This window comes from Helianthus annuus, chromosome 14 (genome assembly GCF_002127325.2).
Source record: "Helianthus annuus cultivar XRQ/B chromosome 14, HanXRQr2.0-SUNRISE, whole genome shotgun sequence".
Classification (NCBI taxonomy): domain Eukaryota; kingdom Viridiplantae; phylum Streptophyta; class Magnoliopsida; order Asterales; family Asteraceae; genus Helianthus; species Helianthus annuus.
Window position 1 is genome coordinate 44,896,060 of NC_035446.2, and position 70,510 is coordinate 44,966,569.

Sequence of the window (70,510 nt, forward strand, 5' to 3'; positions counted from 1 at the left end):
TTTACATGAAGGAATTTAAATAAATTCAATTCAACTATAATTCAAACCTAACCAAACACAACAAAATTGGAATTCATATTCTAAATTCAAAGGTATCCATAAATCAAACATATTAAGAGATGGAATTTAGATTCCAATTGCATGAAATACCCCGAACCAAACGCACCCTTAAATTATGACTTGATATCAACTAATAACACCAAATTTTAAGACTTTATTATTTTTTAAAACATGACATAACCTTGGAGTAAAATATAAAGGTAGACTTTCAAACAAATATATACTAAACTTGTTGACATTTCAAATACAATAGCATGGGTTAAGTTATTCTAGAAATGCTCTTAAAAATAAGAAGTGTACAAAGACACAATGGATCACACAAGATGACACAATACTGAGCAAAATATAACACAATGCCCAAAAATTTAACACAATGTCGAGGAAAAAAGACATAATGAGTCGCAAAAAAGATACAATGACGCGAATATAGAAAAGACACAATGATAATAAGCAAAAATTTTAAAATCTACAACCTATAAATCCAAAAGTGAATCTAAAATCTCACATCGTAGAGTCCGGTGAGACGGTTCCAATTCCGCTTGAATGAGGTCAATCAGAGTCCGTTCGATACCCTTTGTACGACTTCTTATTTTTAAAACCCTTTGTATTTGATCCTAAACCTAAAAAGGGTATAGAGGTATTCCGTCGATCATGTTCCAGTTTTTCTTCCTTGCGGGTTTTTTTTACCATTATCATGTGTTCAAAAAACCTTTGTTCAAAAAACCTCTGAAATTAGGGCTAGCATGTTATTTAAGCGGAGAACTATTCAAAAGTTAACTAAATACACAACTATGTGAATTAAAAATACGCAAGCATGTATTTCCTTAGCTGTTGATGAACTTTGTGTCCGTCACTGTGCGAATAGGCTAGATAGAGCATGTGTTGAATATTGTATAGATTAGATACGAGCACATGACCCAAATACGAACAGAACAGAGTTTATAATGTCACTTCGTACGAAGAGATTTCACCTCGTACGAAGAGATTTCACCTCGTACGAAGTGCTGCCACTTCGTACGAAGTCAATGTCCAGCTCGTACGAGTTGATCAGTATATCTATAAATACCGTCGTGTGTTCATTGTTTTGTAAGTTTTGAAGGTTCCCAGAGGGGAAACGCTGGCGGATTTTCTCTAGAATTCCGCCAGCTTGACAAGATGTATACTCTTTTGGTGTGAATAAACATATGCTTCCGCTGATTTTGTTTCTACTCTTTTCTTAATAACATTCTACCGAATTAGTCATATTATGCCCAAACTTCCGTCTAGAACCGTCGGATCTTGGACTTTCAAATTCATCTTTAAAGTCAAACTCGAAGGAATCTTCGTCAACACCTAACATTTCAGCAATTTCCTCTTTTGTATAGTTGTGCACGAATTCACCTTCCTCAACATCATGTTCCAAGTAAAATACTCTTGGCTTTGGCACGTTAGGAACAGCTGACATAGGAGTCGCTGGGAGGATTCCTGGCTGCTCAGATTCATCAACACTATCCTTCAACTCCCCCTGATCTTGTTCTGTATCATCCTGATTCACACATTCATTCAAATACACATCAAGATCAATATTTTCATTACACATAGAAACATTTACATTCAGACCCGAACCACCCTGACTACTATCATCATCTTTCTTATCATCATCAACTTTTCTATCACTCTTTCCAGCAACATCTGTGTCCTCTTCCTCAGCCTCATCTTCGTTATATGCATCCACTTTATCATCTACCTCAGCGTACATCTTCCTTCGATCAATCACTTTCTGTCTCAGTGTGGGATCAGAAACATCAATAAGCTGTCCAACCAATACAAAGTTCACTGACGGTTCTTCTTCAGTCACAATCTCTGTAGAAAGAGTTAATATCTTTGGCGCAGATTTAACTTCTAGCGCAGATTGTTCTATCAAAGGAGTTTCACCAACTTTTCTCTTTCCTTTACCAGCCTTGGCAGCTTCAGCTTTAGCAATACGTCTACGCTCGGCTGCTTTGGCCTGTATCTCTTCTATCTCAATCTCTGCATACTTTGCTTTGAAGTTGATCCCATATCTTTTGCTTAGAACTTTGAATAGCATATCAAACTTCTTTGCATTATCTGCTTTCTCGGTCTCCAATTCTTTGACAACCAGATGTAATCCCTCGTTTTCAGCAGTTACACTTGTGAGCAGAGTGACCAAATGCGTGTTCTCGGTTTGGAGCTGCTTGATCTGAGCATCATTCTCTTTCATCTTCTTCTCTACATCTTCAACTTTATGGTTGTCATTCACCAATATAGCCAACAGAGCCTCCAAATTCTTCTGATCGTCTTCAAGATACTTTATTCTACTCTCATGCTCTTTGATCTTCTTTCTAACTCACCAATCCTTCCTTCATTGAACAGACCTCCTTCGAAACCTAAAAGATACAACTCTTCTTCATTGGTTGATGGACCGGTAGGATGAGACTGTCATCTTTGCGATGTTTGCGGCGTTGATTGTGTTGAAGGTTGAGAAGGAATGACATTTTGAAGTGATTGCGGTTGTGTGATATGTTGAGGCGAGGAACGTGGTGATGGTTGTTGTAACACCCCAAAAACGTCACAGCGGAAATAAAAACGTAATGGTGACGGAAGTTGGTGCCCATAAATATCTTGGTGGACGACGCTTCATTAAATTTTGGAGATTTGACTTAAATTAAACACATTTTAAAGTTTATAACTTAAACATAAGCCACAACCATAACATAGTTAAGTTGTCTTGATCCTTATGGATCTTAATACAAACATGGTCCCAAATGAGTTTTAAAAGTAGTTCAAAATATTATTTATTAAGACATGCATCACAACCACAAGATACGCCAAAATCCCGAAGCTAAACTCATGTACCTGAAGAACACGTTAAAATCAAGTGTCAACACAAAGGAATGTGAGTTCATGTATATTCATTCGATCCAAGGAAAAATTTCATATTATGTGTTTATTATTAAAACATCCATATAATCTTAAGCAAGTCCATTTAATTTCCTTTACAAAATCCAAGGGTCAGTTAGTATAGTGGTAGGTAATCCAATACTGTCAGTAGAGTGACCCTGTCTCGCTTTTGGTGGCATATTGTCGTTTCTATTATTGCAGTAATAATAACAACATAAGACAATATTAAAATAAATCAATCACTAAATAATAGTGGACTAAACAATACACATGCATCCATATAATAATGAGAATAATTTGACCAAAAACCCATTATATTGATATTTTAGCTTAGAAATTACATAGCTTTTTTATAGTACAAAAACCAACAAAATGGTGTGAATAGGATCAAACACCATTGACAAGTCTTACTAAATTTCCTCCTAAAATATCTCATTTGGCATGCAAGCCAAAATAGGGTTACCAAAAGAGACAAACCAATGAAACAAGCAACAATCACTTAAAACCCAAAAAGTCCAGAAGCTTCCTAACTAGCTCCTCAAGCTCCACTTTCCTCTAATACATCTGATCCATGGCACTGTCATCCAAGTCCTAAAGCTCATCGTACCAATCCATCTGACCCTCGAGATCCTTCACCAAGCCCTTCGTTGTCTCCAGGTCTCCGCGTAGAGTGGCGATCTGATGATCACCATACTCCTTTCTACTTCTTCAAGGCAGACTCAACAGCAGCTCTAGAAGTTGATGCAATATCTCCAACGGGTCGAGTCCTCTTCCTACGGCAAGTATAGACTAGAAGAGGTGTAATAGAGACTCGTGACTCGGGCCGCGGAATGGATGACTCTAATGTGACTGGTGGAGGGATCTCAGGTGTAAGCTCAACAGTGGCAGTGGGCGGGACTGCCAATGGCTCTAAAGGTTGAGCCGTAACGGTAGTGGCATCCAACACTGGTGCTATCCCAAAAGATCCTCCAATAAAAGTGTCACACCCCCAAAATCCACCTGCGGAGTATCACCGCTTGGGAGCGTGACTGACCAGGATCAAGCCACCAATCATATCGAACACAACATTTAATAACAAAAGTAGATAATGTAATTCAACACGACATGATCGATGTTCAAAACCAAACATTGTTTAAGTAGCGGAAACATGTAAATAAACCCAACATAAATAATAATGTATGAAAAGTCGTAAGTGTTTAATTAATCATTCATGATCCATGCTCCACAACGACCTGCTCCTTCCTGTGCAAGCTCCATATATCTAACGACCTGCAAGGCATGTAACAGAGGATCAACAACTAGTTGAGCGAGTTCACAGTTTATAGTTCAGTAATTGTAGTAGTATAGTAAGTCGTGTATTTGTTCGTTATGTCATGTATCGTATTAGTTCGTATCGCGGCCCTCTAGGCATGTATGCGAAGATTAAGTAAAGTTCTCAAGTATTCTAGACTAGGTATATTTGTATCGCGGCCACCCTGGCATGTGTGCGAAGTTTTAGTATATAGTTCGCAGCCTTTCTAGGCATGTGTGCGAAGATCAGTCATAATATCGCGGCCAACCCTGGCGTGTATGCGAAGATCAGTTCAATTAGTATCACTAGTCTAGCAGTATCTTAACCAATCACCTTCCTCACCCGAGGATCATATCACTACGTTCCATTATAGATAAGTACCAGTAAATAATCAAATCCCATTCCCACCCTGGGAACCCCATGCCTTGGCTGTGTGAACTCACCTTGGTTTGCTCGGTATGTTATTGCTTCTAGAGTTAATTAAATGTCTAAGTCCGCTACACACGACCTAGGATGCATTGCACGTGATTCGATGTAAGTGTTACATTCAAGTAGGGTTTACAAGTCACTGATGTCCAAACAGTTGTGATCTGTGTGAGGGTTGTGTACAGAATGATATGATAAGGATTGTTCACACCTATAGGATCATGCAGTACCATTCAATAGCATACAATCATATACATGTAAAGAATCATACAGTAAGCATACGGTGACATGCAATGCCACATCGTGCCATATAGGGTTTTGAATTCAGTATTGTGAACACCATATGTAACTCAGACTATAATAACCTCAACGAAAGTCATATTAAGTATCATTGTAGAGAAATTCGGACTAGTGTATGTATTTCAAGAAGTCAGGCCCATATTGCAAGTTAACACATTCAAACAAAGTTCATCAAAGGAAATCAAACAAGTATATGAAACTCGGACCATGGGGCTCCCCTCTTTAAAATTCGGACAGGGGTATCCCCCCCCCATAAACTCGGACAGGGTTACACCCCTACAAAACTCGGACAGCCTTGATACTTGTCCAAAAAGTCGGACTAGAGCCATACCTTACAAAACTCGGACTAAGAGCTCAAAACTCGGACAAAGAGGGTTTCCATTCACAAAGTCGGACAAAGGGGTCTCAAGCCTAAAACTCGGATGATGTAACATACAGAAGGTCGGACATGTTTATATTAGAAAATCGGACCCTTTGCATTCATTAAAAAGGTCGGACCCCTTCATGTATTTGTAAAAGTCGGACAAGGCTTCCATTAAAGTAATTCGGACTATACATGATGTTAAAACTCGGACTCCATACATTTCCTTCAAAGAATTCGGACTCTCATTTGCATCATTAAAGGTCGGACCTTATGATTTTTTTTTAAAGAGTTCGGACATATACTTTCCATCATCAAAATTCGGATCATATGTTATAGCAATAAAATTCGGACTACATTGGCATTTAACAAGCTCGGACTAACATTATTCACCACACTCGGACATAATTCACTTACATACTTCTGATTCAAAACCCTGGTCGCACAGAATGCAAGATAAGCAATGTAACAGTTACGCTTTCACAGACTACGATCAAAAACCCTATTCTCATGCTTTTGTATTGCAGAAATCAAATCAACATTCAACATTGATCGGACAGTCGCGCTCCGGTCAAAGATAATATTTATATACCCTAATTACCCTTAACAAATAGCTAGTGGTAGCAAGGGGTCGAACCACGAAGAGTATGTGGTTTGTGTGCGGATTTGATTGAATTATGAATAGTTGTCACTTTTATGAAGCTTGCTATATTGTTTTTGTATGTTTTTGTTTGATTGGAAGTTGTGAATTAGAATAACTAAAATGATTAACTAAATTAATTACTCACGATTACTAACGCAAGAAGTGAAAATGATTGTTTGAACAATAATAAGAAAACAAGGTTCACACCCGGTTCGGTAATTGCATTCCTAGGGTTCCTACACGTTTTAAGATTGATTCAATTGCAAAAACGATTAACGAGTTTAGTGTTACACGGCTTAGGTGCCAAGAGCTATCAACGTTATAAAGAACGGACCACAATGCACTTCGTTACCAAGAACATGTAAACTCTAACCTAGACAAGGCATAATTGCACATAAACATTTCATAAAGTCAAGTTTAATCTTCACTCCACGGTTTACGAATTCAATACAAATGCAAGACAATTATCATAAGTTTCAAATCAAGAAGCAATTTGTCACAAAATCAATCCAAGAACAATGTTTTAACCCTAGACTTACAATTAACCTACACCGGGGTGAAACCTCCAAGAAACTAGCCGCTCATGGTGTAAATAGCACGATCAACGGATGTACGAGACTTGAATTGGGTCATCTTGGAGCTTGAAGATGGATGGTTGAATGATTAGGGTTTGGAATGGTTGGTGGTGATAAATGGATTGAAAGTGGAAGGATGATTGTGATGGTGATGAACTAGGGTTTGGATTCGGATGAGAATTCGGGTTGTTGGATCGATAGTCGGTTGATTGGAGATGAGATGATGGGTGAATAATGGCTCCAAGACTAAGTTTCAAACTCAAAAACTTGTGTAACTCCCGAAATCAATCAGTTTCCACCAATCACCATCGAGCTTAAAACCCCAAAACTCAAAATTCGCATTTCCAGATTTGAAAGGCCGTCGCCGACGGCCCTCAACCCGTCGGCGACGGGTCCTGGTTTGGTCTCCTGCGCCGACGCCTTAATTGACTGGTTACGGCCAAATTGTGCCTACGGGCGTTTACCGATGGCGTCGCCGACGGCTTGGGGCCCGTCGGCGACGGGTTCTTGATTCTCCATATCCAGTTTTTCCTTGTTCCGCTTCCGTGTGATCCGTACCGCATTCCGGTGCTCCGGTTCTCGACCCGGTGGCCCGTAAAGCTCCCGAAAAGCTCCTTAAACTCCATCAAACCTGCAAAACACATTCTTGATTAAAAGTAGGCTATTCGAAACTAAAACTTACGTAAAAACGTTAAGTTAAACAATAACAAGCACCGGTTTTCAACCACGTATCACATCCCCACACTTGTCTTTTGCTTGCCCTCAAGCAAATCTGTTTTTCACTTTCACGTGGGTCAAACAATGAATATACATCCCATTCCCGAGACAAAGGTTAAGGTCTAATGTCATACAAAAGTTCAAACTCTTTACAATATTCAATGTATTTAGCGGTAACGTGCTTTAGATACACAAATGGTTACCCAAGATTAACCCGCCCGTAAAACTAACAATTCATGCATATCCCTCACAATGTGCTCTCCACTCGGCTTAAAGTTTGCTAACATGTATAATGTATTAGCTTTTCAACAATTAATCGCTCAAAACCGATTAGAACACGTACCCGCATAGGCTTGCAACTCAATCATCCTCCACTATTGAACACAAATACTAAGCACAAGTCAAAAGGTCTTTGAGGGGTTGTAACGGGGCTAGGCGAAGGGTAGGAATAGGATATTTTTAAAGTGACTAAGGTGATGAAAAATTCGATTTTTATTACAAACCACTAAACTAAACAAGACTACAAATAAACATCAACTATGAGGCAACAACTTCCGCCTTTTATTCAACCAACTACTAGCACATCTTTTTGTGTTTTTCTCAATGCTTTTTCATTCTTTTTCGCAACATTTTCTGAATTTTTTTTTTTATACAAATGAATCACAACTATACAAACTTAAGATCCTATAATCGAATTTTCATCACACGGGTTTAAAAATAAAAGGCTTATGGTTATGGGCTAAGTGGGTTGTCAAATGAAAGGTTTAGGCTCAAATTGGGCGACTAGGGGACTTGTTTGGGTAAGGATAGATAAATGGTTTAAAAGGAAGAGGTTTACCTAATGCCTTAATCATTCTCGTGCTTGTATTCGGTCTATAGTCTCGAATGTATCAAAAGTTGCAAGTTCTACAATACGCGACTAATGGCCCACTCAAACAAAGAAACATGTGAATGTGAATCTATGATGTATAAAGGGCTCAAACCTCACGTATAAGGGTATGATATGTGATATGCATACATTGCTAGTTCCTTAGGCGAATTATTCTCAAATAACCACCCGCTAAATACCCGATATGCTTATTAATTTGAACTTGACCATGACAAAAGACCAAATGGGTTGTGACATCCCTCGTTGACTTGGTTACTTGTGCTTTTGAGATTGCTTTGAAAACAAGACATTTTGAAAAATTTTTGAAATTTTCCCCCATCCCCACACTTGAGGTAAACATTGTCCTCAATGTGTAGTATTTAAATGAACGGGTCAAAATCGAAAATTTTTACTACTCCCCCATCCCCACACTTGAGGTACATATTGTCCTCAATGTGTAAGAACTAGAGTTTTTTAAAGCACAAGGGATGTGACACGGCTAACCTCCCCAAAATTACACCCCGGAAAATAAAATACACTTTACAATCCACTTATTTGCTACTAAAAATCAAAGATAAAAAGAAACGTATGCACCTGGTTTTCGCTAGTTCCTCGTGTGCTCTTCATCTTTTCAACAAAGCGGTCGTCTCACGAACATAATGTACCTACAAATCTCAACCCTTGTGTAGAAGCATGCTTCTCACAACCATTAAAATTTATTAACTACCTAGTTCTACCACTTTTATGAAAATATTACCAAGTCATACGTTAATTCACTTTGATTTATGTGGGAAAATAATTTACAATAACAACAAACCTAACTCACTTTCGTAGGAATCACGGTTGCATTTAGCGTATGCAACAAGCCCTTTTAAACCTCCCGATAGCTCAGGAGGACGAGTAGGTCTCGTGAGGGTTATATAGGGAACACACCCACAACGTTCATTTATCTACTAAAACAAAATAACAAATTATACAACAACAACAATAGTAACTAAACTACGAATAACACTAAAACGAAATGCGAAATAAAATATACAACAACAATTAACTTACCACCTCATGGTGGTCGAATGGCGTGCTTGCCGTCCACGAGCTCCTCAAAATCACCCACCGGTGATTCGTACCATTTGTTGCCAAACGGTCCAAACAAAAAGAATCGGCCGATAGAGCAAAAAGGCATCCGGTTTCCCGGTCACTTCCCGACCTCGATTCCAAGGATCGGATTTCCACTTTAGAGCGGGAAATAGCTCAATTGAAGAAGAAGAAGGAGGTGAACGCGGTTCAATTTGCAGTTTGTGAAGAATGTGGGGATATTGGACATGCGACGGAACAATGTCCAACGGGGACGAATGACTACACCGAAGAAGTTAATCAAGTGTATGGGGACCGAAAGCAATATGACATGAACTCCAACACTTACCATCCGGGTTTGAGAAATCACCCTAATTTCCGGTATGGTAATGCTTCAAACCAAATGAACCCGAATTTTCAATCGGGTAACCAAGGAGGTCAAGGTGGGTCTTCGTACAATAACCGTCAAGGTGGTAACCAAGGGGGTTACCAAAGGAATTACAATCAAGGGGGTAACCAAGGGTATCAAAACCGTGAAGGTAATTATCAACGAGGTTACAACCAAGGCGGAAATGGGAGTAGTGCTTCAAACTCTCAAGGTGATGACTCGATAAATTCAAAATTTGATGCTATTATGAATGCTATCAATCATTCAAATCAAGAGATGAAGAAAGAGTTTGAGGTACGAGATAAATCCCATAAGGCGTTGGAGAAGCAAGTGGGGCAACGGCGCCAAAATTTGATCGGACAGTCGCGCTCCGGTCAAAGATAATATTTATATACCCTAATTACCCTTAACAAATAGCTAGTGGTAGCAAGGGGTCGAACCACGAAGAGTATGTGGTTTGTGTGCGGATTTGATTGAATTATGAATAGTTGTCACTTTTATGAAGCTTGCTATATTGTTTTTGTATGTTTTTGTTTGATTGGAAGTTGTGAATTAGAATAACTAAAATGATTAACTAAATTAATTACTCACGATTACTAACGCAAGAAGTGAAAATGATTGTTTGAACAATAATAAGAAAACAAGGTTCACACCCGGTTCGGTAATTGCATTCCTAGGGTTCCTACACGTTTTAAGATTGATTCAATTGCAAAAACGATTAACGAGTTTAGTGTTACACGGCTTAGGTGCCAAGAGCTATCAACGTTATAAAGAACGGACCACAATGCACTAGTTACCAAGAACATGTAAACTCTAACCTAGACAAGGCATAATTGCACATAAACATTTCATAAAGTCAAGTTTAATCTTCACTCGACGGTTTACGAATTCAATACAAATGCAAGACAATTATCATAAGTTTCAAATCAAGAAGCAATTTGTCACAAAATCAATCCAAGAACAATGTTTTAACCCTAGACTTACAATTAACCTACACCGGGGTGAAACCTCCAAGAAACTAGCCGCTCATGGTGTAAATAGCACGATCAACGGATGTACGAGACTTGAATTGGGTCATCTTGGAGCTTGAAGATGGATGGTTGAATGATTAGGGTTTGGAATGGTTGGTGGTGATAAATGGATTGAAAGTGGAAGGATGATTGTGATGGTGATGAACTAGGGTTTGGATTCGGATGAGAATTCGGGTTGTTGGATCGATGGTCGGTTGATTGGAGATGAGATGATTGATGAAAGATGGCTCCAAGATTAAGTTCAAATCTCTCCCCAAAAACAAGTGTAACTCCCGTTCTTGGTTGGTGAGAGCCTCCTTACTCTCGTTCCCACATCAAACCACAAAAAAATCGCGTTGACCATTTTTAAGAACCGTCGCCGACGGCCTAAGGGCCCGTCGCCGACGGTGTGTGAAACATCAGAAAACAGCCGACGGCCTAATTATCTGCCTACGGGCTTCTTTTGGCGACGGAGACTTTCACGGGGCGTCGCCGACGGCCCATATCCACGTCGGCGACGGTGCATGCCTGCTGTTGATGTCCCATGTTGATGATGTTTGTTGACTTCTGCTTCTTCACATGTGCCGCCCAACTCAAGCCCACTTTCACGTGTGTGGGCCTCTTATCTACCGCCAGATGATTGATGATGTTGTCTGTTGACTTTCGTGGATTGATGAGGCCCAACACAAAGAATGCAAAGTCTCCTCTTTTTTTTTAATGATGATGTCGGCCGCCAAACATAAAGTCCACAAACCCACATGTGCATCCAATAAGTCATGTCACCCTTTGGTCCAATAAGGTTTGCCTACATGTGTACTTATAAAAGTTTGTTCCCCTGTCACCTATGTTAGCCGCCAATTCCAAGACCCTCAAAGTTTGCCTTGTTCACGTGAGTCCCATGTCACATGATTTCAAGCTGCCAAACATCCCCGAAGTCGGCCCATGTGCGGCCCAATCACAAGTTTGTGTGATGATGAATTATTAATTTTCATAAATTGCCGCCCATTATTATATGTGAATGTCGGCCCAATAACAATCCTCCAAGAGTCCATAATTTACATTTGATAAGTGATCCTCTTGTCTAAATAATTCACGTGTACTTCCTCTGATGTCTGCGATGATGATGCTCATTATGTTGACTTCATATGATGGCCCTCATTCACATGTGCCGCCCCCCTTTTCTCAATATAGGTGTATGCTGTTTTGTTGTATATGAGGAACTCCCAAATGGTCACACATGAACATATGGCTGCCACTAACTCCTCCAAAAGAATAATAAAAATATGATGGCTGCTATGTATTCTAGCCTGCTCAAACAAAACATTCCAAATTATATCAAATTCAAAGCACTTATAAAGCTCATTAATTTCCACTTCATTTTAACCATTTTAGATGTCAACGTATTTTCCTAAGTGCTCATTTATTATTGACTTAATTACATCATTTAAACCCATTACTTCTAAAAACCTGTACAATATAAAAAATGATTAAAGTAACCAAATTTACACTAATATTAAAGCATTAATACACTAATTAATATCAAGTATGGTGTGTCTATAACGCACGGATCACATCCCCACACTTATCGTTTGCTTGCCCTCTCCAAAAATTCCCAATCGTCATCCTCATGGTTGCTCAAAAGTGTACCATTGCTGGTCGTCTCAAGCCGATTCCAAGTTGCATCATCCAAACCCCGTACGAAGCATTTCACCAATTCCCATTTTTCTATTTGGTGATGTGGGCATCTCCTCATGAGTTCTTTGAATCGGGTGAATGCTTCATGTAGAGGTTCACTCGAAAGTTGACGAAATGACCGAATTTCATCTCTAGCATCGTCGGTCTTGGCCATGGAATAGTATTCATCCAAAAACGCTTGTTGCATTTGTTCCCAAGTTCGAATACTATTGGCCGGAAGTGTAAAGAACCACTGTTTTGCTTTATCTTTCAATGAAAATTGAAATAGCCGAAGCTTCACTTCCTCTAATGCGAAATTATGCCCTCCAATAGTATCACAAATAGACGAGAACTCCGTTAAATGGTTGTACGGCTCATCATTGGACCTCCCGTTGAAATGAGGAAGGATGTTGATGTAATGCGGTTTACAATCAAACATCCTCCTTTCGCATACTATTGGAGAATTGTTCTCGGTCACTATCGGTCGGAAACGATCATTTACTCCCCGTGGAGGTTGTTGACGACGTTGTGGCCCATTAACTTCTTGATCGACCGGTCTTCGATTATCCCGTCTTTCATCCCTTCGATCCTCTCTTCGATTATCCCTCGGGTTACCACCTCCCACAAAACGAGGAATCCGGTTAGGGTTTACATTGTTGTTGTTATTGTTGTTGTTGTAAAACCCTTCATTCCGATTCCGTTGGTTGTTGTTTTGTGGGTGACGGTTGTTCCCATAACCATCGTTTCTTCCACCTCCGTACCCATAATCATCTTCCCCAACATAATTGGCGTTTTGAGACCCAAACTCCTCATCGTCGTACCTTCGAGCATTGTATACGTTTCCCCTATTCACGTAGCCCCAATCTTCATCATCATTAGCTTGATCATCGTAATACCCCCCATCGTCCGAATTTTCCGTATGAATGCTTACGTGTTCCGGCGATTGATAACCGGGAACACTATACGGTTCGTCATCGGGAATTGCATTCCTTAAATCGTCGATGTTGAAAAGCGGGTCTTCATTTACGGGATTGCCGCGATCACGGTTACCTCTTCGATCGGAGTTGACATTCCGATCATCAAGGTTAATAGGTAACGATGCTTGTCGGTGAAGAGGTTGTTGTTGAGGTGTTCGTTGGGTGTTGTTGGTGTTTTGGTTTCGGAAAGGTGGAGTGGGTGGTCTTGCATTGGTGTTACCACCCGGTTGCTCTTGAGCGGGGAAAAGGGTTCCTCGGGATTGGAATTGATTTGGGTGGAGGTTTTGGTTTGGGTTAAATTCTTGGTTGGAATTGTGGTTTGCCATTGAATCGGTTTCAATGGTCAGTGTGAGTGGTGGTGTTTGGTTGGTTTGATTAGAAGCAAGAGTTGCTTCTAACCGGCTTGCTAGGTTTCTTCTTGCGAGTCTTTCAATTTCCGGTTCGTAGACTAGAGGTGAAGTCCTCCCGGAATTTCGTGTACGCATGCACTACCTGTAACCTGCACAAGTAACACACCCCGCGTAACAAAGAAAAAGACAATACAAAAAGAAAGCAAAACAAATTAAACAGTTAATCACACAATTTCAAACAATATCCACACACAAAGCGCACGCACTCCCCGGCACCGGCGCCAAAATTTGATCGGACAGTCGCGCTCCGGTCAAAGATAATATTTATATACCCTAATTACCCTTAACAAATAGCTAGTGGTAGCAAGGGGTCGAACCACGAAGAGTATGTGGTTTGTGTGCGGATTTGATTGAATTATGAATAGTTGTCACTTTTATGAAGCTTGCTATATTGTTTTTGTATGTTTTTGTTTGATTGGAAGTTGTGAATTAGAATAACTAAAATGATTAACTAAATTAATTACTCACGATTACTAACGCAAGAAGTGAAAATGATTGTTTGAACAATAATAAGAAAACAAGGTTCACACCCGGTTCGGTAATTGCATTCCTAGGGTTCCTACACGTTTTAAGATTGATTCAATTGCAAAAACGATTAACGAGTTTAGTGTTACACGGCTTAGGTGCCAAGAGCTATCAACGTTATAAAGAACGGACCACAATGCACTTCGTTACCAAGAACATGTAAACTCTAACCTAGACAAGGCATAATTGCACATAAACATTTCATAAAGTCAAGTTTAATCTTCACTCGACGGTTTACGAATTCAATACAAATGCAAGACAATTATCATAAGTTTCAAATCAAGAAGCAATTTGTCACAAAATCAATCCAAGAACAATGTTTTAACCCTAGACTTACAATTAACCTACACCGGGGTGAAACCTCCAAGAAACTAGCCGCTCATGGTGTAAATAGCACGATCAACGGATGTACGAGACTTGAATTGGGTCATCTTGGAGCTTGAAGATGGATGGTTGAATGATTAGGGTTTGGAATGGTTGGTGGTGATAAATGGATTGAAAGTGGAAGGATGATTGTGATGGTGATGAACTAGGGTTTGGATTCGGATGAGAATTCGGGTTGTTGGATCGATGGTCGGTTGATTGGAGATGAGATGATGGGTGAATAATGGCTCCAAGACTAAGTTTCAAACTCAAAAACTTGTGTAACTCCCGAAATCAATCAGTTTCCACCAATCACCATCGAGCTTAAAACCCCAAAACTCAAAATTCGCATCTCCAGATTTGAAAGGCCGTCGCCGACGGCCCTCAACCCGTCGGCGACGGGTCCTGGTTTGGTCTCCTGCGCCGACGCCTTAATTGACTGGTTACGGCCAAATTGTGCCTACGGGCGTTTACCGATGGCGTCGCCGACGGCTTGGGGCCCGTCGGCGACGGGTTCTTGATTCTCCATATCCAGTTTTTCCTTGTTCCGCTTCCGTGTGATCCGTACCGCATTCCGGTGCTCCGGTTCTCGACCCGGTGGCCCGTAAAGCTCCCGAAAAGCTCCTTAAACTCCATCAAACCTGCAAAACACATTCTTGATTAAAAGTAGACTATTCGAAACTAAAACTTACGTAAAAACGTTAAGTTAAACAATAACAAGCACCGGTTTTCAACCACGTATCAAACATCTATCATGACAAGCATCTTAACATTCAGTAATGATTACACAACTGATCATTAACCATTTCACAACAATCAATCCTATAAACACAGAACCATCATATGAAGAACTAGGGTTTAAATGCATCAATCAATCAACAATTAATCACAAACAATAATTAAACAATTTACCTTGATTTGATTCTAGATGGATTGGTAATCAACTTAATGCAAAAGAACTTGTGAATCCAACAATGATGAGAAGATGGTTGTAGAGAGGATTAGAGAATATGAGAGTACGTGTTTTGATTCTTGTGATGATTAGTGAATGATTAGGGAAGGAGATTAGGGTTAAGTATCATATAAGTTTCACTAATCACTCTACACACCCTTAATTATTACATTTTACACAAGCACACCATCTCACAACAATTTCACAGTTTCACCACTAAGTTTATGCATTTGGCAAGTCTTTCACAATTAACACATAACCATGTATAATCACATAATATCATTCATTGCATCAAAGCGTATACAAGTCCATAGCAATCACTTGTGCAAATAAACAGTTAAACAATACATGAACGTGCAATAAATGCGAAATAGAAATCTTGGAAATTCGAGTTGTCACATTATCCCCAACTTAAAAGAAATTTCGTCCCGAAATTTGGTACGCACTCACTGAGGAAGCTAGGTAAGCTGTATTGTTCACTGGTTTTCCTGGGGTGTCACATCATCCCCCCGTTGATTTGGAATTTCGTCCCGAAATTCCGCAGTAGTAGCTTCGGTCTCAGTAGTGGTTGCATTGGTTCCGAATAACTAGGGGTACTTTTCTTTCATTTGGTCTTCGCGTTCCCAGGTGTACTCTGGGCCACGTCGGGAGTTCCAACGAACTCGAACAAGAGGGATTCTCTTGCTTTTGAGGACCTTAACATCCCGGTCCGTGATTTCAACTGGCTCCTCGACGAACTGCAACCGCTCGTCGATAGTGAGTTCCTTAAAAGGAACTATGAGGGTCTCATCTGATAGGCACTTCTTCAGATTCGACACGTGAAATACGTTGTGAACTGCACCGAGTTCAGCTGGTAGGTTTAGCTTGTAGGCCACTTTGCCTATTTTCTCAATGATCTCGAACGGTCCAACATACCATGGATTGAGCTTGCCTCGTTTACCAAATCGAACCACACCCTTCCAGGGTGAGACTTTTAGTAAAACCCGGTCCCCGACCTGAAATTCCAAAGGCTTCCTACGCTTGTCCGCGTATGCTTTTTGACGGTCGCGTGCTGCCGCCATGCGTTGTCGTATCTGTGCAATCTTTTCCGTGGCGTCCACTACAATCTCTGGACCCGTGATCTGACTATCCCCCACCTCTGCCCAACAGAGAGGTGACCGACATTTACGTCCGTACAATGCCTCGAATGGAGCGGCTTGTATGCTGGTGTGGTAACTGTTATTGTACGAAAACTCCACTAATGGGAGGTGCTTTTCCCAGCTGTTGCCGAAATCAATAACACATGCCCGAAGCATGTCTTCAAGAGTCTGGATCGTTCGCTCAGACTGCCCATCCGTCTGAGGATGATACGCTGTGCTCATGTCTAACCGTGAGCCGAAAGATTTGTGCATCGCTTGCCATAACTCTGACGTGAATCGTGCATCCCGATCTGAAATTATGGAGGTGGGCACCCCGTGCCTCGAGACAACTTCTTTAAGATAAACGTCTGCGAGGGTGGAGAACTTATCCGTTTCCTTAATAGCCAGGAAGTGTGCAGACTTGGTGAGTCGATCTACGATCACCCATATAGTATCATTCCCACGCTGGGATCTGGGTAGGCCTGTAACAAAATCCATGGAAATTTCTTCCCATTTCCATTGCGGTATCTTGGGCTGCTGAAGTAGGCCCGCTGGTTTCTGATACTCCACTTTGACTCTTGCACATGTCAAACATTTGCCGACGTAGGTTGCAATGTGGGCCTTCATGCTAGGCCACCAGTATGTAGTTCTGATGTCGTGGTACATTTTATCCGACCCTGGATGTACCGAGTAGCGAGACTTGTGAGCTTCGTCCATTACAAGCTCCCGTAAGCCGCCATAAAGTGGGACCCAAATACGCCCCGTTACATAGTATGCGCCGTCTTCCTTTTGTTCCATTCGTTGCCTTGAGCCGCGTAAAGCTTCAGCTTTGACGTTTTCAGGCTTTAATGCTTCCATCTGAGCAGTTCGTATTTGTGCGGGAAGACTGGACTGAATAGTGAACTGCAAGTCTCGTACGCGTCTAGGTAGAGTGTCCTTTCGACTGAGAGCGTCAGCCACAACATTGGCTTTGCCTGGATGATACTTAATAACGCATTCGTAATCGTTAAGCAGTTCGACCCATCGTCGTTGACGCATGTTCAATTCCTTCTGCTTGAAGATATGCTCGAGACTCCTGTGATCGGTGTAAATTGTGCACTTGGTACCGTACAGGTAGTGTCGCCATATCTTAAGTGCAAAAACAACAGCTCCCAGCTCTAAATCGTGCGTCGTGTAGTTCCGTTCGTGAACTTTGAGTTGACGAGAAGCGTAGGCAATAACTTTATCCCGCTGCATCAATACACAACCAAGCCCCTGTATCGACGCGTCACAATAGACTACAAAATCGTCCGTGCCCTATGGCAATGAGAGAATAGGCGCGCTGCAAAGCCTATCCTTTAAGTACTGAAAAGCCGTTTCCTGGGAATCTCCCCAACGGTAGGTGACACCTTTCTGTGTCAGCATAGTAAGCGGCTGCGCGATCTTCGAAAAGTCTTTGATGAATCGCCTGTAATACCCCGCCAAACCCAAGAATTGGCGTATTTCTGTTGGTGTACGTGGTGCAGGCCAGTTCCTGATCGAATCTACCTTGGATGGATCGACATGAATCCCATCCCTATTCACCACATGGCCTAAGAAGTGGACTTCACGAAGCCAGAAGTCACATTTAGAAAACTTGGCATACAATTGCTCCTTTCGAAGAAGTTCCAAGATAAGACGTAAGTGCTGCTCGTGTTCCTCCTGACTCTTGGAGTAGATCAGAATATCGTCGATGAAGACAATGACGAACTTATCAAGATAGGGTTTGCACACCCTGTTCATAAGATCCATGAATACTGCAGGCGCGTTCGTAAGCCCGAAAGGCATGACTAGAAACTCGTAATGACCGTAGCGAGTTCTGAATGCTGTTTTGGAGACGTCCTCCTCGCGGACTCTCAGCTGATGATACCCTGACCTCAGATCAATCTTGGAGTAGTAACTCGACCCTTGCAACTGGTCGAATAAGTCGTCTATGCGTGGAAGAGGATAACGGTTCTTCACTGTGACCTTGTTCAGTTCGCGGTAGTCTATGCACATTCTGAAAGTGCCATCCTTCTTTTTCACAAACAGTACTGGAGCTCCCCAAGGCGAAGAGCTTGGACGAATAAGCCCTTATCCAAGAGCTCTTGTAGTTGCTTTGACAGTTCCTCTAGTTCAGTTGGAGCTAATCGATACGGTGCGCGAGCTATAGGTGCTGCTCCTGGAGCTAGCTCGACTTGGAATTCGACCTGACGATGAGGCGGTAGACCAGGTAAATCTTCAGGAAACACTTGAGGAAATTCGCGTACAACTGGAATATCCTCTATTCTTTTCTCTTTCGAAGCTGCATCAGTAACAAGTGCCAAAATGGCAGTGTGACCCTTTCGCAAACATTTCTGAGCCTTCAAGAAAGAGATGATGCCAACCACAGCACCACTCTTGTCGCCTTGAACTTCGAGAGGTTCCTTACCCGAACGAGGAATGCGAATGATCTTCTCTTTACATAGGATCTCTGCCTGCTGTTTGGATAACCAATCCATGCCGATGACTATGTCGAAACTACCCAGAACTATAGGAATAAGATCAATTGAGAAGTTCTGACCCGCTAGAACGATGTTACAATCCTTGACTACATGCGTGGCTTCTACACTTTTACCATTTGCTAGTTCTACGACATGTTTGGTGTTTAGGGGTGTTGGTGTACGTTTTAACAATTTACTCATTTTCAAAGACATATAACTCGTATCCGCACCCGAATCAAACAAAATAGTAACATAAATATCGTCGAGAAGAAACTTACCCATAACGACGTTGGGATCATTTCTGGCATCACCCTGCCCCAACACGAATGCACGACCCCTTGCTTCGTTGCCGTTGTTGTTCCCACCATTGTTGTTGTTGTTGCCATTTCCTTGATTGTTGTTATTGTTGTTGTTGCAGTTCTGGTTTAACTGGGGACAATCACGCTTGAAATGACCTTCAGCCCCGCACTGGAAACATCCCCTGTTGCCCCGCGGATGCTGCTGCTGATGTTGGTTCTGTGGAGCTGGTGGTGGGTGTTGCTGATTCTGGTTTGCAGGTCGTGAACTCCTGCAGTCTTTAGCTTCATGCCCTAACTTGAGACATCTCTGACAACGCTCCTTACGACACCGCCCGCTGTGGTGTCTGTTGCACTTATTACACAGTGGGTGAATTCCCCGATATCCACCCTGCCCCTGACTGCCAGATGATTGCTGACTCGGATTCTGGTAGTCATTTATCTTGCGCTGCTGAGACTGAACAGATACTGATCCCTTGCTGGAATCCCCCTCCCATTTTCTCTTGTTGTCACTGGGAGTAGCAGAAGTAGTGACAGCAGTAGTGGTAGCGCTGATGCGTTTTGGCAGCTTATTCTGTTCCACTGCCTGATCCGTAATACGATGAGCAAGGCGCTGAATAGCCTGGATATTATCAAGATTAGCCGATGTCACATGGCTCTGGATCTCTGGCGCTAACCCCTTGAGATACAACTCAATGCGCTTGACTGGAGGGTCCACCATAGTTGGGCATAGCACGGCCAGCTCATTCGACCGTTTGGTATAAGCTTCGATCTCTGACCCAACCATTTTCAAGTGATACAATTCATCTTCCAGCTTGTGAATGTCTTCACGAGTGCAGTATTCCCTTTTGATCAATTCCTTGAAATCATTCCAAGGGGTGGCGTTAGCAGCTGCAAACCCTAGGATCTGTACTTGCGCGTTCCACCAAGTCAACGCGATTCCTTCCAAAGTACCAGTGGCGTACTTGACCCTGCGAGCCTCAGGGCATTCACACATTTCGAACACAGATTCTAGCTTCTCAAACCAATGGAGGAGTCCCACTGCCCCCTCGGTGCCACTGAATGAGCTCGGACGACAGTCCATGAAGTTCTTGAAAGTGCAGACGGGCTGCTGAGCGTGTTGACCTACTGTGTACGAATAGGACAAAGTTAAATACAAGAGTTAATGTAGGATCTAAAGATCCTAGTGTGAGTCTAAACTGCAGGGTATACTACCTGCTTGAGCAGCTGCAAGTGCCGCAGCAACTTGTTCATTAACGAAAGCCGTCAACTGAGCTTGTGTCATGTTAATTCGTCCGGCCATTGATCTTCACATCAAAGGCAACATAAGTGAGAAAGGTTCGCGAATAGTGCGATGACAGAAGAGTGTAAGCACATAGGTGTTCCCAAGCAATAACAAGTAGTGAGCAAAGTAATGTAAGCATACTACGAGCAAAGTTCTACGCAATTCTAGCATGTAGGCAATAAACATAAACCTTATTACCTAGGATGTTGAGTCTTGCACGTGGAGCGAAGCGTCGTTGTGGATCGTTGAGAGCACTATTCTGGTTATAGTCTGGTGTTAATAAAAACGTTTTCCCATATTAAAACCAAGTTCTCTATAACCAGTGGCTCTCATACCAATCTGTCACACCCCCAAAATCCACCTGCGGAGTATCACCGCTTGGGAGCGTGACTGACCAGGATCAAGCCACCAATCATATCGAACACAGCATTTAATAACAAAAGTAGATAATGTAATTCAACACGACATGATCGATGTTCAAAACCAAACATTGTTTAAGTAGCGGAAGCATGTAAATAAACCCAACATAAATAATAATGTATGAAAAGTCGTAAGTGTTTAATTAATCATTCATGATCCATGCTCCACAACGACCTGCTCCTTCCTGTGCAAGCTCCATATATCTAACGACCTGCAAGGCATGTAACAGAGGATCAACAACTAGTTGAGCGAGTTCACAGTTTATAGTTCAGTAATTGTAGTAGTATAGTAAGCCGTGTATTTGTTCGTTATGTCATGTATGGTATTAGTTCGTATCGCGGCCCTCTAGGCATGTATGCGAAGATTAAGTAAAGTTCTCAAGTATTCTAGACTAGGTATATTTGTATCGCGGCCACCCTGGCATGTGTGCGAAGTTTTAGTATATAGTTCGCAGCCTTTCTAGGCATGTGTGCGAAGATCAGTCATAATATCGCGGCCAACCCTGGCGTGTATGCGAAGATCAGTTCAATTAGTATCACTAGTCTAGCAGTATCTTAACCAATCACCTTCCTCACCCGAGGATCATATCACTACGTTCCATTATAGATAAGTACCAGTAAATAATCAAATCCCATTCCCACCCTGGGAACCCCATGCCTTGGCTGTGTGAACTCACCTTGGTTTGCTCGGTATGTTATTGCTTCTAGAGTTAATTAAATGTCTAAGTCCGCTACACACGACCTAGGATGCATTGCACGTGATTCGATGTAAGTGTTACATTCAAGTAGGGTTTACAAGTCACTGATGTCCAAACAGTTGTGATCTGTGTGAGGGTTGTGTACAGAATGATATGATAAGGATTGTTCACACCTATAGGATCATGCAGTACCATTCAATAGCATACAATCATATACATGTACAGAATCATACAGTAAGCATACGGTGACATGCAATGCCACATCGTGCCATATAGGGTTTTGAATTCAGTATTGTGAACACCATATGTAACTCAGACTATAATAACCTCAACGAAAGTCATATTAAGTATCATTGTAGAGAAATTCGGACTAGTGTATGTATTTCAAGAAGTCAGGCCCATATTGCAAGTTAACACATTCAAACAAAGTTCATCAAAGGAAATCAAACAAGTATATGAAACTCGGACCATGGGGCTCCCCCTTTAAAATTCGGACAGGGGTATCCCCCCCCCCCATAAACTCGGACAGGGTTACACCCCTACAAAACTCGGAAAGCCTTGATACTTGTCCAAAAAGTCGGACTAGAGCCATACCTTACAAAACTCGGACTAAGAGCTCAAAACTCGGACAAAGAGGGTTTCCATTCACAAAGTCGGACAAAGGGGTCTCAAGCCTAAAACTCGGATGATGTAACATACAGAAGGTCGGACATGTTTATGTTAGAAAATCGGACCCTTTGCATTCATTAAAAAGGTCGGACCCCTTCATGTATTTGTAAAAGTCGGACAAGGCTTCCATTAAAGTAATTCGGACTATACATGATGTTAAAACTCGGACTCCATACATTTCCTTCAAAGAATTCGGACTCTCATTTGCATCATTAAAGGTCGGACCTTATGATTTTTTTTTTAAAGAGTTCGGACATATACTTTCCATCATCAAAATTCGGATCATATGTTATAGCAATAAAATTCGGACTACATTGGCATTTAACAAGCTCGGACTAACATTATTCACCATACTCGGACATAATTCACTTACATACTTCTGATTCAAAACCCTAGTCGCACAGAATGCAAGATAAGCAATGTAACAGTTACGCTTTCACAGACTATGATCAAAAACCCTATTCTCATGCTTTTGTATTGCAGAAATCAAATCAACATTCAACATCTATCATGACAAGCATCTTAACATTCAGTAATGATTACACAACTGATCATTAACCATTTCACAACAATCAATCCTATAAACACATAACCATCATATGAAGAACTAGGGTTTACATGCATCAATCAATCAACAATTAATCCCAAACAATAATTAAACAATTTACCTTGATTTGATTCTAGATGGATTGGTAATCAACTTGATGCAAAAGAACTTGTGAATCCAAGAATGATGAGAAGATGGTTGTAGAGAGGATTAGAGAATATGAGAGTACGTGTTTTGATTCTTGTGATGATTAGTGAATGATTAGGGAAGGAGATTAGGGTTAAGTATCATATAAGTTTCACTAATCACTCTACACACCCTTAATTATTACATTTTACACAAGCACACCATCTCACAACAATTTCACAGTTTCACCACTAAGTTTATGCATTTGGCAAGTCTTTCACAATTAACACATAACCATGTATAATCACATAATATCATTCATTGCATCAAAGCGTATACAAGTCCATAGCAATCAATTGTGCAAATAAACAGTTAAACAATACATGAACGTGCAATAAATGCGAAATAGAAATCTTGGAAATTCGAGTTGTCACAAAAAGGAACACCTTTACTCAGCTCATCAACAATACGCACGGTACCAGATGACTGCCCTATCTCAAAAATCGACGGAGGAATAGTATCATCATCGTCAATCCACCCGTTACTAGTATGAGCGTAATGAGCGTCCAAGTGGCTAGCAAAAGCAGCAGAGCCGACATAGAATGACGTGGTAAAACTGGCCATGTCAACAATCTGTGGGGTAGTGTGTGGTATCTCTGGCAGGACTGAGGTAGGTGAGATCTCAAATTCATGATCAATCTCTGAGCCGTGAATCTCGATAATCTCATGCGAGTGCAACATCTGTGACACAATGTAACTGTACTAAGTAAGTGTGTGTTCAAATGAAAAATATCACATAAGGCACAAATAAATAGATTAACACGTATGCACATAAACTCAAAATAGTTTTCATACATGATTAAAATCCATGTTTATTTAAATTATTGGCTTCGCGAATTTTGGATTTTGATATCAAAATTATCGGTTGAAGTCAGAGTTTTCCCCAAAAAATCTAGTTTGCTAACAACCATTGGCTCTGATACCAACTTCTGTAACACTCCAAAAACATCGGAGCGGAAATACAAACGTAATGGTGACAGAAGTTGGTGCCCATAAATATCTTGGTGGACGATGCGTCATTAAATTTTGGACATTTGACTTAAATAAAACATATTTTAAAGTTTAAAACTTAAACATAAGCCACAACCATAACATAGTTAAGTTATCTTAATCCTTATGGATCTTAATACAAACATGGTCCCAAATTAGTTTTAAAAGTAATCGAAAGCCGAACTAGTTTATTAAGACATGCATCACAACCACAAGATACGCCAAAATCCCGAAGCCGAACTCGTGTGCCTGAAGAACACGTTAAAATCAAGTGTCAACACAAAGGAGGGAGAGTTCACGTATATTCCAAATTATAAATAATTTGATCCAAGGAAAACTTTCGTATTATGTGTTTATTATTAAAACATCCATATAATCTTAAGAAAGTCCATTTAATTTCCTTTAAAAAATCCAAGGGTCAGTCAGTAGAGTGATAGGTAATCCAGTACTGTCAGTAGAGTGACCCTGTCTCGCTTTTGGTGGCATATTATCGTTTCTATTATTGCAATAATAATAATAACAACATAAGACAATATTCAAATAAATCAATCATTAAATAATAGTGGACTAAACAATACACATGCATCCATATAATAGTGAGAATAATTTGACCAAAAACCCATTATATTGATATTTTAGCTTAGAAATTACATAGCTTGTTTGTAGTACAAAAACCAACAAAATTTGGTGTGAATAGGATCAAACACCATTGACCAGTCTTACTAAATTTCCTCCTAAAATATCCCATTTGGCATGCAAGCCGAAATAGCCTTACCAAAAGAGACATACAAATGAAACAAGCAACAATCACTTAAACCTGTTAGACCCTTGATAGGTTTATGGATAAGTAGCAAAATGGATTAGTAGGCTTTGTGGGTTAATGTTTGTAATATGGGCTATTTTGGGTAAGTGGGCCTAGGGTTTAGGGAGCCTCCTCCCTAAACCTTTACTATAAATAGAAAGGTTTTGTCTTAGGTAAGGTTGGTTAGTGACATTAGCAAATCTTGTATTAGACATTTGACATATGTATGCAAGATCTTGATCATCAATCAAGAACTTTCTATTTCATCTCTTTTCTTCTTTTGATTGTTTATTTGTGTGATTCCGCCACCATTCAAGCTAGTGTGATATCGTTGTGATCTCGTTACGGGACTTACAATTGGTATCAGAGCCAGTCGAACCTGTTTCCAGGCTCGGATCTGATATCACGGTGTTCCTGATCTTGGACTGTTATTACTGGTACTGTTTCTGCTGTTTTTGTTGCATTTCTGGTCATCTCGGACGGAATTCATCTGATCTCTGATAATCTTCATAGCATTTCAGACTATCTCGGATACACTCCATTCATCTTGGACTTTAAGATTACCTTCATCTCGGACCATTATCATATTATCTCGAATCATCTTCAACCCATCTTGGACTATCATCATAGCATCTCAGACCAACATCAACCATCTCGAATTGTCATCAAGTGATCTCGGTTTGCCATCATCTGATCTCGGATTGTCATCATCAGATCTCGGATTGTCATCTTCAGATCTCGATTGTCTTCATCAGATCTCGAATTGTCATTAAGTCATCTCAGATCATCCTTTTGAAGATTGCCTTTGAATTACTCAACCATCTCGGACCAACCATCTCGGACATATCATCTCAAGTTACTGTTCAGGGGACTTCGATTTATCCCCTCCCTCAACATCAGTATCGCACGGTTCAATAAAAAATGTCAGATGAATCCACCGTATCAAAGATGGTTTGACCCGCGGCCTTCTTCCTAGTATCCTCCGCACGCGCAGATGGCGGAGTAACTACTTCGATAGAAGGACTTCTTCTAAACTCCTTATTAACTCCCATGTCCGTAGTCGCGTCTTGCGGGGGAGAAGAAGGAGCGTCAAAAAAGGAAAAAGTTTCCACACAGGTGTTGGTTTCGAAATCGCAACCCCCCCGGTTCTTCTCGGCTTGCGACCTTTTGGCTCACCGGCAGCAGAGGCATCCCTTTTTCTCTTGTTATCATCAGCAGGTTCGGAACCCGTAGCGGATCCACTCGTAGCCGCACCACCACCTGGAACACCCAAACCCTCAAGGGTGTCAGACACTACCACATAATCGGTGTATGTGTGTCAACGAACACGAGAGATACCTGCCACCTCCGGCACCAAAGGAGGAAGAACAACCTACTCATGCGGTTTCTTCGGTTTCCGGAACTTTTTGTCACCATGTTTTTCCACATGCTTTTTAGGAACGCCCGTGGCATCAGGGTCCCCTAGGCCCCAAGATTCCCTGTGTTTCACCCATCAACAAAACAATCAGCAAGGCCAACTTATTTCACAAACAAGGAAAGTATATATACTATAACTTTGCCTTGCGGCAACTCTGCCTCCAGTGCGGCCTGCTCAGGCACCCGAAAATTGCCGCGAATGGTGACATTAAACCCTTCTTCACCATCTTCACATGCAACCGTCACAACTTTACCCATAAAGTTTGGGTGAAACATTCTCCAAAGGGGAGCATCCTCTAATAATACACATACAATATCTCAGTAACAAAGATAAAGAAGCAAGAAACCGCACAGGAAGAAAGAGACTTACCACCACTTTTATCCCGCACAACCGGCATCGCGCTCCTGCTCATCCTCCCCAGTATCATCTGCAGCACCCACAACTGCGAATTATCCAGCTTCACCCAACCAAGGGTCTGCAACTTCGGGAACCAGTCTACCGTCTCCGCTTTGGGGAGGCTGATGTTCTCCGTTATAATCGTGTCCGTCACATTCCGAAAGGTCAACCTTGAAGTAATGGCAGCAGCTTTAACGTAGAAGAACTTTGTCTTCCACTTCGTTAGACCCTTCGGAGGAACCATCAACTTATGGCTACCATCCCGTTGACGGAAAGAGAATAAACCCATCGACACATTCAACTGATAAAACCGCTGAAAATCTCCGACGGTGGGTTCCATACCAAAAGAACGAAACCTATACTCGAAGTTTCGAATCCGGGCCATCCCGAAGGGACTCAGTTGAGAAATATGGAGTTTGTACCACTCCAAAACTTCAGCAACAAACACCGTCAATGGCAACCGGAGATTGCAAACTCCGAAAAAATCAGCCCATAAGGTGACATATCCCGTCGGAGCATCAACGGCGGTGTCACCTCTTGTGGGTAGATGGCCCCATACTCCGGCGGCATCTGAATATCCTTCATCAGGAACTCGAATGACCCCCTCGGCCACCTCAACACTGGTAGTTTCTCCCCCGGAGCATCACCTTCCTCCTCCTCCGCCGCCACCGACGATGACGGTTCAGGATTTTCACCCACAGTGGAATGGGGATTAGATGGTTCAGCCATCACAATGTAGAAGAAAGAAAATAGAAGATGAGTTCAAGAACTTCGAAAAAACCTCACCAGAAATACAAAGGATTGATCGGAGAAGACAAAGGTTTCACTTTCTCTCACGGGAAATTTTTTGAATTTTCAACGAAGTGAGGGGAAACCCCAAACGGTTTCCCCTTTTATACTCATCGCAATTAATGCGGAACAGTAACCGAAACGTCGTGCATAAAAAGAGCGAATTATGCGACACCACGTGTACAGCGACAGGTCCGTTGATGGTTATCACGCGCGAGTAGCCGCCCACGCGCCTGACAAAAGAGCTTTTACACTCCTGCTACAGTGCATTTATTACCTCGAGCAATGCAAACGTCCTTTCGTTTCAGCACATGCCAGAAAATCCTACCAACTTCTACTAACTCACACGTGCGTTCTGCCATGTATGCAACAAAACAAAAGTGACGACAATATTCAAAAATTAAGCGGCATGCGGTTTCTCTGGTATACCGCACCATAACCCATACCGCATGTCGTTTTTTACATACCCCTCAAAAAAGGAAAAAATATATATCTACATTATGTAAAGGGGTATAACCAATATCCTCATATACCCATGAGCACACGTGGAATATGCGGAGAGGACACACACGAGCCCGTTCAGGTGTGTCAGATACTCAGAACCAGCGTTGTTCTTTGGACTGCGAAAACTGCATCTCAGGAACAGGCAAACCGCATCACCTTAGAGCTTCTTCAAGCTTCAAATCCCTCGTGTCCGGTTCACAACCACAGAAGGGACGCAAATAGCTTCTCATTAGGGAAAAGGACAAGTATGTTGAGCGACCGCACATCAGCAACCCTGACTCCTGATCCTTCAAGAGCTACATCCAAGCATAAAACTCTTAAAGGGCTAAGCTTCAGTGAAAGAGATTAGGCCTCGGGCGGCCAGTGGTCCATCTTTATTAAGATTAAGATCGGCTTCAATCCATTCTTTCATTACTTCCTACTTTCTTTGTCTTTATTAGATAGAATGCCATCAAATCATAGTAAGTCGGCTATCTCACTGTGAAAGGCAACTCCTAGCTCTAAGAACCAATCTTACTCTTGAAGAGCAGAAAGCTAGAATTCAAGTGAAGGGGAGGGAGCAGCTTCAATAGCTTTGGCTGTGAAAACTCTTGGTCTTGGAGCATCAGTGTCATCAGTTCACCCAAGATCGGCAGGACAAATAACTACTAGGTTTGTGCAAGAAAATCTTCTTGCGTGACGGGAAAGAGTTGAAAAAGAAAGAGATTCATTAGCTATGGAATCTGACAGGTATCGGTATGAAACAGAGAGGCTATTCACAAAGCATTCTGTGATGCGCTCCGGGAAAAAATCTCGGGCTTAGAGGTATGGATGGTCCTAAGGCTTGCCTACTGCTTTGTTATCAGAGCTGGATCGATTGAATCTTTTTCCAGTGCCCATGTTCCTACTACTACTTCTGCTGCTATTCTTACTTCCATGGATGCGCGAGTCTTTTGTGACAAACCGCAGACACTCATGAGTCGCTGCGGTTATATATAAGTCCGCGATCAGTAGCTACGGAAGAGCCACGACTAAGTCATCACACGGACGACCGCAGCTACTTCCAGAAAAACTTCTTTCCAATTAAGCATGAAGGAAAGTGGCTACAGAACGAATGCGGACGAGTTTCACCCAGATTCCTAACCATCTAAGGGGATCTCCTTGAGCAACAAGCCAAGGAACAGTGGTAACAAGTCTGCTTATGACTTTGTTTGCCCACCTATGAGCCACATAGAATAAACAATGGTGGGCACAACCATGCCTATGACCATGTTTATTTGCCCATAGCTCAGATTCATATTGTTTGACCAAACACGGCCAACAATGACGCAAGTACCCCGCATTGTTCGACCAAACATGGACAACAATGTAACGGAACGAGGTAACCACAAAGGACGTGCGGTTACTTGAGAGCTAAACTGGAAGAACACGAACACCCCACAAAATAGGGATCGGTGTTTCATGTCTAGTTGATAAACATAAAGCGAGAGCAAGGCACTTATAGCATTGCATCCGCTACCGCAGAGGTTACAACTAGAGTTGCGGACACTGACATCTTCAGTCACCGTCTCAAAGGTTGGTTCGGCACACCAACAGGTGGCAATCAACCCTGCTGACATCAGAAAAAGGTAGACCACACTACCGGATCAAAATCCTCGGCTGAGAATTCCGCATCAGACGGAACTTGCTCACCGGTACGGAAGAGACGTCACCTAACTCTACAAGATCCCCAGCTTGATTTACTTGAAGCAGGAGCCATTAGTCTGGCCTAGAATCTTCTCCAGTTTCCAAAGTATCCACTTGACCTCATAGTCCAGTATTCCTCCCACATGCAACTTGCATGAGGAAACAACACTAGACTAGGGGACTTGAAGGGGTATGGTCCCAGATCTCGCACCAGCATGGCTGCGAGTGACCATTACCCTTATAAAAAACCCACTCGGTAAGAACTTATCTGTGTCCGTGCGGGCACGCGCGAACACAGCAGTCGAATCTAATCTGTCAAGTGATAAGAAGAAGAGTTACCTGGTGTATGAAAATGGGTGTTGTAGCGATGCGGCTTTCACCGCATCTTATGAACATTTTCGTCACGACAAGGGATCTAGACAACAGTAACAGTCACCACAAGTGGCGATGCGGCCTGGCACCGCATCCCACATATGTTTTGGCCAGAGCAAGAACGCGGGGACAACAACAGTTACCGCGAGCAGCGATGCGGCACGACACCGCATCCTGTTCACAAGGCAAGTGGGACTGACACCACAGGGCAAGTGGCACCAATGACAGTCGCCTGTCAGCCCACACGTAAGCAGCAGACTGACACCACCGTAGCACGTGGCATCACCACCGTAACCGACAAGCCTGACACACCTGCAAGAGGTGGTGCGCTGTCATTTTGGCCACTCAATTACCCTCCTTCACTCCTCGGCTATAAATACCCATCCCAAACTAGGTTTGAGGTATCTCTTCTCAACTCTCTCACTACTACTACAATCATACACTTTGCTTCACAAGCAAATTACTGATTCTCACGCCAGAGAGTGGTAACAAAGAGCACCCCCAACCCCATCCTCTTTGTTACGAGTCACGGTTTGTTTCCTTGTGCAGGAGATTAACCAGCGGACGATCCAGCCACCGATCCTCGGAAAGAAGGGATTAACCCTACTTGACGAGACCAGTGAATTAACCTCACTTGGTTAACCACTGTTTCATCAATCTTTTTCTTGAAGATTTCTCCATCTCATGCAGCAAAATGTTATTGAGTTTAGACCCTTCAGCCAACAATCTTGAATTTTACAATGAACGATGTCTGATTTTTTTAACCTTTTTGGCGTTTTACCGATAAAAAGAACGCCACGAAATAAGAGCACCTTAAACCTCAAAATTTGATCATGCTAAAATCAATAATGTTTTGTTGTATGAGATGGACAGCATGTTAATCCTCGGTTAAGAAAGATAACTGACAATGTTGTCCACCCCATACAGCTAAACTTTATTGACAACAAACCTCAATAATGTTTTTGTATGTTTTGGCATCATAAATTGGATGGAAGTTGAGGATAAGTCAATAAGATTTTACTAAATGAAATGGACAATATCCTCACTTAAGGATTTTGTCCATTTCATTGAGCGAAATCTTACAGACAACCAAACTGAATTTCAAAAAAACGTTTTGGGTTAGAAAATATTTGATGTTTGGGTTTTTTGGCGTTTCTAAGGCGAATGAGATATATCAAATATGGCGTTTGGGTTTTTGTGTGTGTTTTTAATTGAAGGTCTGAGATGTTGTATATATAGGATTTTTTTGGCGGTTTTTTAGGCGGGATGTTACTATAATTAAGTTTGGCGTTTTATATCTAATGGCGTTTTTACTTAGAATGGTCTGTGATTTTTGTTTTTTGCGTTTTATTTCATGAGATGGCGTTTTGTGTGGAGAAGTCAAAAGACCCTTTTATCCTTAATGAAGCGCGCCCACGTAATAAAATTGATGTTATTTACGAAAACCCACCGCGCCAATCTAGTCTATAGATTGTTTTGATCGGACGATCGATAAGCGTTTTCACCGTTCTCACACTTTCTACTGTTTTCTCTAAATCCCGACCCATTATATGATAACCTTTATGTGTATATATGTATGTATCATGCATGTGTGTGAAGCATTTTGTCATTTCTGTTCCATGTCTTTTACAGAAACCTAAACCACAAGTTTCTACGTGTAAAACAAATATAAAACAAAAGCAAACATGTTAGTATTTGTATATACCCTAAACATATATAGCTAAGATACCCTAAGCATATATAGCTAAGAACCACAAATCAAAATTTAGAAATGTAAACTATCAATAAAAAATATATATGGTCTAGATTTGTTTTGGGTTTTCTCGCAACAGTTTAATGTTCTTAAACTAACCAAATCATGTGTGTGTATATATGATAGCTTTTGGCATTTCTTTTTCATTTTTTTAATCGTAACCTAAACCACAAGTTTCTGCATGAAAAATTAAGAATCATAAAACAAAAGCAAACATAGAAAGAAAGATGACACTAGCTATCATCAAAAAACACTCTGGAGAATTGAAGTGTTGTATGATTGATTATCTTCATAAACAATTATTATTAGATTTAAACTCAAAACTAACTTTATTTACTTCCAATCAATCACCATTTGCCGTGATTAATTTCCGTGTGGTAAAGGCTTGCTAGAAACGTTTGTCCAAGAATCTATTAAAGAAAAAGTGAAAGAGATATGATGATGATGATTCGAAGAAATGTAACTTTGAATCTACAGACAGGCATAACAAATGAGTATTATATATATATATATGTGTGTGCTCATTTGGGTAGTTATTTTAAAAATGGCGCCAGTTGGATTGCCTCCGGGTTTCCGGTTTCATCCGACTGATGAAGAGCTTGTGAATTATTATCTTAAAAGGAAGATAAATGGTCAAGAGATTGAGCTAGACATCATTCCTGAAGTTGATCTGTATAAATGTGAGCCATGGGAGTTAGCAGGTTTACCTTATAATAGTTTCTTTGTAATATTAATTAAGTTTTATATATTATTATTCTCATTCATTCTTGTACGTTGTTGTTATATATAGAGAAGTCATTTTTACCAAGTCGAGATCCAGAATGGTACTTCTTCGGCCCACGAGACCGAAAATATCCAAACGGGTTCAGAACAAACAGAGCGACAAGGGCTGGATACTGGAAATCGACGGGTAAAGATCGCAAGGTTACAAGCAGCCTGCAGCAGGGTGGCATTGGAATGAAGAAGACATTGGTATACTATCGTGGGCGTGCTCCTCAAGGAATTAGAACAGATTGGGTGATGCACGAATATCGTCTTGATGATAAAGCTGGCTCATTTGGTATCCAGGTATCTCATATCCATCTGCCTTATTCCAATTACTATTACTACTATAATTAAATTAGGAGGAGGTGTTCATGTGTTTTTAAATTTATGTTAAGTAACTTTTGTTTATACAAATACTCTAACATGCATTTCTCTAAACATGATTGACTTGGATATGGTGAGCTGATTCTAAAATTCATTTCCATAAATTATAGCATCTTCTTTTACCTGTACATATTGTTTCAAAGTTTAATTGACCTGTCCTAAACAATAAAAATATTAAAAAATGGATCATCCTTGGGCAGATATAAATTGGTTAGAACTCGCATATAATAAATGAGTTAGAGGTAGTTAAGTTTTAATTATTTTTTTAAGACCATATAACAAACTTTATTACATATATGATATCTATATACTTTACTTGTGGTGTAGATGAATGAGTAGAGGTATCCTCGATTGTAAAGCAAAGTTTTGATTTACTTTGTCTTTTACTCTAATCGGACAAAAGTGTCTTCCCCATTCCCATCATATCATAAAAGAACAATATTGATTTATCGATTTCCTTTTTCAGTATTATATTTATACACACACATATATTTTATTTAAAAATTACAAAAATTTGAGGATAAAGGAATATTAATTATTAGCTCGTATCAAGGGTTGAAATTAAGTGTCACATATCTCACATGAAACTCTTTGCATTTTAAATATACACAATTTTTCATACATATCCAGATCAAGGTCTGGATTGATTATTTTCTCTATAATTTAATTATTCATTAATCACACACAAATTTGGTTGTGTTCGTATGTGAATAAATATTTTAGTTCAATTATGAGATTATACACATAAGTAACAAACTCGTATGAATGGAATCAATTTCCATTCTTATTAATCATTTGTTTAAAGGTTTAAATTCATTCTTTTATAACTAATGTTATTCTGTAGTTGTCAAATTAAATTTTTCATACATGAAGATAAGTTTAAAAAATCATAAAATATTCTGTAGTTGTCAAATTAATTTTTTCATACATGAAGATAGGTTTTAAAAAATCATAAAATATATATATAATCTATTAAATGTTTGTTCCTTCATTTAAAACAATTAAACTAGTTGAAAATATATATACAGGACTCTTATGCATTGTGTCGCGTTTTCAAGAAAAATGGCATGTGTGTTGAGCTAGAAGATAATGGAAATACGAGCATGTTAGTATCACAGTATTCTCCAACAGTTACAAATGACTATGAAACGATGTCACCGGATGTTCACGTGGCATCATCATCTTGTGTTGAAGAAGACGAATCATGGATGCAGTTCATCACAGATGATGCATGGTGTTCTCCAAATAGTCCTCAAGCCACATTAACAAACTAAAGAATAATTCAAACATTTTATTACCAATAAAATATAAGGGAAAAGAGATTTGTTTGACTCATATACTATTGAGAACAGTAAGTTTTGATCATTGATTTATAAACCAGTTTATTGTAAACTCAAACACTATGTTCTATATAATATTAATGATTTCAACCATGAATTTATGTTCATTGTAATTATGAATTGGAATATTGGTCTGTAATAATCCTACCTAGACCTTATTGGCCATTAATAATCCCACCTCAGAATATTCCCCCCACCAGTCCCACCTTTCACCTATTTTTCCTACAATGGTCCCCCGTTAAAAAAACTTAACGGAGCTAAGCTTTTTTCCAAATTACAAACAGATTTTTTAGGGCTTTTGATTAGAACGACAATACGAGTCCATTATGTAAAACTTGCCTCGAAACGGTGCTCCAAATGATGAAAACGGCGCTTCAATTCGGGTGTTTAAATTTCCAATTAACCAAAATCAAGTCACTTGGAGCACCATTTCGAGGCAAGTTTTACATCAATGGACTCGTATCGTCGTTCTGATCAAAAGCCCTAAAAAATCTATTTGTAATTTGGAAAAAAACTTAACTCCGTTAAGTTTTTTTTAACGGGGGACCATTGTAGGAAAAATAAATGAAAGGTGTGACTAGTGGGAGGAATATTCTGAGGTGAGATTATTAAAGGCCAATAAGGTATGGATGAGATTATTACAGGCCAATTCCCCTTATGAATTATGCAGTCATGTTTGATAAAGAAATCTCCAAAGAGATGATGCAATATGTACTTTCCTTTTTTTCTTTTTTGTGTTATTAGGTTCGAACTAATCCCCTTATTTTCATAGTGAGGTAAAAGAAGGTTCAACTCTAATAAGGATTAGGAAATATTAATAATCAATGTATAATTTTCCCAATTTAAAATAAAATAAAAAGTAACTAAAAGTATGTTAAATTTCAAAAAACCATGTTATATTAAAATATCTTTCATCTAAAGGCAACGGAATTTGAAAAGATTTTCTAATATTGTTAACTTACAGCCCAGGTGTGATCATGGTGTTACAAAAACGTAACATGTTGTGGGTTATAATGTATAAAAACATGAAACAAGAAAGGTACCTCAAAACTCATTTACACATAACCAAAAGTTTAAACAAGTGAACTTGAACATTTTTCAAATTATCTTTTAATTTACGTACACTTTCATCTTTAATAACTGAAAGTAAAAATGTGCATTGGTACCAAGTACATAATTGGTTACAACAAAAAAAAATATAAGTGAATATCCTCACATTGGAAAACCTAAAAACATATGTCCATCATAAACCCACCGTAGAAATATATAAAGAGATTTAGAAACTCTGTTTTTATATATAAACTTTCTAAAAAATTGATGAAGGTAATGTTAATATATTTATAAAGAGATTTAGAAACTTTGTTCTTATATAAAAACCTTCTAAAAATTGATGAAGGTATAAAGAGTTTCCAAAACTTAGTTACATTTAATGACATTATAGAAATATATATTTTTTTTTTCAAATTACATAAACAGTCCCTCGTGAACTATATTCTTTAACTATATAGTTAGAACCTAAACTTAACAAAAAAAAACTAACATATGTGAAGTGATATGGTCCCAAAAACCTCGCGCAAGCGCATATGACTATACCATAACCTCATTTCAGAAACATCTTGAATAAACCCTGCGCGGCCGCACAGCGGTCCTGAACAAGATTTGGAAAGATCAGTCTTCGATGACCATGCGCCGGAGAAAGGAAAGACAGATATTCAACTAACACCCTTGCGCGGGCTCGCGCAAGGAAACAGTTAAGCTTGAAGATGAAGTCCTAAACATTTCATCAGGACTTGAACAAAGGAATCTTTTATGTTACAACAGAATGGACACGTGGCAATAATGCAATGGACTACAGCTGTAGATCTTCTAGAAAACCTTAAGTGCTCATTGTGCATGGCTTCATTCGGTTATAACCGAATGTGACGTGGCACAATCCTGAGCCCTCATCTGAATCACGATAATGGCAGCAACTTAAAGGTAGACCTACAACAAACCACTTTCCACGTGGCACCTCCCCAGCCGTTGATCAGATTCACGATCCGTGTGCATGGATGTGGAATTAACTATTGATGGAAAAAGATATAACCGTTGACGAAAAAGCAATTTCCGTCAATACCTTCGTCACCTTTTTTGGCGCCAGAACCTTGGTTATAAATATGGGAATTCAGGTATGATCTCACAAGCTACTTTCACATCTTTCACTCCTACTACTTCATCTTACCCTTTGAGATCATTGTGCTTATTCTCATGCTGGAAGGTGGTCACGGAGAGAACCCCCATTCTCCTCGTGGCGAGTCTAACAGCTTTCTGTTTTGTAGTGTTCTTTGGTGAAGTAGCGCTCAACCAGCAATCGACGAGAAGATTAACCTTTTTATGCAGAACCTATACCCCGGATCTGATTGATTCCGGTCAATTCTGATCCACTGTTTCTTCATTGGCGCCCATCGATTTTCTATTTTCATTTTCATCTTCTCGATCTATTTTTTCTCTCTCTTCTGTTTTCATTGGCAGAAAGTCCGTCAAATTACCCACCAGGTCCTCGACCAGAGAACAGGGGCAATTTTGCTCATGATTCCCGTGTCAAAGGAATCGTAGAAAAAGCGTCTGATGATAACGATGTTCAAAATGACGTAAATCATGTGAACGATCCCGTTACTCCAGGAGTTCAACCTGAAATTCTGGTCACTTCAATTTTACCTCCTGGTGAAACCCCGATCTCTTGGTATGCTAAGTCCCAGGGTACGTTGAACGTTGTTTATGCACATCTTTGTGCACAAACTGCTCAAACGACACAACAGATATGTAGATCTGCAGCTCAGGTGTGAGCTCCATCTGCACCTCGAGTGTTACATTATGATTCGCCCTCATACATGTCGGTTGAAGATACAGAAGTTTACTCTCAGTCCAACACTAGATATGTGATACGTGGTCGAAAACCGGTGATTGTTTGTGCTTAAGTTGATGTTTTTACATAGCTTTTAAACTTGAAAAGCCTACTTTTGATTGGATATGTGTTTTGCAGGTCTAGCGGAGTTTAAGAAGCTTTTCGGGAGCTTTTACAGGCCACCGGGACGAAAAACGGACCACCGGGAACGAATGGGATCAACTGGGGATGTGAAATGAACAAAACCAGGTTAATCATGAAGTTTGGATGTGTTTTGTGGGATGTTAATGGATTTAAATTGAATATATTGGAAGATGGCATGATAGAGGGCTGAATTACGAGTACGTGGGCGAAAACGGTGAGTAAACGGAGCTAAAACGAAGAAGTTATGAAGAAAACAAAAATTGAGGTTTATAGGCACCGTCGGCGACGCCCCTTAGAAGTGTCCATCAGCAGATTTAGTCCGTAAACAGCCGTTTAAGCCGTCGGGTGATTTTGGCACTTCCACACACCGTCGCCGACGCCAAAGTGGGCCGTCGGCGACGCCCCTCACTGCTTTGGTTCGCGAAAATTGAATTTTGGGTTGTTGGGGACGAGTTATAACATCAATTTTGACCAAGAAACGGGGGTTACACTTCAATTAGAGTTTGAAAACCTCTCTTGGAGCCACAATTCACCACGACTTCAATTCCCAATCCATCTCTAATCACCAATCGATCCACCATCATCCGAATCAATCATCGAATTCATCATCTCCATCTCTCAAACCCTAACCATTCCACCATCCATTCAATTCCACCATTACCAAACCCTAATCACCATTCCATCATTTCCCGAGCTTCAAGATGATCAAGATCAAGCTTCCAACATCCGGTGATCACGTCCTTTCAATCATGCGCGGCTAATTTCTTGGAGGTTTCACCCCGGTGTAGACTTTTGTAAGATTTAGGGTTTATTATGTATTGATGTTTTATTTGTGACAACTTGAATTGCATTTGAATCTTTAGATAATTGTCCTACGTTTGTTTTGAATATACGAATTATCGAGTGAGTGATTAAATTTGACTTTGTGAAAAGAATACACGTATTTATGCCTTGTCTTTTGATAGGATTTGCTAGTCCAAGGTAACGAAGTGCATCGTGGTCCGTTGTCTATGACGTTGATAGCGATTGGAACCTAAGCTTTGTGATTGTTGACCCGTTAATGAACTAATTCGAGTAAATCAAATTAAAACATATAGTAATCCTAGTTCTTGCATTTGTTGAACCCGGGTGTGAACCTTGTTTAATTATCTTGTTTAAAACTATCAATTACAATTTCGTGCATTTGTTTAAGTTCTCATTAGTTAGTAATTCAAAACCATATTGTCGGTTCATTCCGACCCATTTCCTAAACAACCAAAATTCATAAAAACAATCTAGTAAGCTTCATAAGTGTGACAATCATTTATAATCAATCAAGTCAATTCACAAACCACATACTCTTCGTGGTTCGTCCCCTTACTACCACTAGCTATTTGTTAAAGGTAATTTGGGTTTATAAATCTTATCTTTGACCGGAGCACGACACTCCGATCAAATTTTGGCGCCATTGTCGGGGAGTTCGTGCGCTTTGTGTTTGGATTCTTATTTGAATTTTCGTGATTAACTGTTTAAATTGCTTAGTTTCTCCTTGTACATTGTCTTTTTTTCCTTGTTACGCGGGTTATGTTATTTGTGCAGGCCACAGGTAGTGCATGCATACAAGGAATTCCGGGAGGACTTCACCATTAGTCTACGAACCGAAAATCGAAAGAGTTGCAAGAAGGAATTTAGCAAGCCGGTTAGAGGCAACCCTTGTTTCTAACCAAGTCACCCAAGATTCACAATCCACACCATCCATTGAAACCGATTCAATGGCAAACCAAAACTCCAATCACCCAAACCTTAATCAAAACCAATTCCAATCTCGAGGAACCCTCCATCCCGCCAAAAATGTCCAACATATACCTCAAAATCAACCGGGTGGTGGTGACAACTCAAGACCACCCACACCACCTTTTCGTAACCAAGTTCCTAATAATAACCAAATAACACCCCAACAACAAAACCTTCACCGACACAACTCCTTACCCACTCAACTTGATGAGCGGAATGTTAATTCTGATCGTAGAGGCAACCGAGATCGTGGCAATCCCGCGAACGAAGACCCGTTTTTCAACATTGACGACTTGCGAAATGCCATCCCCGATGATGAGTCGTTTAGTGTTCCCGGTTACCAATCACCAGAACACGTGAGTATTCACTCGGAATACTCGGATGACGGGGGTAATTATGATGAACGGCTCGATGATGGCGGTTGGGGTTATGTGAACCGGGGAAATGTTTACAATGCTAGAGGGTTTGACGATGATGAATTTGGCTATCAAAATGCCAATTTTGTAGGGAATGAAAACTACGGTTATGGGAATGCTCGAAACGACGGTTACGGAAACAACCGAAACCCACAAAACAACACTCAACGGAACCGGAATGAAGGGTTCTACAACAACAATAACAATGTGAATCATAACCGGATTCCACGTTTTGGGGAGGAGGTAATCAAGGAGGTAACCAAGGTGGGAATAGAGGGGTAATCGAAGAGATAATCGAAGTCCAAGAGAGCATGAAGTTGATGGTCCACGTCATCATCAACAACCTCCAAAGGGAGTCAATGACCGTTTTAGGCCGGTGGTCACCGATAATGACTCACCGATTGTATGTGAGCCAAGAATGTTTGATTGTAAGCCCCATTACATCAACATCCTCCCCCACTTCAATGGGAGGTCCAATGATGAACCATATACTCATTTGGCGGAGTTTTCGGCCATATGTAGTACTATTGGAGGGCATGATTTCGCAATGAAAGAGATCAAGCTTCGGTTGTTTAAGTTTTCGCTAAAGGATAAGGCGAAACAGTGGTTCCTCACACTTCCGGCGGATAGTATTCGTACATGGGTGGAAATGCAACAGGTTTTTCTTGATGAGTATTACTCGATGGCGGAGACCGATGATGATAGAGATGAAATTAGGTCTTTCCGCCAACTGTCAAGTGAACCATTACATGAAGCATTCACTCGATACAAAGAATTAATCCGGAAGTGTCCACATCATCAAATTGAAAAGTGGGAGTTGGTTAAATGTTTCGTGCGAGGGTTGGATGATGAGACGTGGAACCACCTTAAGTCAACGAGCAACGGAACGTTGTTGAGTAATCATGAAGATGACGATTGGGAATTTCTTGAGCGGATGAGCAAGCGGTCAAAGTCAAAAGAGTCGGCCGATAGAGCTAAGAAACATCCTGTTTCTCGATCACTTCCCGATCTCGACTCCAACTCTAAGGATCGGATTACTACTCTAGAACGGGAATTAGCTTGAATGAAAAAAAAAGAAGTGGGTGCGGTATAATACGCCGTATGTGAAGAATGCGGAGACATCCGTCACCGGGCCGAGAACTACCAAGTCACCGTGGAGGTGAATCAAGTGTATGGAGACCGGAGGCAATATGATATGAACCCAACACTTACCACCCCGGATTGAGGAATCATCCTAACTTTAGGTATGGTAATGCCTCCAACCAAATGAACCCGAATTTCCAATCGGGAAATCAAGGTGGGTATTCGCACCAAACTCGCCAAGGAGGTAACCAAGGGGGTTACCAAAGAAACAACAATCAAGGAGGAGGTGATGATTTGAGTGCTAAGATAGATGCACTATTGAATGTGGTGAAGGAGTCCAATAGTCACATCAAGGAGATGAAAAAGGCAAATGAGATGGGGGATAAATCTCATGAGGTGTTGGCGAAGCAGGTTGGGCAACTTGCTGAAGAGGTAGCTCAGATGCGGAGAAGCATGGGGAAGCTTCCAAGTGACACTACGATGAATCCGAAGCATCAAAGTTCAAGCACAGGAAATGTGAGGAATGTACACATTAGTGTGGTAAGTCTTCTTCCGAATGATGAAATTTGTAGTGTTCAAAGTATTCCATCACCACAATTCGTTGATGGTGTAGTGGAAGATGTAAGTGATGAGCCGGAAAGTGAAAATGAACAAGGAACGATTTCACAAACTAAAACTGAAAATGTAACTAAAAAGTCTTTTTGTGAAAATTGTTTAAATCAACTTAACCCGATTAGAGCATCGAAAGTGGAGGAACGGTACCCGCCGAAGGACAAGAGGTGCTATTACTAGATGACATTAAAAAGGTTCCGACTCATGTGGAATGCTTAAAGGAGTTAAGCATCGAAAAATGGCAAAACAAATTACCCGAACCGGTTGATTTGATATCTCATGTGAGTGGCGTTTTATCGAGTGCCCTTCCCCAAAAAGCTCAAGATCCGGGAGATCCCTTCTTCCAATTCAAATTGGAACATTTAAAATTGAGAGGGCGCTCCTAGATCTTGGAGCTTGTGTGAGCATCTTGCCCGGGAGTTTGTATGACCAATATGATTTTGGTCCATTAAAAAAATTTAATACTCCCGTGGTATTGGCCGATCAGACTCCCATGCATCCAAGGGGGATGGTGGAGGATGTGATTGTTAAAGTGGATGATTGCTACTACCCAGTTGACTTTTTTGTAGTAGACTATGTTGGGTGTGTTGAGGACACCCAACCGATAGTTATACTGGGTAGACTGTTCCTGGAAACTGCTAATGCCATAATAAATTGTGCAACTGGAACGCTAAGCATGAAGTTTGGGGACCAGGAATCAAATTTAAGTGTTTTTCCAAATTTTACTAACCCACTCGGAGAGGATAAGTGTCCTGAAAAGGTCATAAATCCAAACAAAAAGATATGCGCTATGGTTGGTAGGTTTAGAGAAACAAAGAAGAAGACGGTCAAGAAGAAGAAGGCGAAGAAGTCACCTCAAGAAAAGAAGGAAGAGGAGGTGAGGAAGTTTAGACCGTTTGGAAACAAATGGTATGAATCACCGGTGGGTGATTTCGAGGAGTTCGTGGGTGGCAAGCACGCCATTCGACCACCATGAGGTGGTAAGTCAATTGTTGTTGTATATTTTATTTCAAAATTCGTTTTAGTTTTTCTCCGTAGTCTAGTTGTTGTTGTTGTATAAGTTTGGTATTTCATTTTAGGCTAAATGAACGTTGTGGGTGTGTTCCCTATATAACCCTCACGAGACCTACTCGTCCTCCCGAGCTATCGGGAGGTTTAAAAGGGCTTGTTACATATGCTAAATGCAACCGTGATTCCTACGAAAGTAAGTTAGGATTGTTGTTGTTGTTGTAAATTAATTTTCCACATAAATCAAGGTAGACTAACGTATGACTTGGTAATACTTTCATAAAAGTGGTAGAACTAGGTAGCTAACAAATTTTAATGGTTGTGAGAAGCATGCTTCTACACAAGGGTTAAGATTTGTAGGTACATTATGTTCAAGGGACGACCGCTTTCTTGAAGAGAAGAAGAATACATGAGCATCTAGCGTGAAAAAATCAGGTACATACGTTTCCTTTTACCTTGATTCTTAGTTAGTAATAAGTGGATTGTAATTGTACCTTAGTTTTCGGGGTGAAATTTTGGGGAGGTTAGCCGTGTCACATCCCTTGTGCGTTTTAAAAACTCTAGTTCTTACACATTGAGGACAATGTTTACCTCAAGTGTGGGGATGAGGGAGTAGTAAAAGTTTTTCGATTTTTGACCCGTTCATTTAAACAGTACACATCGAGGACAATGTTGACCTCAAGTGTGGGGATGTGGGGGAAAAATTTCAAAAATTTTTCAAAATATCTTTGTTTGAAGTAATCTAAAAAGCACAAGTAACTAAGTCAACGAGGGATGCCACAACCCATTTGGTCTTTTGTCATGGTCAAGTTCGAATTAATAGCATGACGGGTATTTAGCGGGTGGTTATTTGGGAATAACCCGCCTAAGGAACTAGCACACCATGCATGTCACATACCATACCCTTTATATATGTGAGGTTTTGAGCCACTTTTACATCATAGAATTACATATTTATGTTTTTTTTGTTTGAGTGGACCATTAGTCACGTATTGTAGAACTTGCGACTTTTGATACATTTGAGACGATATATCGTCCGAATACAAGCACGAGAATGATTAAGGCATTAGGTGAACCTATTCTTTTAAAATCATTTATCTATCCTTACCCAAATAAATCCCCTAGTCGCCCACTTTGAGCCTAAACCTTTCGTTTGACAACCCATTTAGCCCACAACCATAACCTTTTTCTTTTAAACCCGTGTGATGAAAATTAGATTATACGATTATGTGTTTGTATAGTTGTGATTTATATTAAAAAAAGGTCAGAAAATGTTGCAAAAAAGAATAGAGAATCATCAAGAAAAATACAAAACTATGTGTTAGTAGTTGTTGAATAAAAGGCGAAATTTGTTGCCTCATAGTTGATATTATGGTTAGTTTAGCATAGTCGTTTGTAATAAAATCGAGTTTTCATCACCTTCGCCACTTAAAAACATCCTATTCCATACCCGTAACCTAGCCCCGTTGCAACCCTTTAAAGCCCTTTTGACTTGTGCTTAGTATTCGTGTTCGGTGGTGGAGAATGAGTGAGTTGCAAGCCTATGCGGGTACGTGTTCTAATCGGTTTGAGTGATTATTTCAAAAGCACTAATGCATCAACTATTAGCCAATTCTAAACCGAGTGGAGAGAACATTGTGAGGGATGTGCATGATTTATTAGTTTCAAAGGCGGGTTAATCTTGGATAACCATTTTATATGTGATTATTCATTTTACCGTTAGATATTTCGAAAACTGTAAAATGTTTGAACTGGGTATGACATTAAACCTTAACCTTAGTCTCGGGAATGGGATGTGTGTTTCTCGTTCGATCCACATGAAAGTGAAAAACAGATTTGCTTGAGGGCAAGCAAAAGACAAGTGTCACTACAAGAAAACTGGGTTTTTAGTACATGCAAAAGCGTCCTAAAATGTTATTTTATAGGACCTTTCATTTAATAGGACCAACGGTAAAAGCGTTTCATGTAAAGGGGTTGTAATAAGTTCCGGAACTAAAAAAGCGTCCTAACATCTTAAATAAGATTATGAAACCAATTTTATGGTCGCGTAATATGTCTTTGAACAACCAAAATAGTGTCCTAATAAAAACATATTAGGACACTTTTATGATGTTCTAACATGTGCTTACATACTTTTAATCTTTTGATACACTTACAAGCGTCCTTAGAAATTAATTGGTAGGACCCTTATGATGTAACATTATAGCTAATTTAGTACCAAGAAAAGGGTCCTAATATACCAAATAAGATTATGAAACCAATTTTATGGTCGCATAATATGTCTATAAACAACTTAAATAGCATCCTAAAAAGAACATATTAGGACACTTTTACAATGTTCTAATATGTGATTACCTACTTTTAATCTTTTGATACACATACAAGCGTCCTTAAAAATTAATTTATAGGACCCTTATGATGTAACGTTATAGCTACTTTAATATCAAGAAAATGGTCCTAATATCCCAAATAAGATTACAAAACCAATTTTATAAACAGACCATCAACATATAACATCATAATAGTTATTGTATAACATCAACTAATGAAAAAATCATTATATTTCAAATAAGCATGTTCATAACAAAAACATTATCCACAAATAAGTTTTAACATTATCTAACATAAAGTCTTAACTTTTAACAAAGAAACTAAAAGCAATTAAAGAAATAAGAAGTATAAAATCTTGAGTCATCATGCGTCCTCAATCCTCATCGACTACCTACAAATAAACCATCCATGTATAAGCATTAAGTTCCATGATATTAAAATTATTTGTATCACAAATTTAACAAATACATACCGAGATAAATGGATAAGGCCATGCGATGGATGCACCTATACAATCTTGAATTGTAGAAAATAAACCATATGGTCTTACCAAGTTTTCATCTTTTTTTATTGGTACTTGAACGTTTACCTCACACCATTCTGGTCCAATCTCTGTACCACCAACTAGATCATTTGGGTCCAAGCTCTGGACCCTTCCTCTTGCTACAATCTCGGTAGAGTTTAGAATGCTTTTGAGGAAAACTTCATCTCCGACCTAGATTTTAGTTTTCAACAAATATTTATTAAACTCTAGTCATAATAGTGCAAAAAATCATTTTAAAAAAATTAATAAAGTTTTACACTAGCAGGCTAACATTTTTATAGAAAAAGTAAGGAAAATTGGTTTTTAAAGATTTATATAGAAAAATACCCGTAAACGTTGATGTTCATTGGTTACATTGGGGAAATGTTGTGATGCAAGAGGTTGAACACTAGAACCACCCCTCGACCCTTCCATCTCTGATACTTGGGCTCGTAACTGGACCACAATACTAGTAAGTTCTTCACATTGAGACTTCAATTGGATGTTTTCTCTATGACATGTCAAACGACTTGGTATTATACCCCAAACATCAGCGGCACGAACACCCAGACCATACATAACCGCATAACCCCAAACTAGTAAGTCCTTAACTCTTGCCCTCCAGTTCTTCACCTTCCGCCCAAATGATTCAATATCCAGCCTTTAGCAACTTCAAGAATATCAAATTTTGTCTAAAAATGAAACATGTTACATGAGAAAACAAATACTTAAGTCATTAACATATATATTTTTAATTATGTACCTTTAAGAGTGCAAGCAACGCTTGTGTTTTTGCGGCCTTAACTTTATTCCATGGTTTATAAATCGGACAATACTTTCCACTCCTTGAAAGGGTTCCCATGAAATGGGTCAGTTGACTACTTTTGTCATTAATAGGTTGCCCGTGTGTATTAACTAAAATAGGAATTCTACCCTCTTTTTGTTGGGCCCAAACCTTTGGCATATGCGTTGGTCCTCTCACTCTTTTACGTACAGTCCGAACTACAAAAAGTGAACATGATTTACAATGTAAATTAAAAATACTAAATATATGATTTAACAAAAAAAAATGAAGCAATCAAGTAGATCAAATAAACCTGCTTCATTTTCTTGTTGTGAAACTTCATGTTCTTCTTCATTTTCTGGAACTTCACATTCTTCTTCAACCAGTTCATCGTTCTGATTTTCTAAATCATTCACCTTTTCTAAATCTTCCATGTCTTTATCTCCATCATCTTTAAAACTATCTTGTTCTTCATAAGCTTCATTCATATCTATATCTTCAATATCATCAAATTCAACATTATCTTGCTCTTCATTGATATCTATAGTTACAAAAAAAGTAAGCATAAAAAACAGTTAATTGAATCTAGACTTAATATTAATTAAATATCGTACATAAAATATTTGAAAAACAAATATAGGTACCATGAAATCTCATGTCACGCTCCCCGTGGTCATCATCATTGTCAACTGCAAATAACTTTCTCTTAGCTACAATTGATCTCCCTCTTGTATCAATTACTTGTCCCTTTTGCATATGAGATTCTGAAGATGTTAGCACACGAGAGACAGTCGGACCAATGAATCGTTTCTGTGCTAAATTAGTATATCTTTTCAGGGACTACGGAACAATGTATGTTGGACATTGTTTTTGTAAGTCGAATTGTTAGAGAAGAAACCGAAAGAAATTATATTATCCATATTTGATATTAGTACCTTTTTAGAGATTTTTGTAGCAGCTTCTTGATAATCTTGCTCAACATCAACATCAAAACCAGGCATATACTCTACATGTATATCTTTCTCACTGGTATCCATTGATTTCTTTTTCTTTTTCTTTGTTTTGTCACTCTCTGCTAGACTTCTCAAAGATTTAACAATATTTTTCAATCCCAAAGCTTGTAATTTTTTTGGTTCTCTTGAATCCTTGACATTCTACTCTTTTCATAAGCATTCATACGTCTTTTGGAGCTTTGTCCTTGCATACTTTTATCTTCCATTACTGGTGTACACAAAAAAGAAAAATCTCATTAGTGATGTGAATCGTGTAGCCCTTGCTAGTAGTATCAATATTCAAGTTAACAAGGTTTTATCGAAGGCTTTCATGCTCACTGTAGAAAAAAGAAAATAAAAGAGAAAAAATGCACACATCTGAGAAGAAGTGGATGACAGGCTTAGTTAAATATGTGACATGAAATTTCATGGAGTTCTTTATTCCTGTCTTCTTTGTCTCATGTTTGAATCATGAAGAAGACCCTAAGGGAGATTTACAATCAGTGGCGGATCCAGGAATTTTTTTCAGTGGTTCACTATTTATACATACTCATAGAACCGGACATAAAAGTTTTCGGGTCGATTCGACGGTTCGGGTCGGGTAAGGTTCATCACATAATAAAGATACGATACAATAATAAAAAAAAACACTGGCATTAGAAATTAGAAACACAATAATTTAAATACGATAGTCTTTACGAATTTAAAAAAACGTACTTATAGTTTTTCGCTACGAGTTTTTAAGATGAAAACATTGCATTACATCTTCGACCTACAACTAAGTTAAAACTAAAGATTGATATATGCAACCCGCTAATAGTAAAATAAACTCTGCTCTAGTAATAAAAATAATACATATTTTGCTTTCGATATATGCATCTATTTGCAAAACAACCAATTTACAGGAACTATTGATGTCCATGCTGATCTTCCCCTAAAAACCTATGAGATTACAATATAATTTGTTTGGTTTCTATTTAAAAAAACATATTCATTAAAAGCATGCATCCACATGAATGTTGCCAAGAAAACAACTTCAGTGGTGGAGTTCCTAGTTAAACATTTGGGGATGCTGGTTTCAGAAATGGGGTCATGGCCTCATGGGGGCGCTGGTTTAATGTTAAGACCCAAGTTCAATTTTAAATTTTGAAATTAAAAAAAAAATCAAAAAAACTTTACCCTAAGGAGGAGTTGAACCGTGATCTCTCATACATGAAAGTATATGACTTAACCAATCTGCCACACATCAATTTCATTCATGTGTTCATCCTAAATATTTTTTATGGATTCATACCAATTTTTGTATTAACATTTCTACTAAAAATTTGAAACCGAATGGGTTCATGTGAACAGTAGTTCTCAACGTAAATCCGCCCCTGTTTACAATAATCTAATACAGGACATGACACTTGATACATATATGCGCAACAAAAAGTTATAGGTGGCCCTATGGTGGATCAAAAAGTTATAGTATGCTCTTAGCTTTTTGCTTTCAAGGCATCAGTTGCCTGATCATTGTCGTCACCGAAGAAAAAAAAACTATCCATAGTTGTCATTTTCATTCCTTAACATCACAAGCCGAAACATTACCAACAATTACCAAAAACTATCCATAGTTGTCATTTTCATTTCAATAGCCCAATTATTGTGAAGGGAATACTCTCAACCACTGCATCAACAATATAAGATGTATCAATATACATGGAGGAGCAGCGATTTGGATCTATAAACCTTGTTAAAGTTTACATAGTTATCCCTTTTTGACTTTTATACAAATGATGCTCATCCAAGCTACACAAACAAAAATATATAGATACCAACATATCATTAAAACTCCATTAGCACATATGATTCTTTTTTCGTCAGCTTTATCTTTCGAGCAGTATTTCCAAAACCCATACATCACTAGTAAAGTTATACAAATTGGGGACTTATCTAAATGTTCACTTGTGGTGACCATGACTGGCAACTTAGGGGTATAAACGAGCCAAGCTGAACTCAATCTCGAGCTCATTACACTTATGAAAACTCAAGCTCGGCTCGATCCAAACTTTGTTTCTACAGCTCGAGTTTGGCTCCTTTATTATTTATTAGTTAGTTTATATTAAGTATAATCATTATTTTATATATAATTAAGTTATTTTTCATAATTTTATAAATAGTAATTCTTACTACTAAAATATATATTTAATATATTATTAAAAATTATATAAATATTGGGCTTGTTTAGGCTCGCAAGACACTCGAGCTCGATATGCGAAGCTTGCTCCTGGGCTCGTTTACTAAACAAGCTTGTTTCTAAGCTCAAGCTCGGGCCTAGGCTTGTTTCAAGCTTTTTTTTAGCCGATCTCAAGTAGGTTGGCTCCTTTGTTCCTCTAGCCGGCATGCCTATTTTCTGCTTAATGTAAACATAAAAAGCCCAAAAAGGCATAAAAACAAAGGAAAAAACACATGATAATCCTCATTACTAGGGCTGTGCCTTGAAAATTTGTTGTAACAATATTTGTTTTGTATATATCCCATTGTACCTTCTGAAAATGATCGGCACACATATCACAGCAAAAAATATATGCAATCAAACAAATAGTTGAAGTACCCTGTTTTCTAGGTAGTGTAAATCGTTAGCAACTTGCTAACGATTGTAATTTCAAAACAAGCATGTCAAAAATAGTTTTAGTCACAGTTCTGATGGTTTCAATTAGTCATTTATGTAGTAGTGAATAATAGCCGTGTATTTATTAGATTCTATACAACTTTGCATTTAAATTTTCAAAATGCAACCTTTCGAAAAAAAGGTTGCGAATTTTATTGATATTTACAACTTTTTAAGAAAAAGGTTGCAAGTTTTAGTAAAATTCGTAACTTTTTTATCAATAGGTTGCATTAGATCTTCTAATGCAACCTTTATGTTTAATGAAGTTGCATTATAGTCAAATGCAACTCATTTGAAAAAGGTTGCTTCTAAAAGGTTGCATTTGTAATAAAACTCTAACGAATAAGCGTCCTATAAAACTAATGTTTTGTGACTCAAATATCAAGTGTCCTATTACGGTATATTATAATAACACCACAATGATTAAGCGTCCTATAAAGTTTAAAGTTATAAGACCCAAGTGTAAGTGTCCTATTAAGTTAAGTTCTAATGTGACTTCGACTAGAAAGGGTCCTATAACACTGAACATTTATGACTTAACGACAGCGTGTCCTATTAAGTTATTTTGTAGTAGGACCCCAAATGATCAAGTGTCCTAATACAGTACCACATAATGGGACACTAACAATTAAATGTCTTATAAAGTACTTTATTAGGATCTACATTTTAAGTGTCCTATTAAATTATATGATAATAGGACCCCAAAAAATCACACATCCTATTAAATAGTTTTTAAGGACACCGGTTTAGTAGAGTATATTATAAAAGGACCTCAAAAGTTCATTAGTCCTATTAAATAGTTTTTTAGGACCCTCTTTTACAGGCGTCCCACAGAAAAGGTCCTAAGAAGCCATTTTTGTTGTAGTGTGTGGGGATGTGATACGTGGTCGAAAACCGATGATCGTTTGTGCTTAAGTTGATGTTTTTACATAGCTTTTAATCTTGAAAAGCCTACTTTTGATTGGATATGTGTTTTGCAGGTCTATCGGAGTTTAAGGAGCTTTTATGGGCCACCGGGACGAAAAACGGACCACCGGGAGCGAACGGGATCAACCGGGGATGTGAAATGAACAAAACCGGGTTAATCACGAAGTTTGGATGTGTTTTGGGGGATGTTAATGGATTTAAAATGAATATAATGGAAGATGGCATGATAGAGGGATGAATTACGAGTACGTGGGCGAAAATGGTGAGTAAAACGGAGCTAAAACGAAGAAGTTATGAAGAAAACAAAAAGTGAGGTTTATAGGCACTGTCAGCGACGCCCCTCAGAAGTGTCTGTCGGCAGATTTAGTCCGTAAACAGCCGTTTAAGCCGTCGGGTGATTTTGGCACTTCTACACATCGTCACCGACGCCCAAGGGGGCCGTCGGCGACGCCCCTCACTGCGTTGGTTCGCGAAAATTGAGTTTTGGGTTGTTGGGGACGAGTTATAACATCAATTTTGACCAAGAAACGGGGGTTGCACTTCAATTAGAGTTTGAAAACCTCTCTTGGAGCCACAATTCACCATGACTTCAATTCCTAATCCATCTCTAATTACCAATCGATCCACCATCATCCGAATCAATCATCGAATTCATCATCATCTCCATCTCTCAAACCCTAACCATTCCACCATCCATTCAATTCCACCATTACCAAACCTTAATCACCATTCCATCATTTCCCGAGCTTCAAGATGATCAAGATTACGCTTCCAACATCCGGTGATCACGTCCTTTCGATCATGCGCGGCTAATTCCTTGGAGGTTTCACCCCGGTGTAGACTTTTGTAAAAATTAGGGTTTATTATGTATTGATGTTTGATTTGTGACAACTTGAATTGCATTTGAATCTTTAGACAATTGTCCTACGTTTGTATTGAATTTACGAATTGTCGAGTGAGTGATTAAATTTGACTTTGTGAAACGAATACACGTATTTATGCCTTATCTTTTGACAGGATTTGCTAGTCCAAGGTAACAAAGTGCATCGTCGTCCGTTGTCTATGACGTTGATAACGATTGGCACCTAAGCTTTGTGATTGTTGACCCGTTAATGAACTAATTCGAGTAAATCAAATTAAAATGCATAGTAATCCTAGGTCTTGCATTTGTTGAACCTGGGTGTGAACCTTGTTTAATTATCTTGTTTAAAACTATCAATTACAATTTCGTGCATTTGTTTAAGTTCTCGTTAGTTAGTAGTTAAAAACCAAATTGTCGGTTCGTTCCGACCCATTTCCTAAACAACCAAAATTCATGAAAACAATATAGTAAACCTCATAAGTGTGACAATAGTTTATAATCAATCAAGTCCATTCACAAACCACATACTCTTCGTGGTTCGACCGCTTACTACCACTAGCTATTTGTTAAGGCTAATTTGAGTTTATAAATCTTATCTTTGACCGGAGCGCGACACTCTGATCAATATGAGTCTACTCATTCTGAATCTAGATGTCGAGATCATCGTGAAGAACAGCACTCTCAAAAACGTCAATCGGTTCATTCACGGTTGGGCTCGCGTTTCTCACAAAAGCGGGACACCCAAACTGATGAATACGATAGAACATACAATGAAGACGATAACACAAGTGTTTCCAATCAGCTGCAAAAGGATCATGCAAGTTCTAAACCAAAAGTTGGCGCGGTTTATTATCCAGAAGCGAAGTATGATTACAATTTAATCTATCGACCAGCAGAAGCTACCGAAAATTCCGAGTTTGTTAGAGAGATTGCATTAGCTCCTCTCGAGCGTGCAAAATTGCCATCAAGCATAGGGAAGTTTAATAGGCTGATAGATCTGGATGATCATTTGCATGTATTCACTAGCGTAGGGCTAATCGACGGATGGACACTACCCTTGTGGTGCCACCTGTTCGTCCAAACCCTCACAGGCGCCGCGCGCCTTTGCTTTGACAACCTACTAGTAGGCAAGTTAACATCCTGGGTTGATCTCAAAGAAAAATTCTTAGTACATTCCAGTCAGCAGCGGTACTCTATTCGGGACTCCGCGGATGTCATGAACATCTAGTGGAGAGACGATGAAAGTTTGGAGGATTTCATCACGCGGTATAACAAATAAGTGTTGGAGATTGGTGATGTGCACGTACACCTAATTCGCGCACAGTTCAAATACACAGTACGGTGTGATGACATGATAAAAGTGTTTCAGGAAATGAGGGATTACCAAAGAGCTGGGAGAAGTTGATGGCAGCAGCCAAGGTTTATGCTCAAACTGAGCGCAATTTAAGCTCCAACCGACCACCGCTGCCCCAAAATCGTCCTCAAGACATGAGCGGAAACAGTGGTTGAAAGTTCAAGAAAAACTGGAAAGATTCAACTTCCAGCGCATATTTTTCAGAGGATGCCCGAACAACAATCAACAAAATCACAGCTCAAAAAGAAATCAAGCAAGAAAACCACGAAAGGCAATGGACGCCTCTCACCAAGACGCCTGCGGAGGTACTCAGCACTGAAAATTATCAGTTTAAACCACCGCAGCGGATAAAGAATAAGCGGGGACAAGATCCAAATCTTTTTTGTGAGTATCACTAGGATACAGGTCACACCACAGACAACTGTATCAGCCTGCACACTGAAATAGAAAAGGCACTTAAAAGCGGGGAGCTTACGCATTTGGTGCAGAACGTGCGGAAAGAGATCCGCCAGATCACCCGCGGAGACGAAGGGCCAAGCAAATAAAAAGCAAAGCAAACTTAAGGGTCCAAGGTGGTGCATCGTGCATGTAATCTTAGTTTCCTTTATATTGGCAGGTTCCTTCACAACTTGTCAACATGACACAAGGATAACTACTTACATGCGCATTAACTTAAGTATTTTATTTATCCTAAAATGTAATCTTAGCAGCTTTATACTAAGTGATGTGTGTAAAATGCAACATATAAATTACATCAAATGAGGCATAAAACTAACCCTTTTTAAGTACTAATGTTGGAAAAAGAGTGTTTTTGTCTTCCTTTTGTATTTTCAGGATGAAATGAGCTCAAATACACAAAAGAAGCAAAAAGACAGCTAATTCTAGCATAAATACAAGAAAAGGAACAAAAGTAGATTGCCCGAACCCTCAACGGCATCCTCCCAAGCAAAGAAGAGAAAACAGAAGACTGAACACGCCCCGTGCTCAGCCAGCACGGGGCCGTGCCCAAGAAGCAGCAGAAAAGACAAACCTGTAGAAGCTTCTATTGCCCACCACGGGGCCGTGTCCAGTGAGCACGGGGGCGTGGCGAAAGTACAACAGGCGCATTAATTGTAATTGCGAATTACAATTAATGAAGAGAGAGAGTATCAGACGGGCACGGGGGCGTGTCCAGCGGACACAGGGCCGTGCCCAGCCTTCTGTTCAGCCTATAAATAGGAGTGCTTGGTTTCATTCCAACTCATCCCTGGGCACACCACCTCTCTCACACTTCATCCACCACCCACCACCACCATAACACCATCATCCACCACCATCATCCATTGTCTATCGTAGAGTGTGTGAGTCGTCTCGGGATCCAAGATTGATAGTAAGAGTTCTTGACAATCAAGGCCATGTTTGCCTAAGTCTCTTACATCACTTGGTGAAGACAAGTGTTTAGTATAATACTTTTTATTTTTAATCTTTTGCACTTTTTATTTGGTTTTGTATTAATGACTTTAATAACTAGTTACTTATGTTGAAGGTGATCTTTCCTTATTGTTTGTCTGTGGTGTCTTGGCATTATTTTACTGTCTATATAAAATAAAAGATTTTCACCATTCATATCTCCACGGTCTATATAGAGGTATGTTGGCTACCTGGTCGGGGGTTAAGGGAACGGTTTGGTAAGGGTCTTGCCCTTGTTCAGCGTTTAGAGGTCCTGCAAGGGACCTAGGTCAAATTTAGTAGGATCTCCTTCAATGCCCATAGGTATTGGATGGCGGGGATCCAAACTCTTTGACCCCCTCATAAGTTAACTACTATTAATACTATAACCCGGCTATTTAGGACTGTATCCCTGCTGACTCAGACTACTTAGCCGAGGGTAACGTCACCGCCAAAAGCGGGGCCTACCATAATTTGCATTAATAACTTAATTCATTATCTTTCAATAATCCGACCCTTTAGGATTGTATCCTTGCTGACTCAAACTACTGGGTTGAGGGTAACGTCGCCTTCAAGAGAGGGGCCTACTACAATAACTAAGATAATCTCTTAAACAAGTGCAAAAGTGCGAAAATAATCAAGGGTTATACTAATACACGAGTCGGATCCAAGTGATTCATCTTGTCTATCTGTTTTTATTTTTATTTTTCAGCATTTAGTTAGTTTTTATTTTCTTAGTTTAAAAATCTTTTCTAACTTTTTGATTTGATTAGACGTTGAGGATAAACCGGTACTAAAAGCTCTTGTGTCCTTGGACGACCTCGGTATCTTACCAACATTATACTACGTCCACGATGGGTGCACTTGCCCATATGTGTGTTTAGTGTTAGTGAATATCGTGTTTTATAAATTTAAAACTTGGCTAAAAGTGTAAAAAGGGCTTAAATATACATTAAAAATATATTACACTACACGCACATCAAGTTTTTGGCGCCGTTGCCGGGGACACAAGGATTTTAAGAAAGCTTAAAATCGACGGCCTAATCAGTTTTTCAAAACCTTTTTAAAACGCGCGCACATTTTTCTGCATTTTAGTTTAGTTTGCATTTACAGTAGCCTGAACACGGGGCCGTGCTCACTGAACACGCCCCCGTGCTGCATATTTTTAGTTAGATACCCAGATACAGAGTCTGAACATGGGGCCGTGCTCACTGAACACGCCCCCGTGCTCAACGTGACCAGTAACTTTAATTAAAACGCCCAGATACAGACCCTGAACACGGGGCCGTGTTCACCAAACACGGGGCCGTGTCCAGCCTCTGTTTCCGTCTTTGTTTTTGTTTTCTGGTCCCGAGACTTAGTTGTGGTCTGCTGAGTGATTCTTATGGATCAATACTCAGGAGATTACAACTACACCTATGATGAGGATGATTATAGGGGTAATTATTGCACTAATTGTCGTAACACACGCTCGGTTTAATATAATAACTCATATCAACCATCCAATTCATACAACTACTATGAGGAGCCCAGGTACGAGCCATCAACTTCATACACATCCTATGAAGACCAAAGGTATGAACCTCCTTCCTCATACTCATATTTTGATGAACCAAGGTATGAACCTTCATATTCATACTTTGAAGATTCAAGATATGAGCCACCACCTTCATACACTTATTACGAGGAACCATGGCGTGAACAACCCACCTCATATGAGTACTATGAAGAACAAAGTTTCGATCCTTATCCATCATATACTTACAATGAAGAACAATGGTGTGAACCATCTACTTCATATGAGTACTATGAGGAGCCAAGGATCGAACAACCGGATTCAAGCTTTGAGGATCCAAATTCTTTTTCTCTCACCGAAGTGACCAATAGGATATTAGAACACATTAAAACTATCGAACGTTACATGAAAGAATCTCGCGCAAGGGAAGAGGAGTCCCGCGCAAGAGAAGAATTAAATTGTAATAATAACGTAGAGATAGTTGAAAATGTAAAAATGGAAGAACAAGAAAGTGAAAAACCGACACATGAGTTAAACAACGAAAAAGGTGAGTCCGATAACGTTAAATTACAAGAAGAGTCTAATTTTGAAGAAATTAATCTCTTGTCACCTACTTTCGAAAATCATTGTTTAGTAACCCCTCATGCCAAGTTTTTAAAAGAGTTAAACACTAGTGCTAAAATCAAAGAAATAGTAAGTGTTAAGTTAACTAATGATCAAACCTCGCTAATAAAAGAAGATCCTTTTGAAATTAACATTACACCGGTTCCATGTTTCTTTCAAAATTCATTTATTAGTAATATCACCATTGATAAAGATCTTTGTGTTAACATAATGCCTAACTACATTTTTGAAAAATTAAGTATTAGTGACTTTACTCTACTTCAAATACCCATTTTTCTATCCGATCGAAAAGTGATAAAATCAATCGGTGTAGTTGAAGATGTTTTGGTTCAAACAAATCAAATGGTAATCCCAACCGACTTTGTCATCCTCGATGACGCTCCTTTAGTCTTGGGAAAACCTTTTGCACAAACTCATAAAGCTTTGAAAAACCGGAAATTCAACAATCTACCTCTTCAGTTAGGGGCATTCAAAAGGAGCATAGATCTTGAGCGTTCAATGAAATATCCTTTTGGTAATAATGACCCCCTAATTGAAGATGAAGCTGAACCACCCGATACAACTAAAGAAGATGACCACTTTGTTGAAGAAGAAATCGCCATAGAACAAACCTTTAAGGTCCTTGATCTATATGAGCCACAAAGTAAGGTGTCTCCTAAAGACCCACCCATTGAGCTCAAAGAACTTCCTAAAGGTTTGGAATATGCTTTTCTAGACAAAGATGGTAGTTTACCTGTAATTATTTCTTCTAAATTAAGTAAAATAGAAAAAAGAAAAATTAGTTAATCTTCTTAAAAAACACAAAAACGCGATCGCTTGGAAGCTTGTAGATATTAAAGTAATAAGTCCTTCCATGTGCACGCATAAAATTTTAATGAATGATGACTACAAAACAGTAATTCAACCACAACGAAGAATGAATCCCAATGTACAAGAAGTGGTTAAAAATGAAGTCATCAAGCTACTTGACGCCGGACTAATCTACCCTATCTCCGATAGTCCGTGGGTGAGTCCCGTCCAAGTAGTCCCAAAGAAAGGAGGTATGACGGTAATAACTAATGAGAAAAATGAATTAATACCAACAAGAACCGTCACAGGTTGGAGAGTTTGTATAGACTATAGACGATTAAATGAAGCAACAAGGAAAGACCACTTTCCTTTGCCCTTCATTGATCAAATATTAGAACGACTATCCGGTCATAAATTTTATTGTTTCTTAGTTGGTTTTTCAGGTTACTTTCAAATACCGATAGCACCAGAAGACCAAGAGAAAACAACTTTCACGTGCCCCTACGGAACTTTCGCATATCGACGCATGCCATTCGGTCTATGTAATGCACCTGCAACATTCCAACGTTGTATGGTAGCCATTTTCCATGATATGATAGAAAAGACAATGGAAGTCTTCATGGACGACTTTTCTAACTTTGGAGACTCATATGACCAATGCCTCGATAATCTTGAACGAATGCTATCCCGATGTGAGGAAACTAACCTCGCCCTTAACTGGGAAAAATGCCATTTCATGGTAACAGAGGGGATAGTACTCGGTCACAAAATCTCAAGCGAAGGAATGGAAGTCGATCGAGCAAAAATAGAAACTATTTCTCGATTGCCTCCACCATCCTCCGTAAGAGCAATCAGAAGTTTCTTAGGGCATGCCGGATTTTATAGAAGATTTATCAAGGACTTTTCAAAAATTTCAAGACCTCTAACAAAATTACTTGAAAAAGATGCACCTTTCATCTTTGACAAGGAATGCAATCAAGCATTTCTAACCCTCAAGGAAATGCTAGTCAATGCACCTATCATGATAGCGCCCGATTGGAAATTTCCTTTCGAAATCATGTGTGATGCAAGTGACTTTGCCGTTGGAGCAGTCTTGGGACAAAGAAAAGAAAGGCATTTCCACCCAATTTATTATGCTAGTAAAACGCTTAACGATACACAAGAAAATTATATAACTACAGAAAAAGAATTACTAGCAGTGGTGTTTGCTTTTGATAAATTCCGTTCTTACCGTGTTCTTTCTAAAACTATAGTCTATACAGACCATGCAGCTATCAGGTACCTCTTCAAGAAACAAGACGCAAAACCCCGTTTGATCAGATGGATTCTACTCCTCCAAGAGTTCGACATCGAAATCAAGGACAAAAGAGGAGCAGAAAACACTGCTGCAGATCATCTCTCACGCCTAGAAGACCCAGCTTTGGAAGCGACCAGGGACGAGCAAATCAACGAAAAATTTCCCACAGAGTCCTTGGAAATGATGGAGAGTAGACAAGAACCATGGTATGCCGACTACGCTAATTATCTAGCTAGCGGTATAATCACCAAAGGATGGCCGCATCACCAAAGAAAGAAATTCTTTGCTGATGTAAAGCATTACTTTTGGGAAGACCCTTATCTTTTCAAAATGTGTGCCGACCAGCTCATCCGAAGGTGTGTCCATGGTAATGAAGCACGAAGAATTCTCCGTCACTGTCATGAACGTCCATACGGAGGACATCATGGTGCCGCGAGTACCGCACGAAAGGTATTTGATTCAGGATTTTATTGGCCAACCATTTACAAGGATGCACAAAACCTTGTAAAGACATGTGATGCTTGCCAAAGATCAGGTAATATTTCTTCCAAAAACGAAATGCCTCAAAATGGCATTCTCGTTTGTGAAATCTTTGATGTGTGGGGACTCGATTTCATGGGACCTTTCCCACCGTCAAAAGGAAACAAATATATACTTGTGGCAGTCGATTATTTGTCTAAATGGGCGGTGGCCGAAGCTCTTCCAACAAATGATGGAAGAGTAGTGGTAAAATTTCTGAAAAAATTATTTTCTCGTTTCGGAACACCAAAAGCCTTGATAAGTGATAGAGGTACTCATTTTTGCAATCATCAACTCGAAAAAACATTAACAAGGTATGGGGTCTATCACCGGGTCTCAACAGCGTATCACCCTCAAACAAATGGGCAAGCCAAAGTGACTAATCGAGGTTTAAAACGAATACTTGAAAAAACCGTAGGACTAAATAAAAAGGAATGGGCTGACAAATTAGACGATGCTTTATGGGCCTTTCGAACTGCTTATAAAACCACTATAGGCACAACCCCATATAAGCTCGTCTATGGAAAAAGTTGCCACTTGCCGGTAGAAATAGCTCACAGAGCCTACTGGGCAATAAAAAATGTAAACTTAGACTTAGAAACTGCAGGTAAAAATCGATTTTGTCAAATGAATGAATTAGACGAATTAAGGAACTATGCATATTCTAACTCCGAAATTTATAAAGAAAGGATGAAAAATTTACATGATAAATATATTAAGTCTAATGAATTTCGGGTAGGAGACCAAGTTCTATTGTTTAATTCACGACTTCGATTATTTCCTGGAAAACTAAAATCTAGGTGGTCAGGACCTTTTTCCGTCACCCATGTTTTTCCTCACGGTGCAGTAGAAATTAAAGCTCGAAATGGGATACCATTTAAAGTCAATGGCCAACGGCTAAAACTCTACCGAGGATCCATTGAGGATGAGGAAGAGGAGATCTCGCTTCAAACGGTTAACGAATAAAATCAACATTATACCCGACATGTTAAGAACAGGCAAGTGTACATCAAAAATCGGTAAGTCTTCTAACCATTTTCGGAAAAAAAGGGGCATGCACACGAGCACAAAAAAAAAATATTTTGCTCGGCACGAGGCCGTGTCCGCTGGACACGGGGCCGTGTCGAGGCAACTGTCGGGATAAAACCCTCTTTTCATAACAGTTACCTCATTCCACACGCCCCGTTTAGCCGAAAACGCTCTGGTTCCAGGCGATTTTCCGCAGATTTTCGACGTCACTCCCACGTTTAACAACATCAACGTATGATTCTATCATCTTTAGTAGTTAGATTAGTTACTTGCATGTAGTTAAAACATCAAAAATTGGGGAAAAATCTAGGGTTCTTCATGTTCATCCGGATCGAACTTCAAATTTTTGATGCAATTGGTTAGAAGTAGTTTAGATTAGTGTAGTAGGAAGTAAATAAACATGTATTGTTGATAGATTCGTCCGATTTCCTACTAAAACCTCAAACCCTTGTTTTTGAACCGAAAAAGACGAAATTGAAAGGGTAGACGGTTTATTTTGGGAAAAACGACACTTAGGGTTTCATTTTCGGGGGAAACCGCAACTACTTGGCTAAAAATTTTTAGGTTTTCGGAATCGGGACGAAAAATGAAGTTTTTGGGTTACAGACGCCTGGACACGGGGCCGTGCCCGCTGAACACGGGGCCGTGTCCAGCCCACTGTTTGCAGTTTCTTTAAAAATTTCTTTGTTTCGTACTAACTTTTGGTGTATTCTTTCAGATGGCAAAGTTCACAAGGTTCAATGCAAGCGAACTCGATGCTAGGGCGAGATATGAAATACTTCAAACAAGACCCGAGGAATACCCTAGGCGAGCATGTACGGACCTGTTAACCATGGTGAACCAGCTAGACCAATTCAACAACATCGTGACAGGACCACTAGCAGTTGCATTGAACACTCGGCTTCGGTCGGTGCATCAATGCACCATGGAGTTTTACAGTACTTTCGCTTTCACTTCGAGGTGTGACCCGTTTGACAATGAAGGGGTCGCATTTCGGTGTGGCGGGACAAAGTACTCGATCTCCGTGGCACAGTTTGGAGCTATAATAGGACTGTACGGTGAAGAAGAATCGGGAAATGAGGAAAACACTGGGGGATTACGAGACTTGGATGAGAATGAACGTCAAGCCGCATGGGCCCAAATCGGTGAAGGAATCTACAACCCTAGCAGCACCAAGAGTACCAAACTGAGGGACCCGCTATACCGCTACATTCACAGGCTCCTCACCTACTCGCTAAACCAGCGTCACGACAGTAGTGGCGTTGTAGGGTTGAAAGATTTGGTTGTCCTTCACTGCATCCACAACCGGAAGCCTCTCGATGTTCCATATCTCCTGTTACGAAACATGCATCTCAATCGCCTTGCTCGCGCTCCAACACCTATCTTCTTTGGGGGATGGGTGTACCGTCTTTTCAAGCATTTCACGAACATTCCAAGGTCCTTTGAAAGAAGTCCATGGTCGGGACGAGTTGACTACCACATTTGCCGAGCCATGAACTTACTTTATGAGGCGGAAGACGGGACGGTGAGCTTCCAAAGAGCACAAGGCTATGCATGGAACCCACAGGAGGCCCTAGTTCTTCATGCACCACCTCCCCAATACCAGTACCAACCCCATGGCGATCCGGGTCAATCCTCCTCACAAGGAGGCGGTTTTCCTAACTTTCAAAGCTTACATGATCTTTTGCAGGAAAACCTTATGTGTACCAGGAACACCTACAATCTCGCCAACAACACATACCACCGGGTCGGAGCTATTGAGCGCAACCTCAACGATATACAAGATGATATCGGCAGCATCCGGGAGTATATGGCGGGACATGGGGGTGGAGGTGATGATAGCGATGAAGACATGGAGTAGGAGGTTTGAAGGAACAAGGAGCGGGTTGATGGTGAGCCCACAGGTTTAAGTACCCTTTTCTATCGAACAATTTATGGCCTGCGTGCCAAATGTTGAACAATTTACTTTCCTTGACTACTTTTTATTTCTGTTTTATTTTTCTTTTACTTTATGCTTGGAGACAATTAACTATGGTAATGTAGGATGTTTATGTCGCTTGGTGTGGTATTGAGTGATGAAACAGGTACAAACCAAGGGTTGGAGTGCTAAACCTTAGCACTTACAGGCCCAAAATGGAGAAACCGGGAGAAGAAACCTGTTTTTCAGGCTTACAGACTGTCCACACGGGGACGTGTCCAGCCGACACGCCCCCCGTGTTCACCTCCCAGACCTGCTGTTTGGTTACTGACCTGCAACTGTTTGCCAGACACGGGGCCGTGTCTAACCAACACGCCCCCATGTTCACCTTCTGTAAGTTTTCGTTACTGGCAGTTCACCACGGGGTCGTGTCCAGCGGACACGGGGCCATGTCCAGACTGCCAGTAACATAAATCTTTGCTTTTTAACACCACATTACACATCCAATCAACCTAAAAATTTATTTTTGGGACACATTGAGGACAATGTGTAATTTAAGTGTGGGGGGGAAGCTAACACCTTGAAATTTTGCAAGTCCTAACAACAAGCCTTACACAAAACTCTATTGGAACCACTAAACACCCCAAATTTTTTCAAAATTTTTCATTTTTTTTACTTGTCTAAAGTTTAAGTTAGGAATCCTAAGATTAATAAGGTTATATTTTTACAAATTTTACAACCGAGAGCGTCGTGATAACAAGAACCAACATAAGAAAATTATGAAATGGCATAACAAGTCTAGTTAAAATTTGATTATATATACTTGATCACATTAAAAAACCCCATTCCCACAAAAGTGAGTTTTGAGCCTTTATTGAGCATACAAATTTACATCCTTAGACAAAATGCTCATTTTTCGTTTCTTGTGTGAATAGCCGCTTGGTTCTTACAACTCTAGAACTTGCCACGACGATGCATTCCCGGTCCTTACCAACTTAAACCCAAGTAAGTAAATGATGGAGGCATTAGGACTAACCATTTTTCTTTCCACACCATTATTTTTCATTTTTTTACCACCTACCCAAAATCCCCCTAGTTAACCCCTTTGAGCCTAAACCTTTCATTTCTTTACCCTTTTTCACCCACCAAAAACCCTTTTTTATTTTTCACCCTTTATTTTAGTAACAAGCTCAGTTTTTCGTAAACTCGTTCTTTTTCGTGTGACAAAAAAAAATTTGATGAAGTTGAAAAAACAAACAAAGCTATGCAAACAAAAGCTTGTTTGGAGAAATACTTCAAAAAAAAAAGTCACCAAAAACAAAGTGTTTTACGAAAACCGACGCTTTTTACGCTTTTCGCCCTTTCACTAACCACAAACCCAACCACCCACCTTTAACCCAAGCCTAACCCTTCACCCAAAAAGTCCTCTTGATATCTACAAAGGTATAAAGTTAAAAAGGAGGAGGATTGATTGCTTGGCAAGCTTATGGTAGGAATAAGTTCCATGCCGCTCTCGAGTGATTCACTAAAAATACACCTTCCGCCGAGTGTTGAGTGATCCCCCGTGAGGTATGTGAACTTGTATATAAATGAAATTTTAAAAAAGACATGCTATGCCCTAATAAGTAATTTATCTTATGAAACGTTCTAAATAAATCATAACGAATAGGATTGTAAATAAATAAAAATAAAACCCAAAAAAATCTTGGATTCCCGACACTCTATGACAAGCCAAAAACCTTCTCTTCTACCCATTCCATTTGGGAGTGTAAGCCACATTTAAAGAGTTTTGCTTGAGGACAAGCAAAAGTTCAAGTGTGGGGGTATTTGATGTGTGTAAAATGCAACATATAAATTACATCAAATGAGGCATAAAACTAACCCTTTTTAAGTACTAATGTTGGAAAAAGAGTGTTTTTGTCTTCCTTTTGTATTTTCAGGATGAAATGAGCTCAAATACACAAAAGAAGCAAAAAGACAGCTAATTCTAGCATAAATACAAGAAAAGGAACAAAAGTAGATTGCCCGAACCCTCAACGGCATCCTCCCAAGCAAAGAAGAGAAAACAGAAGACTGAACACGCCCCGTGCTCAGCCAGCACGGGGCCGTGCCCAAGAAGCAGCAGAAAAGACAAACCTGTAGAAGCTTCTATTGCCCACCACGGGGCCGTGTCCAGTGAGCACGGGGGCGTGGCGAAAGTACAACAGGCGCATTAATTGTAATTGCGAATTACAATTAATGAAGAGAGAGAGTATCAGACGGGCACGGGGGCGTGTCCAGCGGACACAGGGCCGTGCCCAGCCTTCTGTTCAGCCTATAAATAGGAGTGCTTGGTTTCATTCCAACTCATCCCTGGGCACACCACCTCTCTCACACTTCATCCACCACCCACCACCACCATAACACCATCATCCACCACCATCATCCATTGTCTATCGTAGAGTGTGTGAGTCGTCTCGGGATCCAAGATTGATAGTAAGAGTTCTTGACAATCAAGGCCATGTTTGCCTAAGTCTCTTACATCACTTGGTGAAGACAAGTTTTTAGTATAATACTTTTTATTTTTAATCTTTTGCACTTTTTATTTGGTTTTGTATTAATGACTTTAATAACTAGTTACTTATGTTGAAGGTGATCTTTCCTTATTGTTTGTCTGTGGTGTCTTGGCATTATTTTACTGTCTATATAAAATAAAAGATTTTCACCATTCATATCTCCACGGTCTATATAGAGGTATGTTGGCTACCTGGTCGGGGGTTAAGGGAACGGTTTGGTAAGGGTCTTGCCCTTGTTCAGCGTTTAGAGGTCCTGCAAGGGACCTGGGTCAAATTTAGTAGGATCTCCTTCAATGCCCATAGGTATTGGATGGCGGGGATCCAAACTCTTTGACCCCCTCATAAGTTAACTACTATTAATACTATAACCCGGCTATTTAGGACTGTATCCCTGCTGACTCAGACTACTTAGCCGAGGGTAACGTCACCGCCAAAAGCGGGGCCTACCATAATTTGCATTAATAACTTAATTCATTATCTTTCAATAATCCGACCCTTTAGGATTGTATCCTTGCTGACTCAAACTACTGGGTTGAGGGTAACGTCGCCTTCAAAAGAGGGGCCTACTACAATAACTAAGATAATCTCTTAAACAAGTGCAAAAGTGCGAAAATAATCAAGGGTTATACTAATACACGAGTCGGATCCAAGTGATTCATCTTGTCTATCTGTTTTTATTTTTATTTTTCAGCATTTAGTTAGTTTTTATTTTCTTAGTTTAAAAATCTTTTCTAACTTTTTGATTTGATTAGACGTTGAGGATAAACCGGTACTAAAAGCTCTTGTGTCCTTGGACGACCTCGGTATCTTACCAACACTATACTACGTCCACGATGGGTGCACTTGCCCATATGTGTGTTTAGTGTTAGTGAATATCGTGTTTTATAAATTTGAAACTTGGCTAAAAGTGTAAAAAGGGCTTAAATATACATTAAAAATATATTACACTACACGCACATCACTAAGCGGCCTCTGCGCCTTATCCAAATCAATGCAAAGTCTGTTACTTACATTATGCCTTTATGTTTTATTACAAACGCATGCAATTTCTTTTGGTAAGCACAAAAACACTCACAGGTACTGCACAAGGTCCTGTCCTACGTTCACACATGAGCTTTATACCATCTTTATTTGTCTCACTTAAACAAAGTAATTGTACTCATGCAAATATTGTAACTAAAACATACCATATATTGATAAAGTTACTTGCGCACCAGCGCATTAACAAAACATTACAAAACGGGATTCCACATCCCAAACATGTTTAAACAAATACCACAAGTTACAAACAACCTATTCTAGGTCTTCTTCATCTGAAGCATCTGCTTCATCTGGGTATATCTCTTTCAGCTGGTTAACAAAGTCTTCAGACTGCAGCGCAGTGGTAACCAGATCCATCACCGGGAGACGCAGGTTGTTGTATTCTGCTTTAGCAACAGCATGATCAGCGCCAGTGTCAACCCCGCAGGTAGCAGACCTGCGGGTGTCCCAGTCAACCTTCAGAGCACTGGTAACATGTTGAGTGCACTCCACATAACCTTGCGCATAGCCATCGTTGCGCGCGGTAACCATCAAGTGAGCAATAGTTTGATCCAAATCAATGGAGTTCAGAACGGAATTTGCAACCTGCGCAAACAAAGTCATAAAATGAAATTCAAGCGTATCCAAAAAATTTTACAAGGGATTGACATACTCACATTGATAATCCCATGGTGTTTCATCCATAGCATATCATTCTGCAAAGGCTCGATCAAGCTTTCCGCTGTCACCTTCGCGGTTTCTGAACTTTCAAGCTTTCTCTTAAGTTTTGGCAAGGCGGCGAGTAGCTTTTGCCTTTTTCAACTCTTTCGAGTTGCAAATCTTTCTTGGCAGACTTAAGTTCCGCCTTGGTTTGTTCCTGATCAGTTAATAAAGAAGTAAGTTCTTCAATCTCCTTATTTCTAAGGGTAAGGGTCGCGCAAGTTTGTACCTCTCTCTGCTCACTCCTTTCCCTGTGATTACGAGCTTCATCACGGGAGGCTTCCGCATAGGCCTTCTCTTTCTTTAACTTCTCAATCTCAGCTTTAAGATTGTTCACATTAGTATGAAGAGCCCTCTTCTCATTGTTATCTTTCTCATAAATTTCTTTCTACCGCTTGCGAGCCTCCGCAAGTTGAGCAGCTTCAGCTTCCGCTTTTTTCTTCCATCCCATAGCGGACCACTCTTTTGTCTTTTACTCACTCTCGAACTTGGCTTGATCAGCTTCAAGCTTAGCTCTCAACACATCAACCTTCGCCTTTTCTTCGGCAACTTCTTTTTACGCTCATGGGATTGTTCTTCTTGGAATTTAATTTCTGCACGCGAAAAAATACCCTGCAGCCAATCATGGCATACTTGCCAACCCAAGAATGTATCACCTTGCTTCAATTTCCACACAGGCGCATGGATATCAGAGGCTCTCTTCTCCGAATATGTCCTATAATAATAATCCCCTGGAGTCTCATCCAGGTGGATAGCAGAATTTTCCTCTTCATCTTGAATGACAAATCCTTGCTCAACATGCACTGGATTTTCTTGAACATCATCTTTGGGAAGTTCAGAGGCAGGCACAGAAGTAGAAGGAATGGTTATCACAGGAACTTCTTCTTCAATAGAAGAATTTTTCTTCTCAGGCCCTTGCGCGACAACCTCAGGAGACTTTGGCTTAGTAACACCAGCATCAGTCGCCTCCACCTCCGCAGTTTTCTCTGGTTCCACCTCCACAGTCTTCTTCACCTCCACCTCCACAGTCTTGATACCCTCTAATTTTTCGTTGATAGACACACGAGGGGGTGACGGCGGAAGGTCATCATTGAAGGCAGATGACGATTCCTGATGAACGGGTGGGATAGGTTTTTCTACAAAGGAAATTAACAAGGTTATCTTATAATATGATAAAGGCGGAAACTTAAGAAGACACTCACCTGAAGCATCTAGATTGCCCTTTTTGCCAATCTTCTTTCTTGTGATAAAGGCGGTGTCTCGAGGCTCCGGTTTGGGTTTTTTCACAGCTACAGGCGCAAGACCCTCTAACGTGTCAGACACCACTACGTAATCACACCAAGGTTCAGAAACAAGGTGCGTACCTTTCTTCTTTTCTTCTTTCAGGATATCCACCTTTGACGTATCAACTTTCTTGGAAACAGTGGAGGCAACAGGTCCGCGTTTTTTCTTTTTAGATTTCGGGCCTACACCTAGATTCATCAACTCACCTATCCAAAAGAAGAAATATTGCAATATTACCCAAAGCGCAACATCAGCAAAGAGTAATATTGCAATATTTCCTAAGAAATATAAAGGAGACACGTACCAACATCAGTAGAAGGTTGCGCATTCAAGTCAGCATCCTTTGGAAGCGCGAAATTCTTCACTATATGGTGATACCACGTCTCCTCATCAGCACCCTTCTGGACTGTGGACATTTTTTCATTTTCTCTCTTGTGCGCCACAACGTACAAAGCAGCAACTGCAAAAAGAAAATCAATAACAAACAACTTTACATAATACAAGAAGAAGATTTCAAGACATACTCTTGTCATCTTCTACATACACCGGCTTATCATGGCGATCTGCTTTCCAGTGCAAACTCATTTTCACAGCAACCAAAGCTTTTCCAGGCAGTTCAATAAAAGGAACATCCTTAATATCTTGATACCATATCTCTGTCTCTGGAGTCTAAAGGGTTTCTGTCAAAATATCCTCTGCACCTCGGAAGCTCATCTTCACCGGAATCACTCCTCTTTTGATATAAAAGAACTTGATCTTCCATTCATGGAACGATTTCGGAGGCACAAGCAGAATCTTCTTGGATGTTGGACGTTGCGCAAATGAGTAAAAACCTTGAGAACAATGTAGTTGATAGAATACTCGAAAACGATTAATTAAGGGCTCAATATGCATTGATTGACAAAGAAACTCAAAATGTCAGATTCGAACCATCCCCATGGGATTCAACTGAGATATATGAAACTTACAGTAACTCAGAACTTCAAGAACAAATTTCGTTGCTGGCAGCCGGAAGTTTCCCTCAGCAAAATAATCCCAAAACAGGGTAATATAGCCGGCCAGAGCTTGAGCTGCCGTTTGCCCTTCTTGAGGGTAAATCACACCCCAACTCACCGTAAATTTAAAACTTTTTACCAGATCATTGAAGATCTCTTTAGACCATTTTATGGAAGTCAAAGCAGACGACATCTCCTCTAGGTTCTCTGGGTTTTCGCCGGTGGACGTGGAGATCAAAGAAGAACAGTTGCAGACCTTTTAAAGAAGAAATAGAAGAGGAACACGAAAGGTTTCACAGAAAAGTTCCTAAAGAGGAAGTTGCACAAGAATATATATATAGGCATCGCCGTTAATGCTCTCGAAAACCGTAAAACCCTTTTTTAGGAAAACACGGTTATCATGGCAATAAGGGCGAGTGGGGAACAAGAAGGGGCTTCACGCGCGCGTAGAAATTACGTATGGCGACGCCCAATTAATGTTTGATATCTGACATGGGTGACAGCCTGTCACACAACCGTCACATGTCAACATCGGTACAGTACCTTTTACCAACTTGCCTACCACAAATCAAGTGTTTTCAAAATTCAAATTATGAAAACCTTAACTTGAAGAAAAAAAATATCTTCTACAAAGAAGTATCTTCACAACTTGTTTGCCTCACAACAAAAAGAGCGCACACTTCATTTTTATAGTCCAGTGCTCCACCTACTTACCATTGGAACATAGGAGCACCACTGGACTGGGGGGACTTGAATGGGTATGGTCCCAAAAACCTCGCGTAAGCGCATAGGACCATACCATAACCTCATTCCAGAAACATCTTGAATAAGACCCTGCGCGGCCGTGAAGCGGTCCTCAACAAGATTTGGAAATATCAGTCTTCGATGACCATGTGCCGGAGAAAGGAAAGACAGATATTCAACTAACACCCTTGCGCGGGCTCGCGCAAGGAAACAGTTAAGCTTGAAGATGAAGTCCTAAACATTTCCGCGCGCATGAAATCAAAAATTGAACAAAGGAATCTTTTCTGCTACAATAGAATGGACACGTGGCAATAATGCAATGGACTACAGCTGTAGATCTTCTAGAAAGCCTTAAGTGCTCATCGTGCATGGTTTCATTTGGTTATAACCGAATGTGACATGGCACAATCCCGAGCCCTCATCTGAATCACGATGATGGCACCAACTTAAAGGTAGACCTACAACAAACCACTTTCCACGTGCCACCTCCCCAGCCGTTGATCAAATTCACGATTCGTGTGCATGGATGTGGAATTAACTATTGACGGAAAAAGAAATAACCGTTGACGAAAAAGCAATTTCCGTCATTACCTCCGTCATCTTTTTTGGCGCCAACACATTGGTTATAAATATGGAAATTCAGGTATGATCTCACAAGCTACTTTCACATACTTTCACTCCTACTACTTCATCTTTCCCTTTGAGATCACTGTACTTATTCTCATGCTAGAGGGTGGTCATGGAGAGAACCCTCATTCTCCCTATGGCGAGTCTAATGGCTTTCTGTTTTGCAGTGTTCTTTGGTGAAGTAGCGCTCAACCAGCAATCGACGAGAAGAATAATCTTTTTATGCAGAAACTATACCCCGAATCCGATTGATTCCGGTCAATTCTGATCCACTGTTTCTTCAATATGTTAATCTTAGCACTCTAATTTGTTACAAAACTGAAAGTTGGTACCTCAGAGTGTGACTTTAAACTACTAATACCTGATATATTTACTTCATATAAACAACAGGGAGTAACAACGTAATTAACTCTAAATCTAATATAAAAATTCATAAAAATCTATTTTTTGGTAAGGTTTAATTCAAAATCATTATCATTCCAAATTAGAAATTAAAGATATATTTGAAGTAAGAGCGAATTTTTTGAGAGTTAGCCTATCTAATCTAACCAAAAATATTGGTCAACTTAAAGATTTATTTAAAGTAACGATGAATGTTAAGGTAAATATTTAAAATAACCAATATTATCATTCTTGTTGTGAAACTAGCCTAATAGCAACCAATAGAAGGAGAAAGAAAAGACTAATAGAGGGAGAAAGGATTTGATAT

At 39.9% G+C, this 70,510-nt stretch overlaps 3 protein-coding genes across 3 annotated transcripts; 2 read left to right on the plus strand and 1 right to left on the minus strand.

The window, feature by feature from the left end:
• Nucleotides 1–32,417: 32,417 nt before the first annotated feature.
• Nucleotides 32,418–34,476, plus strand: LOC110905443 (NAC domain-containing protein 86). The gene is made up of 3 exons (XM_022151191.2): nt 32,418–32,602; nt 32,692–32,969; nt 34,079–34,476. Exons 1-3 carry the CDS (start codon nt 32,446–32,448, stop codon nt 34,322–34,324), a joined length of 681 nt encoding a protein of 226 aa, XP_022006883.1. The 5' UTR covers nt 32,418–32,445; the 3' UTR covers nt 34,325–34,476.
• Nucleotides 34,477–39,010: 4,534 nt separating this feature from the next.
• On the plus strand, nt 39,011–39,889 carry LOC110906670 (GATA zinc finger domain-containing protein 14-like). The gene has a single exon (XM_022151774.1). The coding sequence runs from the start codon at nt 39,011–39,013 to the stop codon at nt 39,887–39,889; it is 879 nt and encodes a 292-aa protein (XP_022007466.1).
• Nucleotides 39,890–45,083: 5,194 nt separating this feature from the next.
• On the minus strand, nt 45,084–46,985 carry LOC110906672. The gene is made up of 6 exons (XM_035982950.1): nt 46,884–46,985; nt 46,593–46,788; nt 46,262–46,489; nt 46,001–46,166; nt 45,513–45,825; nt 45,084–45,356 (listed from the first exon to the last, which is right to left on the minus strand). Exons 1-6 carry the CDS (start codon nt 46,983–46,985, stop codon nt 45,099–45,101), a joined length of 1,263 nt encoding a protein of 420 aa, XP_035838843.1. The 3' UTR covers nt 45,084–45,098.
• Nucleotides 46,986–70,510: the final 23,525 nt, after the last annotated feature.

What these genes read in the sequence shown, in the direction of transcription:
- LOC110905443 (XM_022151191.2), top strand. Translation starts at nt 32,446, where the DNA reads ATGGCGCCAGTTGGATTGCCTCCGGGTTTCCGGTTTCATCCGACTGAT. An exon ending in TGAGCCATGGGAGTTAGCAG is followed by an intron (nt 32,603 to 32,691) that starts GTTTACCTTATA and finishes TGTTATATATAG; the next exon opens with AGAAGTCATTTTTACCAAGT. An exon ending in CTGGCTCATTTGGTATCCAG is followed by an intron (nt 32,970 to 34,078) that starts GTATCTCATATC and finishes ATATATATACAG; the next exon opens with GACTCTTATGCATTGTGTCG.
- LOC110906670 (XM_022151774.1), top strand. Translation starts at nt 39,011, where the DNA reads ATGCATACAAGGAATTCCGGGAGGACTTCACCATTAGTCTACGAACCG.
- LOC110906672 (XM_035982950.1), bottom strand. Translation starts at nt 46,985, where the DNA reads ATGGATACCAGTGAGAAAGATATACATGTAGAGTATATGCCTGGTTTT. An exon ending in GCGTGACATGAGATTTCATG is followed by an intron (nt 46,490 to 46,592) that starts GTACCTATATTT and finishes TTGTAACTATAG; the next exon opens with ATATCAATGAAGAGCAAGAT. An exon ending in ACCCTTTCAAGGAGTGGAAA is followed by an intron (nt 45,826 to 46,000) that starts GTATTGTCCGAT and finishes AAGTTGCTAAAG; the next exon opens with GCTGGATATTGAATCATTTG.